Source organism: Macaca nemestrina, chromosome 2, assembly GCF_043159975.1.
Source record: "Macaca nemestrina isolate mMacNem1 chromosome 2, mMacNem.hap1, whole genome shotgun sequence".
In the NCBI taxonomy this organism is placed as follows: domain Eukaryota; kingdom Metazoa; phylum Chordata; class Mammalia; order Primates; family Cercopithecidae; genus Macaca; species Macaca nemestrina.
The window spans coordinates 124,849,170-124,921,258 of NC_092126.1; the positions used below are offsets into that span (position 1 = coordinate 124,849,170).

The following is a 72,089-nucleotide window of genomic DNA, read 5'->3' on the forward strand; positions in this document are numbered from 1 at the left end:
TAAGAAATCAGAAAGACATCAAAACTGTTCACAGCGATAATTTCTGGGGAGTAAGATTGAGGGAGTGCAAGAAAGGAATTTCTTTTTTTTTTCTTCATTTTATACACCTAGTAAGTGTTAGACATTTCTATAAGTATTAATTACCACTATAATTTTTTTTTTTTTTTTTTGAGACAGAGTTTCACTCTTGTTTCCCAGGCTGGAGTGCAATGGTGCTATCTCGGCTCACCACAACCTCTGCCTCTTGGGTTCAAGCAATTCTCCTGCCTCAGCCTCCCGAGTAGCTGGGATTACAGGCATGTGCCACCACGTCCGGCTAATTTTGTATTTTTAGTAGAGATAGGGTTTCTCCATGTTGGTCAGGTTGGTGTCAAACTCGCGACCTCAGGTGATCCACCCGCCTCGGCCTCCCAAGGTCCTGGGATTACAGGCGTGAGCCACTTGGCCCAGCCAAGATTTCTCTGGAAGTATTACTTTCAATAGCAAAAACAGCAACTAGTTTTGCACCAACCTAATGTCATGCCTTTGAGTGCACGATTTCAGGTGCATGCCTTTCAACCAACACTCAGTCAAGGAGCAGGAGAAACATTCTAAATGCTTGTCCTGCCATGGCCCCCACCGTCATGGCTCCTGCTCTGCTCTCCTGCTGCCGCTGCAAGGAGACATCAACTGTGAGTTTTAAATTAGAGGCGATTCACCTCTGACACCTGCTCCCATGTCTTCATTTGAAAGTTTCTATTTTCAATTTTTTTTTCCTAAAATACCTGCAAATAGAGAAACTTAAAAATAAAAGTCATCAAAGAAATAAAATGTTCTGGCATTTTAGCTTACTTGTTAGGTTATGTTTATATCTCAAGGAGTTTTGATTGTCATGGAATAACGTATCCTGAGAATTTGATGTATTTTCTTCAGGAAAGTGAGACTGATTTGGGGGGAAGGATGGGGTACCTGTGGAGGGAAGGGAATTTTCACTTTTTACTGTGTACCCTTCTGTACTGATCCAAAAAGTTTACAAGAAAAGCTCATATTACTTTTATAATAAAACAAAAGCTAATTAAAAATGCAAAAGCAAATGTTGGCAAGCACTTCGTGAGGCTTTTAAAAAATACATTAACACTCCTGGCAACTCCACAAGGTAGATATTATCTTCATTTTTAAAGATGAAGAAACTGAGACTCCAAGAAGTTCTAGGACTTGTCCAAGGTCATAAAGTTAATAAGCAGCCAACTGAGGACCAAAACACAAATCTTATTTGAAGGCTAAGGTATAGCTCCTTTAAAATGTAATACACAATGTTTTGTTTTATTAAACAAGCTGATAGTGGTTTGCTTGGAAGATAAGTGTGTTACTTTAGGAATAGAGAGAGATTTTTTTTCTTAGTTTAGAGCAGTAATAAAGCTTAGGGATACAAAATAAATGCCTTTCTGGAATAAGGTATCCAAATAGGAATTATTTTAGCTGCCAAATTGAAAACAAATTTCCTTCTAACACTATTATTAGTATCTTGAGCATGATCATATTTCCTAAATATTATCTCTCACGTTTGGCAACAACAAAGCCTTAGACATAGAGCCTTGCATAGAGAAAACAATCAATACTTATTTTAAATTTGTTAAAGCATGAATATGTCTGTATTTAAATGCATGTGTGTGTGTGTTTTCATGTGAGTATGTATTTGCATATTCTAGAAAAATATACATTCAAATTTTAACTGTTGTACTCAAATGATGAGATTAGAAAAACTTTTAATGCTCTGGAATTTTGTAGACTTTTTTCAATTCTCTCTCTCTTTTTTTTTTTTTCTTTTTTTGAGATGGAGTATTGCTCTATCACCCAGGCTGGAGTACAGTGGCACGATCTCGGCTCACTGCAACCTCTGCCTCCCAGGTTCAAGTGATTGCCCTACTTCAGCCTCCTGAGTAGCTGGGACTACAGGCACATGCCACCACACCCAGCTAATTTTTGTATTTTTAGTAGAGATGGAGTTCTGCCATGTTGGCCAGGCTAGTCTCGAACTCCTGACCTCAGGTGATCCACCTGCCTTAGCCTCCCAAAGTGCTGGGATTACAGGTGTGAGCCACCATGCCTGGTCGACTTTTTCAATTCTCTAAAATGGCTATTTGTTACTTTTATAAGCAAAAGGAAAAGAGTGGGAATTGTGCTCCAAGATAAGGAAACATTATAAAACCATAGCAGTCATGTGTATTGGTTTAAGGATAGACAAACTGACCGATGGAACAGAACAGAGAACCCAGAAATACATATGAATATTTGATACCTGACAGGTAATAGCAGCAGTGTGTGCTGGGGCAGGGTTGGGTAGAGGACAGGGAGAGGAAATTCAATAGATGAGCTGGCAAAAACAGCCTTCCATCATAGAAAAACATTATATTGGACCCCTACCTCAAATCATATTCAAAAGTCAATTATAGATATATAAAGGACTTAAGTGTCACAAATAAAACTTTAAATTTAAACTTTCAAAAGAAATTAAAGGAGATTGAGAGAAATTTGTTAAACAAGATACAAAGAGTGCTAATCGTTAAAGAGGAGATTGATAAGTCAATGCCATTAAAACCAAGAACTTATGCTAATAATACTTTAAAGAAATTTTTAAAAAAACCAAGTCACATGCAGGAAGAAGATATTTGCAATTATATAACAACCTACAGATTAGTACACAAAATATAAAGAACTCCTACAAATCAACAAGATAAAGCAAACAACTCAATAGGAAACTGGTAAAAGACATGAACAGACATCTCACAGAAAAGGAGACACATGTGGCCAATTAATATAAAAAGAGATTATCTACCTTGTTAGTAATCATAGAAATACACATCAAGCCAAAATGCTATTTTGCACCAATTAGCTTAGGAAAAATAAGAACCAAATGTAGGATAGGATGTGGCTCAATAAGTAGGCTTACACATTCTGGCAGGAGGATAAATTATTCCAGTCACTTTGGAAAATAATTTTGCAATGCTGGTAAAGTTGAACATTCACATACCTTCTCCTCAGCAGTTTTACTCCTGAGTGTATTCCCAAGAGAAAATCTTGTTCATGTGCCCATGAAGACAATGTTCAAGAAGGTCTATGCAGCACTCCCCATAATAGCAAAAAACTGGAAACAACTGAAATGCTGACTGACAAGAAAATTAGTCAAATTGCCTAAGATAGTGCCTGGTATACAATAAACACTCAATAAATAGTAGCTGCTATGGTTTGAATATTCATTCCCTCCAAAACTCATGTTGAAATTTAACCCCCAATGTGGCAGTATTGAGAGGTAGAACTTTTAAGAAGTGTTGGGTCCTGAGGGCTCTGCCCTTGTGCATGGGTTACTCCATTCATAGATTAATGGATTAATGGGTTATCATGGGAGTGGGACTGGTGCTTTGCAAGAAGAGGAAGAGAGACCTAAGCAAGCACACTCAGCCCCTCACCATGTAATGCCTTGAGCTACCTTTGGACTTTTCATAGAGTCCCCACCAGATGGGGCCCCTTGATCTTGGACTTCTCAGCCTCCATAACTGTAAAAAATAAACGTCTTCGTCATAAATTACCTAGTTTCTGATATTCTATTATAAGAAACAGAAAATGAACTAAGAGAGTAGCCATTATCATTAGTCCTGAGCATCAATTTCTTCATGTATAATATGGAAACAACAATACATATTTTATGGAAATGTGTAAAGAATTAAGTGAGAAATATATGCAAGCCCTGGGAATGTAAGAGATGTTTCATAAGTGTTACTGGTTCCTCACAAATCAGAGTGAGGGCTGGGAGTGAGCCACTGGGCTGACTCACTGGAGCCACACATACAATGGAAAAGTGTATATAATGCAATATTGCCAGTTAAGGCCCACCCTTGGCAGGTTTCCAAGGCTACTCATTTTGTTTTGAGTCAACATTTTAATGTTCACTCTATGCCAGGAAAGCACCTTCTGAAGTGGTGATACTATTATATCCATTTTATGTATATGGAAACTGAGCCCTTGAGATTTGAGATGACCCCCAGGTCACCCACCTCCTAAGGAGTAGCTCTGGGTTTGAGCTCAAGTTGTCTGCTCCAGGGCCCACTCCCAAAACCATCACCCTCTTCTAAGCAAAGTAACTCAGGAATGGAAATCCAAACATTGGATGTTCTCACTTATAAGTGGGAGTTAAGCTGTGAGAAGGCAAAAGCATAAGAATGATATGATGGACTTTGGGGACTTGGCTGGGGGGAAGAGTGGGAGGGGGTGGGGAATAAAATACTGCATATTGGGTAGAGTGTATACTGCTTGGGTGACAGATACACTAAAATCTCAGAAATCATCACTAAAGAACTTATCCATGTAACCAAAAATCACTTGTACCCTAAAAACTATTGAAATTAAAATAATAATAATAAAACGACTGCCTTCTACTGCTTTCCTAATGCCACCAGAGCCTACTGCCACCAGGACTAAACATCAACTCTAACAGAAAGTTGAACAAAATCTCAACTGGCAGAAACTCCAGGATCCTCCTTCTGTTCTCTAACCCCAACCAAGGTGTGTGTGTGTGTGTGTACTGAGGAGTGGGCCCAGTCTTGACGGCCAATGGGAGACCTTGAAGCAAATGTGAGCTCTGAGGAGCAGAAGCTGCAAATGGTTAAAAGTATTATTCCCAGAAGGGCACCAAAAAGTCAAGTAAGCAATTCTTGACCTTTCAGAAGCGATTATGAGGAAAACATAAAGAAACAATTCTGCAGGCTTAATGAAGGAAAGCTGTGAAAAGTGTAATGGGCTATTTGTGCACATCTCAAAAGCATCATATAATTTGGCACAATTGGCAGTCTACTCTCCAGCATGGCCAAGCGGGGTGTTGCTGTTCAGGCCCAAATGGCTTTGGCAAAGCCAGGTCCCCACCTCTATCCCTTCTCTAAAACCCAGGGTGTCTATGATTTAATTTCCGAGGCTTAAACATTACTTGCTGAAATGAGATGTGGCACAGGCTCAGCCATTTTCCCCAACTGCAAAAATACGTTTTAGCTTCAAAATATGAGCCCTGTTTTCGTTTGGTTTGGGGTTTTTTTCCTGCTACAATTACAGAAGTTTTTTTTTTTTTTTTTTTTTAAATTACATTTTCAGGCAAATTGTTCATTAGGTCGACTCAGCTCTTCATGATTTTGGTGGAGGCTGGTGGAAGAGTGAGGTGGTAGGGTACTTCATTATTTTTAAAAATGGTTATTGGCCATGTTCGGCTCCCATATTTCATTCCCAACTTCATAAGGTCATTTAGTATGCAGCTCTGTGCATAAGCTCATCAGCTGCTACATTACCACAATGGCTCTTCTGGAGCCATAATAGTCTACTATGGAAATGATCCGTGGATTATTTAAGTTTATAAGGTCTAATACACTTACAAACAAAGAGGTTTTTTTTTTTTCACCATTTTTCCATTATTTATTCCTCATTAGTCTCCCCACCATCACCACCACCACTTTTTTTTTTCTGCTTTTTAATACACATGCAAAAATAACACCCCAACCCAGGAAGAAATAGTCCCAAGTATGTTTAACTAAAGCTAAGAGAAAGCCGAGAAAATGATTCCACCAAAGCAATGATTTTCAGTTAATCCTGGGCTTCAGTCTATGTTTTGCTCCTGCAGATTTTCTGTTCACAGTCCATATTGGCTTCCAAATAAATAAATACATGTATGACTTTGGGGACCATGGTTTTCTACTTTTAGTGGTATTCCCACAATTTCCAGGACCGTTGTATGGCTTCTCTATAGTGTTGCTGTGTTTGCCATAAATGATTTGAGTCTATCTCAGGTTCTTGACCATTCTCAAATGGAGTGATAAAAGTAGAAAGCAAAACTGGTGATCATGTATTTAATACAAGCATTTTTAATTAACTTACTTAAAAGATAGAAAACTTTGTCTCAGGCTGACAGAGATCACTAGGCAGAGAGCAAACTGAAATATCTCCAGCGGGCCAAGCAATGCTGGGATTAGAGCCTATGTTTGCGAGAGCCATAAACAAAAGCAGCAGTGAAGTGAATTTAATGATAACAAAAACATGCCCTGGACAACCGTCACTGCTCATATTTGATTTAGATAATTCTTTGCCAGCAGTACAGCTTTGCCCTTCACTTCTGACACCAGAGAATAGACTGTTTTCTTAGAAATGGAATATTCAAGTGAAAGGTATTTTTAGACATCTGTAGAAGAGCATCCACTGGGAAAAGAGGACTGACCGCAAGCATTTATCATCTCTCCCTGTCAAGACCCAAAAAATGGTAGTAGGAGAAGAAACCCATAACAAAGACAAGCACAAATGGAGGACCATCAATGAATACCATCACACAATTTCTAATAGACGGGTAGATAGTGGAAGTCAGTTGGTGGATGAAAAAGCGGGAGTCAGGAAGTGGGCGGTGATTACAAAGAAGGAAGGAGACAATGGCTAGGAAAGCCCTAGAGAACCTACAGAGTCACGATGGGCAGAGTCAATAAAGGGTAAGAATAAAAAAGAGGCGAATTGAATTTATCTTTAGAAGGTTTTTTTCCACTAGGTCCCTTCCTTTCTTGACTCCCCCATTCTCAACTCTGTTTCAAGCAGGGCAGCACTTGGTTGATGGGGCAACTGTGGCTCCCACACTCCCCTCGCAGTTCCCCCACCCCAAGTAAGCAAAGCTAGGTCTCACCCTACTGCTGCCACCTTCCCTCCCCAGCATTTTACCCCCAGGTTGAAAACCCAGATAAATCTTGTGTTAAAAAAGCTGAAGCAATTTCCTGGAGAGGAGGGAAGGCTAGGGAGGAGGCAGGCTCTGCCACAGCACAGGCGCCAACTTTCTGGCATTTGAGAGGCTCCAGTCTAGAAAGTGGCTCTGTGCCTGCTCACCCTGCAGTGAAACCAGCTGAGAAATCAGAGCTTGAATCCTCAGAGCTCCCAGACAGCCTTCCCATTCACAGGCTGATGGTACAGAGGCCTACGTGGACCGGTGTTGTCATCCCTGTTGTTGCCATTGTCATTATCATCATCACCATCATCAAACACTCATTGAGCACTATCTGACATCACTTCTTGGATCCTTAAAGGCACTGCAAACTTTTGCCCCACACTGGGCTCATCACATTCTCTCCCAATTTCCTCCCTAAATTGCTCCTTTTCCAATATCATACCAACCATCATAATTAAAATTTATAGAGCACTTACTCTATGCCAGGCATTGATCTGAGCACATTACATATAATAACTCATTTAAACGTAACAACAGCCCTTGGTGAGGGGAGAGGCTAGGCTGAAATCAACAAGGACACTCTCGTTAGCACGTGAGGTCAACCAGTTAAAGAGGTCTCTGAAAAAAGAGACTTGAATCTCTAAGACTCCAATTATTTGTTGTGATTTTTTTCACTGATTCTAAATAAATTTCATATCAAATTTTTGATGAGTTTCTGTGTGTCTGTGAGTGTGTGTGTGTGTGTGTGTGTGTGGGTGGGTGGGTGTCTAGTTTTATGATCTTTTCTATAAAAATTTTAGGCCTCCAAATCTTGAATTCAGCCTTGGGTTACCTATATAGAACAAAAATCAGACCTATTTGAGAGCTCTCATTAGTAACACTGATATCTGACAAGTGTATAATAGAACCCAGTGTATAGACAGTACTCAGAATCTGCAGACACTGCTCACAGTGCTTCATGTATATTAGCTCACTGTATCAGTCAGGGTTCTCCAGAGAAACAGAACCATTTATTATGGAATCTGGCTCATACAAGTTTGGAGGCTGTGAAGCTCCATGATCTGCTGTCTGCAAGGTGGAGAAGCAGAAAGCTGGTGGTGTAATTCAGTCAAGGACCAAAGGCCTGAGAACCTGGTGGAGGGTGGGAAGCACACTCAGACCCTGAAGGCCTGAGAACCAGGAAAGCTGATGTCCAAGGACAGGAGATGGGTGGTGCAGCTTAAGAAGAGAGAGAATTTGCCTATCCTTCACTTTTTTGTCCTGTTCTGGCCCTCAACAAATTAGATAATGCCCACCCACATTGGTGAGGGCAGATCTTCTCACTCAATCCACTGATTCACAAGCAATGTGAATCTCTTCCGGAAAAACACCCAGAAACACACACCCTTATAGACACACCCAGAAATAAGGTTTTCCAGCTACCTAGTCATTTCTCAGTCTAGTCATGTTGACACATAAAATCAACCATCACACTCAATCCACTTCCCCTGTTTTATAGATGAGGATACTGAGACACAGGATATTTCAGTGATCCGCCCAGATAAGCAGGTACAGTGGTTCAGCTGTTAACCACTACAGTACTGTCTCTTGGGTAATTATAAAGCCTACAGGGCTAAAAAATTACTATTAAAGTTTCATATGTACAACAAAACTGTTTTTTTTTAAATATGTGCTTTCCTCCAAAAATTAAACATAGAATTACCATATGATCCACTTCTGGGTACATACCCCTAATAATTAAAAGCAGGAACTCAAGCAGATACTTGTACACCTATGTTCATAGTAGTGAAACGGGAGAGTTCCCTGGTCCCCCTCACAGGATGTGCGACAGGGGTGTGGCTCGCCTGTTCGGTGGCCACTGCTGCTCAAACCCCTGAAGGGAGGGGGGCACACAAACAGACAGGTGCAGGAGCCCAAGTGGGCATGTGTTACGGTATCCCCTTTTAGCCCTCCTGTCCACAGACAGCTTGAGTGTTAACCAGCACAATGGACCCTCTGCCTTTCTACAAGGGCAGAGGGCCAGTGTGACAGCTTTCTGTATCCTAACTCTTGCCCAGCATCTTGAAAGAATCAGGTCACTCAAGGATGAATGTGGAGTTTTATTGAGTGGTGGAGATGGCTCTCAGTGGAATGGACAGGAAGTCAGAAGCAGGGGATGGAGTGGGAAAATGAGCTGATCTTCCCCTGGAGTTTGGCCTTCCAGCAGCTGAACTCTTCTCCAACCACCTCCAGCTGAACTCCTCTCAGTGCCCAGACGTTCTTCCTCTTCTCTCTTTCTCTGCCACGTTGTTCCATTGTCCATCTGCTTGTCTGCTTGTTTCCTTGCCTACTCTTCTGCTTCTGGAGCCTGGGGTTCAGGGTTTATATGAGTTCAGGATGGGGGCCCTTTGCCAGGGAACCGTCCTCTTCTACCCAGTGTTTCCCTGTCTCCTGTGCACATCAGCAGTATACTTCACAATCGCCAAAAGGTGAAAGACACCCAAGTGTCCATTGATGGATGAATGGATACACAAAATGTGGTATACGTATATAGTGAAATATTATTCAGCCTTAAAAAGGAAGGATATTTGGACACATGCTACAACATCGATGAACCGTGAACACACTATGCTGAGTTAAATAAGCCAGTCACAAAAGGACAAATATTGTGTGATTCTACTAATATGAGGTACCTAGAGTACTGAAATTCATAGAGACCAAATGTAGGGTGACTGAAGGATGGAGGGAATGTGAAGTTATTGCTTAATGGGTACAGAATTTCAGTTTTGGAAGACAGAAAAGTTCTGGAGATAGATGGGGGCAATGGTTGTACAACAATGTGAACGTATCTAATGCCACTGGATTGAGCACTTAAAAATGGTTAAAATAGCAAATTTTGTTATGTATATTTTGCCACAATAAATAAATAAATAAACAGCAAACCAACCCACCAAAAATAAACAAGTAAATGTAATAATTGGTAAAGGTGTGCTTATCTGTTATAAATAAGATCTGAAATATTCATAGATGAAAGAATATGCAATCTGAGATTTGCTTTAAAATAATCTGGTAAAAACAATTGCTATTTAGAGATTAAAAATAAAATTTTTAAAAACAAAAAAAACTTAAAAAGTTTTTAAAATAATAATCTGGTGAGGGGAGGGGTTGGGGAATGTAAGGATAATTGTGGAGTAGGCTGGAGATGAAACAAGATAGTTCAAATGCAGATAATTGTTGAAGCTCGGTGATGGTACACTGGAGTGCATGATACGATTCTCCCTCCTCTGTGTATGTTTAAAGGTTCTCATGAAAGAAAAAGAGTTTTAAAATATCTCATCCCAGTAGAGAATAAGACAGCAGCTGCTCTCATATTTATTAACCCTTCAGATAGGCACAGGGCCATGAAGAGAAGCTGCCCACTCTGCCCATTCCATGAAGTTCCCAAACACACCCCTCCTTCCTGCATCCCACTGCCCACTGTAGTGTTCTGAGCACTCACCAAGTCCTTACTACTAGCAGCTGCCCATCCGTGGTGATCGCAAGGGCTGGGAGAAATGAAAAGTAGCTCTTTCTGGACTACTATGTGCAGACAACTGGGCTTTTTCCTGTAAGACAAAAAGAAAAATGCCAGAGAAGGCCCACATATTCAAGCATCTTACCACTGAGCTACATTTGCATCAAGTCATGGGACTTACCAACTCTCCAACAAAAGAAACATGTATTTTAAATTACAAAATTAAGGCAACCTTTTCCTCCGGAGCATTGTGAATACCTTTGTTAGGGCTTTGACATAGACAACAATAATCTCCCCTTCACGTCACCCACTACACATGCACACACTTCTACCTGGGACAAGCAACCACAATGGATTATTGGTCACCTAAGTAATTTATCTACTGTTTCATTAATTCATATTCCAATGAATACTTGTTGAGTACTTACTAGGCGTCAGGCATAGTACTTGGTGCTGGGATATGAAGATGCACTCAAACCCCCAGAGTTGATATGAAGATTATTTTGAACTAAAGACATTTGAGATTTGACAGGTGTAGAAAGAAGACTTTTTGGAGCTTCTCTTATCTGACTAAAGGCAGAAACATCTAGAAATGAGGCTACTGTAAATCTCCTCTTTTGGGGCAGCTTCACTTCATGAAGGAGACTGAGAGTGAAACTACCATCAACAAGATAATGTCTCACATCAGTCAGAATGGCTATTATTAAAAAGTCCAAAAATAACACATGCTGGCAAGGTTGTCAAGATAAAGGGATGCTTATGCACTGTTGGTGGGAGTGAAAATTAGTTCAACTATTGTGGAAGACAGTGTGGCAATTCCTCAAAGACTTGAAAACAGAAATACCATAGGACACAGCAATCTCATTACTGGGTATATACTCAAAGGAATATAAATCATTCTATCATAAAGACATTTGTATGCGTATGTTCATTGCAGCATTATTCACAATAGGAAAGACATGGAATCAATCTAAACGCCCATCAGTAACAGACTGGATAAAGAAAATGTGGTGCATGCAATACCATGCAGACATAAAAAAGAATGAGATCATGTCCTTTGCAGGGCCATGGATGGAGCTGGAGGCCATTATACTTAGCAAACTAACACAGGAAAAGAAAACCAAATACTGCGTGCTCTCACTTATAAGTAAGAGCTAAAAGACAAGAACACATAGACACAAAAAGGGGAATAGACACTGGGTCTATTTGAGAGGAGAAGGTGGGAGGAGGTAGAGGAACAGGAGAAATAACTAATGGGTACTAGGCTTAATACCTGGGTGACAAAAGGATCCATGCAACAAACCCCCATGACACAAATTTGCCTATATAGCAAATCAGCACAGGTACCCCTGAATTTAAACGTTAAAAAAAGAAGAAACTACTGTAAGTCCTCTCTCCAGAGGAGTGTATACTGACCAGAAAGAAGAAGAAGACCACTTGCACCTGCATAAACAGACATTGCCACAAACTTTCCTATCTCCCATTTTTTCTCCTAAAAGCCCATTAATCTTTCCTAACAAAATGTCTTCCCATAGAAGTTTTTCCTCCCCTCATGCCTTTCACCTTATTAAGTGGTTACAAATCCCGTATCTTTGTTTTTTTTTTGTTTTTTTTTTTTTTTTGAGACGGAGTCTCACTCTGTCGCCCAGGCTGGAGTGCAGTGGCCGGATCTCAGCTCACTGCAAGCTCCGCCTCCCGGGTTCACGCCATTCTCCTGCCTCAGCCTCCCGAGTAGCTGGGACTACAGGCGCCCGCCACCTCGCCCGGCTAGTTTTTTGTACTTTTTAGTAGAGACGGGGTTTCACCGTGTTAGCCAGGATGGTCTCGATCTCCCGACCTCGTGATCCGCCCGTCTCGGCCTCCCAAAGTGCTGGGATTACAGGCTTGAGCCACCGCGCCCGGCCAAATCCCGTATCTTTGGCTGCTTGAGAGTCATCTTTTTCCATGAACTCCAGTGCACATCCATGAATAAAAATCTGTTTTTCCTCTTGCTAATCTGTCTTTTGTCAGTTTAATTCACAGACTCCCGAACACCGAACGTAAGAGGACAGAGGAAATGTCTGTCTTCCCAACAGTGACCAAGACACAAACGTGTTACTCTCATGGAAACTACTGGGGAATATATTCAGAAAGAACAAATAAACAAATAATAAATATTTACAGATTGTAACTATTGCCATAAATCAAACAACCAGATGGATCAGCAGGAGCTGGTATTCACACAGTTAGCCCCAGTTAGCCCCAGTTCAAGGATGCTGTTTTTAAATATGTGAGTATGTTCTTATTGCCTGGTGCCTATGCCCGAGGACAGTTAAATACAGCATCACTTCCAGTGGTCCAGGAAGGCCTCTTCAAAGAGGTAACAGTTAAGGCTGAGTCTAAAAGCATAAGAAACAACCACTGCTGAGGAGCAGCACTGAGGAAACAACCGGCGGAGAGAGGAGCACATACCAATTGCCGCTGCACATCTGAGCTTAAAATGCTCAAGTATGAGTACAGCAGAGGCAGTCAAGGTGGCAGGATTGGTAAGGTCTTGCCACACAGGACACAGCAACACCTCTGTGTGTTCAGGATTTCAGAACTTGCAAGGGTTCCACTGGAAGCATTGTCCTCCGCAATGGATGTGGGAAAGAAACTAGTGCTTGCAGACAAGAAAAAGGAGATTTTGAGTGTCCACTGAAGAACCACAAGGTTCATTAATTTGGAGAAGTGAGCTTTATTTCTTATAAAGGGTTGTAGCCTGCAGGCTGGCCATCGTGCAGGCTGGGAATCGTAGCCTCCAGCAGAGACCAGAAGCAGGCACTTCGAAGAGGGAAGGAGAGACAGCAACTTTTGCAGAATCCATTGGCTAAGTATACATATTCAATAGGCTATAGGAGAAGCTATGAGTATTCATGAATGAGGGTGTGCACATGCATAGTAAGTTAACATTTGTGTTACATATGTCCCATGGTCACTTTGGGGTGGAGACTTAACATTTAGATGTAGTACAATCAGGCCCTGTACATCAAAAGGTGAAGCAGAGGACACAAAGCTGCATGCACAACCTCCATAAACTAACCAGAACTATCCCATGGTGGGTGGTCTCTCATCAGGAAGGAATGCTGGTCAGTTGTTATGTTAAAACTGCAAAAGAGAGGGGAGTCTGATGAAATCAGTGGTGGAGACTTTCAAAAGGGCTGGTTTCTGTTTAATCCCTAGGAAAGAAAACCTAATCGTGGTTAGCAAGGTAGGGGGTAAAATGAGGCATGTCTGAGCTCCCATCCATCATGGTTGGGAACTCGGTTTTTAAGGTTTCTCTGGGGTTAGGTAGGAAACTTAGGATTTTATTTTTATATCTTACAAGTTAAAGAGACACGGGACATCGCAGGTCAGGAGATCCAGTAAGTATTAGACAAGCCATTGAAGAGCAAGAACCTGGTGCTTAGGACATCACTTAGAAAACAGAAGCTATGTAACCCTTCAGAGACTTGGTGGAGGGGTAATCCTGATCATTGTTTTGGCCACTTCATCCCAGAACCTTACTTTCATGAGCGTCCGTGTGAAGAGACCACCAAACAGGCTTTAATAAAGCAATAAAGCTTTTTAAACAGGCTTTAATAAAGCAATAAAGCTCTTTTCGGCTGAGTCCAAAAAGAGTCAGCGAAGGGAGACAGGGGTGGGGCCATTTTATAGGATTTGGGTAGGTAGTAGAAAATAACAGTCAAAGGGGGTTGTTCTCTGAAGGGCAGGGGCGGGGGATGCAAGGTGCTCAGTAGGGGAGCTTTTGAGCCAAGATGAACCAAGAGAAGGAATTTCACAAGGTAATGTCATCAGTTAAGGTAGAAACAGGCCATTTTCACTTCTTTTGTGATTCTTGAGTTACTTCAGGCCATCTGGATGTATACATGCAGGTCACAGGGGATATGATGGCTTAGCTTGGGCTCAGAGGTCTGACACCATTTTGTCACACATTAGAGTTGAATACTGGGGAAGGTGTGGATGAAGCTGAATTGAGAAGCAAAAAGAGAAAAATCAAGTGTATCTATCAACTCATGTAATCTACTTCCCAAACAGATCCAACCCTCCTGTGTGTTTCAGCTTTCTTTCATAGAAAGAGTATACAAAGCCAGGATCACACATTAACTTCTGGACCCAAGAGAAGTAATATTAGAAAGGTATTGTTAGCCCCTACCAAGCAAAGGATGTCCTGATATATGCCCTGAAGATAGACCCCAGCAGCTACCAGTTCCTAAAAGATAGGGGAGGCTACTTTAAAGCAGTATTTGACCAGGCACAGTGGCTCACACCTGTAATCCCAGCACTTTGAGAGGTAGAAGTGGGTGGATTGTTTGAGGTCAGGAGTTTGAGACCACCCTGGCCAGCATGGCGAAATCCCATCTCTACTAAAAATACAAAAATTACCCGGGTATGGTGGTGCATGTCTGTAATCCCAGCTACTGGGGAGGCTAAGGCAGGAGAATCGTTATACCAGGGAGGCAAAGGTTAAAGTGAACTGAGATCACACCACTGCATTCCAGCCTGGGTGACAGAGAGAGACTGTCCAGAAAAAAAAAAAAAAAAAAAAAAAGAGCAATATTTATATGCAGCAACGAAGGGAGGAGCATTCAAAATTGCATGACTACAGTATTCCTAGAATTCTGTCTGGCATCATTTATTGAGAAACTTGGATTTATTTTCTGTAAAGCAGAGTGAATTTTATGTCATCCTTGAGGAAATGCAGTATTTAAAGTTAACCTTATTATAGGAGGAACTCCTGGAAAGATATAATAGAATCCAACAGTTGGTAGATTCAAACTGGAGGTCACTCTAATTAAGAAAGTGAAGAGTAAATGGAATGCAAACAATCCTATTTTACACTAAACAATTCAACATAAGGGAATCATTTTTACATAATGACTCAGGAGCAGATTACATTCTCAGATGCAGAGACAGAGCCCCCATTGACTTCTACCACAGACACTGATGCATATCTAGAAACAGTTTGGGGCCTAGAGGCTGGTGAAATAAATTGTGTGAATCAATTTAAAATGCAGCCAGATGTTTTTGACTCTGAAAATAAAAAGACACGGGATGAGAGGGGAAAAAAATCCACAGATAGCCCACAAAGCAGAGATGGGCAGAAGTTTTAGAAAGTCAGCTGTAGTTAGTTAACTCGACTTCTTTTCATATCTTACTATCTTTTTATTCCATTTAAGGAAGAATGCATACCAATAAACTCTTTCATTAAACAAACATTTTGGAAGGTTCCCTAATTTTGAAGTATTCTGAGAAAAACAAAGATGAATCAACCTGAATTTAAGCCTTAAGAAGCTCCAAGTTTGGTTAATAAAAGGAACAATCTGTGCACCTACAAGATTAAACAAGAAAGACATCAGAAGATAATCACAGGGGTGTGAAAAAAAGTTGCATGCGGAAATTTTATGAAAGCAGTATTGTAGCAAAAAAAAGTCCTAAATAGGGAATAGTTATGAATGATAATTTTTAAGCACTTACTAATAATGATGGAATCATTTGCAATCATTAAAAAGGATTTGGAGAAAATATTTAAGAACTTGGAAAACTATTGATGAAATATTATTAAGTGAAAAAGCAGTTAGCTAAATATTATCTACAATGTGTTCCATTTTTGAAAGAAAATATATTTCTACATTGGTTTGCTTGTATAAAGGAGAGAAGAAAAATATGTAACAAAATATTAACAACGCTTATCTTCTGGTGATATAATTATAAATGTTTGTTTTTCTTTACTATTTTTATATATTTTTGGCAAGTCTATATTTCCCCCAATAAACATGCGTTATTGTTTATAACCAAAAAAAAAAAAACTAAATGAGGGTTTAAAAGAGGATAGAAATACAACACAGAGAAATTTAGAAGAGAAAAAGAATGTTAGTTAAAACGGATATGGAAATCAAGGAGTGACATTGCAAGCAGATAGGGAAGGTCTCCAGGGACTATAGAAATTTAATCAACCTGAGCAATCAGCCTATTTTACAGCCTCCTGCCTTGCAGACTATTTTTTCCCAAACCCTACGTGGAGTGCAGTCACCTAGTCGGTTGGAATGAGTTTTTGACAGACCTTGACAATTTATCTATGAATCCAAGTGGGCTTTCCTCATTACCATGCTAAACTCCCCACCCCAGGAGGAGCTATATAGCCTCATTATCATAACATGTGACTTCTGTGCTTGCATAATGATTCACTGCATGCATGGAACCCTTCCTCTCCATGCAATGACACACCTCTTCCCTTTCCATTGCCCCATAAAAGCTTCCTATCACGTTTCCTTGGGGAGACACTGCTTTGGAGAATCCTCCCAGTGCTCTCCTTACTTGCTACAAGTAAGAAAATTCCTATTGATCAAAACCTACTTTCTAGTTGAGCATTGTTTGCTACTTGCCAGGTGAATGAACCCCAGTTTTTTTGGGTAACAGAATTGGAGGCAGTGGCAATAAAGGAGGAAGGAAACAGAGGCTAAAGAATCTAACATTGATTTCTGTCACCAAATTTTTGACCATTCATCTGTGTGGCCTTAGTATAGAAGTAAACACCCGGGGCCACCATGCTGCACCACATTTAGGGGGCATCATCCTTGTAAATGGTGCCCCCGGGAGTTGTATAACCTGTAGCCTTGTAGGCAATGTTCTTTTCCTTATGGAACTTATGGTTCTTGCACGAAAGGAAGAAGGACAAGGAGAAGGATTATTTTGGAGTTTACCAGCATGCCCTATGGACATCTAATAGAGGCGGCATCAGGCATGGGATTCTGGACTTTTTTAGCCTTTCCCATCCAATTTCCGTAGCCAGCTACATAATTTGCAGGGTCCAGCGCAAAATAAAATGTGGGGTCCCTTATCATAAAAGTAAGGAAAACATGCAAGATATTTGAAGGACTCCAGATTACACTACTGTGGCATAAAAATTATTTTGAGCTGAAGACATTTTAAAATCAGCAGACACAGGAAGAGTCATTGTTTAAACTTATCTTTTCTGCCTAAAAACAGAGCCTCCCAAAAGCTGCCATAAATCCCACCCTTTAGGAAAGCCTTCCTGTACCAGAGGAAAAGAGTGACTCCTCTCATCAGAGATGAGAAGTTTATGTAGGGATGGAAAACTGCATAAACAGACTTTAGTAAAACAAAACTCACTTTCCATTAATTTCCCTCATATACGTCTCAGTCATTTCCCACCACTGATTGTCACTTGAAATTCTACCCCCTTCCCTTGTAAGATGGTATTAAGGCCCCAGATTAAGCCACTTAAGTCACACTTTATTTACTTAGGTAAATACAAATCTCTTTTTGCTTGCTAATGAGTCTTTTGCCATTTTAATTTGCAGGCCCCCAAACACTGAACATAAGAGGGTGGAGGAAAAGGTTTTCCTTACTGACAGTATTAAAACAGAAAATTCTTTCCTTTGTTCTGTGGTTTCTCTCTCAACTTGTCATGATGTTTTTTATTCGGTTTTTTAATGTTATTCTAGGTAAAGAAAAATTAACAATTTAAATTATTAGTGTGAATTGTACCATTTATCTTTATACCGTGAAATGCGTGCAGGTTTAAATGCAAATATAAAAGCACTTAACTCATTGACAAAATCACTGAAATTGGGCAATTTATATTTTGTAGCTCATACATGCATATGTATTTTGTTTTTACAAGGACAATGGGAAATGCTACACAAAACTAATTCAACTTTTCTTTTTTTTTTAATTTTTACTTCTTGATATGCACATATTCTACCAATACTCTCCACCACTGGCTTACAGATGAGTAAGGAAGGACTGCAAGGAAAAGGAGCTCCAGGTTGGTGTCTTCTTTCTCTTTACTTGTTTCCATCATTTTCGGCATAAATGGTTGGCTGATACAGGGAAGTAACAGGAGTAAGGAAGAACATGATAGGACCTCGGCTATTTGTGTTTTTCAGCATTCTGTTGCCTTCTTTCCGGGTTAGAAGCCGGTTCTGGTTTGAATGAAGTGTGGCCTCTCAGCTCCTGCCTACTCAGTTGTAGACGGAAGATATCTTGTAATGGCTTTGAGTTTCTCTGGGCTCCCACACGAGGTGGGAGAACTAGAAAGCCATGCTTATGGGGCATCGTCTCATCCTATATGCAAATGAGGCAGCAGGGAACAGACAACTCAGATATTGTGCCTAGTTTCTCTGCTCATGTGCATGCTCCATTGTCCCCCCCACACCTCACTTCTAAAACATAAGTTCAAAAATAAAATTATTAAGAAGCTTAGGATGATGACAGCAGACCTTAAACCCAACGTGGGGCCCTTCCGAACGTGGGAGTCTGTGCCAAACTGCGTAGTTCCCATATCCATGAAGACTGTCCCACCCACTTTCACCAGAAGAGTTCCACATGGGGTTCCAGTTAAAATTTCATTTGAAAAAGAATTTTATATAATACTTAAAATAATAAATTTGCCAGGTATGGGATGGCACACACCTGTAGTCCTACCTAATTGAGAAGATGAGGCGGGAGGACCACTGAAGCCCAGGAGCTCGAGGTTAGAGTGAGCTATGATCACACCACTGCACTCCAGCCTGAGTGAGCCCCTGTCTCTAAACATTCTTTTTAATTAGTCTAGATTAAGAGACAAAGTCAAATACCAAAGGAGTTAGGAAGATAATGGAAAGGAGCCAAACAGATTTTCTCAGTCACTCTTTTCTCCACTATTGAGAATGTGGGGGGATTCGTGGGGGCAGGTCATTATTTCCTCTTAACTCTGCCATAAGAAAAACAGCAATGCTCATGCCATGATAAATAGCAACCGACCCTCAGCTTCAGTGTCAGGAGACACTGATGACCCTTGGGGACTGCTGGACAATAATGGGTTCCTGGCCCTCTGAAGGAACAGCCATTACTCAGCCAGCTGTTGACTGCCATGTGGGAAAGGAAAGCAAGACCAGCACTCAGAGCTTCCAATTTTTCTCTCTTTCTTTTTTTTTTTTTTTTCTGAAACACAGTCTTGCTCCATCACTCAGGCTGGAGTGCAGTGGTGCGATCTTGGCTCACTACAACCTCTGCCTCCCGGGTTCAAGCAATTATCCTGTCTCAGCCGCCCGAGTAGCTGGGATTACAGGTGCATGCCACCACACCCAGCTGATTTTTGTATTTTTAGTAGAGACAGTGTTTCGCCATGTTGGTCAGGCTGGTCTCGAACTCCTGACCCCAGGTGATCCACCCAACTCGGCCTCCCAAAGTGCTGGGATTACAGGTGTGAGCCACCGCACCTGGCCGAGGTTACAATTTTTCAAGAGATGCTCAAAATCTGAACTCTTACCTGAAATCTCCCAACTTTTTAATGTCGTTATAGAACCAAACTGGGGACTGCTCACCAAGCACAGTAAAACCAGATACCTACACCAGGATTTTGCAGTGGCAGAAAGGAGGCATTTATTTGCACCAAGTAAGGAGGACCAGGTAGCTAACATGTAAATCCTCACTTCCTTGATGGCTTGCAGGTAAGAGTTTTTAAAAGCAGGGTAAATTTCAGGAAAGTGAGAGTTACAGGCAAACTCGTAAATCAGTACATGGGGGTTACACATTGGTTTTGGCTCAAAAGGGCAGGATCTCTTAAAGTGGGGGCATATCGGTCATAGGTACAATAGATTCAAAGATTTTCTGATTTGCAATTGGTTAAGCAAGAGAAGCTTGGTTTAAAATTTGGGGTCAGCAAAACAGAATGTCAGCTCAGACTCCCTTCAGGCCCCTTAGGAAGAAATTCAAAGTATGGTGACCAGAGTTCAGTCCTCAGTTCCCCCTTATCTGAGATCTATATGCCAGCAAATCCATTTGGTGGGAGGTCGGGTTTCTGAAAAACAACTCAGGGACATATGTTAAAATATTATATTTAGTCTCTGATACAGCTTGGATATTTGTCCTCTCCAAATCTTATGTTGAAATGTGATCCCCAGTGTTGGAGGTAGGGCCTAGTGGGAGGTGTGTGGGTCATGGGGCCAGATTCCTCTTGAATGGCTTGGTGTCCTCCCCATGGTAATGAGTGAGTTCTTACTCTGTTAGTTCACATGACAGCTGGTTGTTTAAAAGAATCTGGCACTTCCTTCTCTCTCTCTTGCTGCCTGTCTCTCCATGTGACTCATCTGCTCCTCCTCCTTTGCCTTCCACCATAAGTAAAAGCTTCCCAAGGCTTCACAAGAAGCTGAGCCATGATTGTAAAGCCTACAGAACTGTAAGCCAAATAAACCTCTTTTCTTTATAAATTACCCAGCCTCAGGTATTCCTTTACAGCAATGAAAAATGGACTAACATAGTTTCTAACAGGAAACTTTATTTACATCAATTTTCTCAACATTCAATTCTTGTAGAAACTATTTGCAAGATATTGTACATTTTTAAAATAATAAATCTTCATGCATATTTTATGCTTCCAATATCTCTTAATTTATATATATATATATATATATATATATATATATATATTTTTTTTTTTTTTTTTTTTTTTTTTTTTTTTTTTGAGACGGAGTCTTGCTCTGTAGCCCGGGCTGGAGTGCAGTGGCCGGATCTCAGCTCACTGCAAGCTCCGCCTCTCGGGTTTAGGCCATTCTCCTGCCTCAGCCTCCGGAGTAGCTGGGACTACAGGCGCCCGCCACCTCGCCCGGCTAGTTTTTTGTATTTTTTTAGTAGAGACGGGGTTTCACGGTGTTAGCCAGGATGGTCTCGATCTCCTGACCTCGTGATCCACCCGTCTCGGCCTCCCAAAGTGCTGGGATTACAGGCTTGAGCCACCGCGCCCGGCCAATTTATATTTAAAATATAAAACTCTGCCAGGCATGGTGGCTCATGCCTGTAATCCCAACACTTTGGGAGGCTGAGGCAAATGGATCACAAGGTCAGGAGTTTGAGACCAGCCTGACCAACATGGTGAAACCCTGTCTCTACTAAAAATACAAAAATTAGCCTGGCATGGTGGTGTGCGTCTGTAATCCCAGCTACTCAGGAGGCTGAGGCAGGAGAATTGCTTAAACCCGGGAGGTGGAGGTTGCAGTGAGCAGAGATTGCACTACTGCACTCTAGCCTGGGTGACAGAGCAAGACTCTGTCTCAAAAAAAAAATTAAATAAATAAATAAATAAATAAATAAAACTCCACATGTATTCTACACTTCCAGCATGTCTTAACTCAGACTAACCATATCTGAAGTGTTGGAAAGTCACATGTGGCTCCAGTTACCATGTTGGACAGGACAAGTCTATAATACACAAGAAATGTCTTCAAATTAAACTTTGAATGTCAACTCCCATAAGAAAATGGGCAAAGGATATGAACAGGCAATTTACAATAGCAGAAATACTACTAAGATATGAAGAGGTGCTCAAAACCATTACTAATGAGGAAAACATCAAATTAATCCATTTATGCCTGGAAAAAAATCACAAAGTTGGATAATGCTAAGAATTGGTGAGGATGTAGGTATAAAGAAGCCTCATTTGCCAATGGGAAGATAGACAGGTGCAGACATTATAAAGAGTGATTTCATCATATTAAATGAATGACAGCAATTAATTCTGCTCCTAGGTATTTATCCTAAAGAAATTCTTTTATTTTTTACTTTTTTGAGACATAGTCTCACTTTGTTGCCCAGGCTGGAGTATAGTGGCATGACCTGTGCTCACTGGAAACTCTGCCTCCAAGGGTCAAGCGATTCTCCTGCCTCAGCCTCCCAAGTAGCTGGGATTACAGGTGCCTGCCACCAAACCAGGCTAATTTTTGTATTTTTAGTAGAGATGGGGTTTCATCATGTTGGCCAGGCTAGTCTCGAACTCCTGACCTCAAGTGATCCACCTGTCTTAGCCTCCCAAAGTGCTGGGATTACAGTAGTGAGCCACTGTGCCCAGTCTATCCTAAAGAAATTCTTACACATCTTAGACATTTACTTTTCTGTTGATTGTCCTACCCCGGACTGTAAACTCTATGAAAGCAGGGATTTTTGTCTTGGCCTTCTCTGTATCTTCAATGTTGGGATCAGGGTTGGCACATAGTAATTGCTCAATCAATATTTGTAGACTGAATGGAGTATGCCATCTTCATCATAGAAACTCAGTGAGGCATGCATTTTATAGATGATGAAAATGGACCTTAGAACAGCCATCCCTCCAGCATCACATGTCCAGTTGCCAGCAGAGACGGAGTTAGCACAAAGGCCAACAGCCCAGACTGACTCCCAGCCATTACCTGTTCATTATTTTAACATCACTTGTGGAGCATCTCATAAAGAAAGCCAGACTATAAGTAACTGGAAAGAGCAACTACATTACCACATTTTCAGGGTTTAAATTAGAGCATATCTAAACACAGAAAAGCTTTGCTTGATAAGGATTCCCTCTAAATTCCTACATATGTTCTTGGGTGATGCTTTTCCTGAGAGATATTCTTTTAAAAAAAAAAAAAGAAGAAGAAGAAAGAAAGAAAGGAATGGAAAGCAAGAAGACTATTTAATAGATTGAAAGCTTTTGTTCTCCTACACACATTTAGCTGTTCGGTAACAAAACAGGCAGTCTCAGAGAAACAAATCACAGCTTTATTTTACAGCTTTAATCTTAAAAGGGTTAACATCTCCCCACCAGCTTGCATGCTTTTTTGGTTTTTGCCTTTCCTTTTCTCTCCATAGCTTTGACGAGTTATCTTCAGAAGATTGTGTGAGTACTTGCTTCATTTTCTCAGTTCTTTTTGGCCATCTATTCCTTGGCAGGTTTCACCCTATTTGGGTATAAGCACCCACTCTACATCTCCTCTCCACCCGCTATTTCATGCATCAAGTGTTAACGAACTTTGTAGCAAAACAAATCCATCTGGAAATTGGCATTTCAACGATGTGTTTTTAAAACTGCTGTTCATCATTCCTAGCGTGTGTGCGCATGTGTGAAAAATTCAGAATACATTTAAGCAGGAAGCACTGGAAAGGCTGGGTGCACATTTTGAAGCCAAAATGCATTTCATAAGGTGGGAGGCACACGTAGACTTGAGAGCTCTGAGGGTTGACTATCGCTTGTATCAGGCATGCTAAATATTTGAGCATTTTGACTGAACTTTATTAGTCTGAACATGTTCCACATTCTCTATTTACTGAAAGATTATTTCCCAATTGCAAAAAGGAATTACAGTTATACAAAGTCAAAAATACATATCCTTTTTTCTTCATTAGTTAATTTATTTATACCCATCCCCGCCTGTTGCAAAAAGGATTTGAGGTAGCTCATACAGGATTTGACGGGCTAGATTATTCGAGGGAGAACTCCTTTCCTACATTGATTTTTACTTCCAAATAAAGAATACCAGTAAAACTAATAACAAAGTAATGAATCAGAGTCACTGAAGTCCTTGAAGTGTCTGTTATGTGCCAGACTCTGTGCCAAATATTTCGCATTTAACCCTCACAACCACCCTTTGAGTAAACAGTATTTTTGTCCCCATTTCACAGATATGGAAAATTAAGTTTAGAGAAGTAGAGTGCAAAATAGTATATAACTAGAAAGGGATGAAGCTGGGATTGGAATCCAAACCTGTTTCAGAGACTCCGCTCCCTATCAACCCTTACCAGCTACTTTTCTGATGGGAGCTGTCCTGGCTGAAGAAAAAGTTCCTAGAGAGTCACCTGAGTCCAGGGAAGCCTTTGGTGATGAGTTGGAGCAGGCGGATAACCAAGACTGGAAGTGCAGAGATAAAATGTGTGATTGTCTCGAATTGCTCCTGTCCAGTGGGAGGAACAAAACATAGTGAGTTCCCACATACGGCTGTGCCCCAGGCAGTGACCATGCCCACTTTTCTTACCAGTCTATTCGCTACCCATTGCACATGCTTGGCACCCCGTAGGTGCTCATTGAATATCTGTCAATTGAATGACTATACTATTGGGCCCAACAACTCAGAAAAGAAACCTTCCATGGAAGCAAGAATGTCTGAAGAGATACTATCCTCCTCAGAAATTAGAGCACGGAGCAGGAAATCAAGCGAAGTTACCTGTGGGAGACATCCTCTAAGATGCCCGCAATGATCCTCCCTCCTGATGATCATGCCCTATATAACGCCTTCTCCTTCACTGTAGGCTAGGTTTATTGATTTGCTTCTAACAAACTGAATATGAAGCCAGGATGCGTGGCTCACACATGGAATCAGCACTTTGGGAAGCCGAGGCAGGAGGATTGTTTGAGCCCAGGAGTTTGAGGCTGCAGTGAGCTATGATGGCACCTGGATGACAGAGTGAGACCTTGTCTCAAAAAAAAAAAAAAAAAAAAAAACAACAACAACAACAATAAAAAAACAAATGGAATATGATAGAAGTAATAGGACGTCGCTTTTAAGATTATATAATAAAAAACTGTAGCTTCTGAATTAGTGTCTTTCTGGTCTCTCTCTCTCTCTCTCTCTTTCATAACACCACTGTTATGTCACGTGAACACTCAGGCGGCCTATGGAGAAGTCTACATGGTGAAAAAATACTAAGGCCTGCCAGCAACCATGCAAGGAAGCTTAGAAGTGGAACTTCAGAGGCCTGTCAACAGCCATATAAGTAAGCTTGGAAATGGATTCTTCAGACGTCCAAAGGAGCCTTGAAATGACTACAGCCCCAGGTGTGGACAGACTGACTGCAACCTCATAAGAGGCCTGAGCCAAATGCACTCAGCTAATCTGTGCCCGTATTCCTGACCCACAGAAACTGTGAAACCACAAATAATAAATGTTTGTTGTTTTAAGCTGCTAGGTTTGGGGCATAAACATAGTAAATATCAAATTTGTTATGCACCAATAAACAACTAATACATTCCCCCATAACTTCCAAGAAAATGAACCAAGGCATATCCATGAGGACTTGTAGTTATGAAAATGGTATAAGAACACTTAATAACTGTCCTTTTAGTTATTTCTGACTGATTCTCCATGGTGATTAGCTATTAACATCCTTACAACAGAAAGGAATCGTGTGCAGGGACAGCAGAGGAGTGGGGAGGGCTGGGCCACTTGGTCTCATTCCACAGCCAGTCCTAGGAAGACGGGACCCTCAAGAAGTCGAACATGTCCTGAATTAACAGTTAGCCCTACGGAAAATTCATTTTTGGCTCCCCAACATCCATAACACTGAAGTTGGGTGATGTATCAATTAGAATTAGATTCTGCTACGTGAAACAGGAAACCCCCAAGTAACAATGACTTGAAGGAAAAAGAACATATTTCCCTCTCATGTAGGAGGAATTTATTTGAGGGCTGCTTGGGCCTCTCTATTATGTCATCTGGGACCAGATATTTTGCATCCATCCTAGAGGACAAGCCTAGAGAGCAACCCCTACTTCCCAGTCTAACATGACCTCTGCACTTGTATCTTCATTCCAGCAGCAGGTGGAGGAAAAGGCAAAAAAGAGCATCTTCAGCCTTTTAAATAGACTTCCTGGAGTCCAGTGCAACCCTATTGCTTATATCTCACTGACCAGCACTTACTCACATAGGCATACTCAGATGCAAGGGAGGCTATGAAATGTACCCAGCTAAAAAACAAAGTTCTATATTGAAAGGAAGGAGAAAACAGATACTGGAGAGACAACTGGTAACCTCTCTTCCAGGTAACAAGACTGATGGAGCACCAGAGGGTTTGTCATTCAAAGATCTCCATGATCTGACCAGCCTCACACTTTCAGAATTATTTCCAGCAAAGAGTATTAGACACCATCCTTTTATTTGGAGACAGAGTCTCACTCTGTCATCCAGGCTGAAGTGCAGTGGCATGATTTCAGCTCACTGCAACATCCACCTCCTGGGTTCAAGGGATTCTCCTGCCTCAACCTCCCATAGACACCATCCTTTACGCCTTCCCATTCTCAAACTTTGGCCAATGCTGGTGCTGCCACTGAAGTCCCAGCCCCTGCCGTCCTCACTTAGCTCCTATGCCACTTCCTCTGGGATTATTTTTTCAATCCTCTCCTTCCTCTGAAAACCCAAAGTACTGATTTGCACTTTTGTCCAATGGAAAAAAAAAAAAAAATCATGCACTTCCAACTGCCAGACACTGCACTAGGAATGCAAATATGAGTAAGATAAGGACCCAGTCCTCAAAAATGTATAATGGTCCATTGATAAATCATTGTTGAATAATGATAGTTCATCCACTTTTGCAGTATCACATCAAGCTTTTATTATATATGGTTTTTATAATCATATGCATAACAAAAGATGGAATGTGGCCCACATACACCTAATTCAATAGGATTTTCTCACTAAGTCTCATGTGCTTGGCATTATGGTCTATACATGATCTTTCTCTGTCCTTCATTAGCACATTTATTTAATATCTACTATGTGCCTGACATTGCACATAGCACAAAAGAAAGGCCCAATCCTTTCCTCAGGGACTTGGGGGAGAGATAGAAAAGTAAATGGGATATTGCAATGAAGAACAATAAAGCACTAGGTTGGAGATGTATATAGAGTGATAAAAATACTAAATCTAGGCTGGAAGTGTTAGGAAAGCTTCCATGAGAAGCTGGCACTTAATAGTATTCCAGGGCAGAAAGAACATCATCTATAAAAGCCAAGAGGTGAAAAACAGAACATTGTGCTTTTACTGCACAGGAAGTATTTATAAATCAGTATGGCTTAGAATTGAGTACATGAAGTTGGGAAGGGAGAGGATGAGACTGGAGGTAGAGAGGTGTATCAAATCAGGAAGGAACTACATTATTAAATGAAAGTAAAAGATATCCCTGAAGAGTGCCTTACAAAATGAAAGTTTCTTTTTTTCTAATAAAACATTGACTTCCAGAGTAGGCAGTTGAGACTGAAACAAAGGCATCATGGTGCCATGACAGAGCTGGGGTCTGCTATTGATCTGCTCGGCCACCTTTAGTATGCACTGAACACTCATGGTCACAAGACAGCTACTATATCTTCAGCATCTCATCTGCACACCAGGTGGGAAGTAAAGGAAGTCAAAGGACAAAAGTCATGTACCGTCAAATCTGCCTAGCTTTCCTAGGAGTCCCATCTTACTACTGATTTTTATTTATTTATTTATTTTGTTTATTTATTTTTTGAGTCTTGCTCTGTCACCCACGCTGCAGTATAGTGGTGCAATGGAGTCTCGCTCTGTTGCCCAGGCTGGAGTGCAGTGGTACGATCTCCGCTCACTGCAAGCTCCACCTCCTGAGTTCACGTCATTCTCCTGCCTCAGCCTCCCGAGTAGCTGGGACTAAAGGCATCCGCCACCATGCCAGGCTAATTTTGTTTTGTTTTGGTTTTTTTTTTTTGGTATTTTTAGTAGAGATGGGGTTTCACTATGTTCGCCAGGATGGTCTCGATCTCCTGACCTCATGATCCGCCCGCCTTGGTCTCCCAAAGTGCTGGGATTTCAGGTGTGAACCACTGCACCCAGCCAAGCAATTCTTTTGCCTCAGCCTTCCAAGTAGCTAGGATTACAGGCATGCACCAACACACCCAGCTAATTTTTGTATTTTCAGTAGAGATAGTGTTTCACCGTGTTGGCCAGTCTGGTCTCAAACTACTGGGCTCAAGAGATCTGCCTGCCTTGGCCTCCCAAAGTGCTGGGATTACAGGCTTGAGCCACCATGCCCAGTCACTACTGATTTCTTATTGATCGGGACTATGCCACACATCCCTGACCAAAGCAACAACTGCTAGAGGGGCTGGTATATGGAGTTTCAGCTGGGCCCACTGCTGTCCTAACTATCAGGACTCCGCTCATAAGGAGGAAGGGGACAAGGGATGCTGGAAAGAGCCATCCATGTGCACTCCAGCAGGTCACGGAGAGCCAGCATGACACAGTCGTAGTTTAAAGACCATTCCTCGGCCACTGGGGAAGGAGGAACCTGAAATAGTTTAAATAGGGGAGCAAGGAACTGACCAGATTTGCAATTTAGAAAGTCTTGAAAATGAAGTAAATGGTGGCTTGGGGATGGAAGGAAGACAAAGCTGGAGACAGAAAGATCACCGCCAGAAGGCTGTTGTGAGAAGGGCTAGAACTTAGCGTGTGAAAACGGGATGAAAAGGTTTATAGTGGGCGAAATAGTGTCCCCCACCCCAAATTCATGTCTACCTGGAACCTCAAAAAGTAAACTTATTTGGAAATATGGGCTTTGCCAATGGAATTAAGGTAAGGATCCAGATGAGATCATCCTGAATTAAGGTGGGCCCTAAATCCAATGAGAGTATTATATCAGAAACATAAAAGGATACATACACAAAGACACTGAGAAGAGGCAATGTGAAGATGGAAGAAGAGATTGGAGCAATGCATCTACAAGCCAAGGAATGTCAAGGATGGCCAGCAACCACCAGAAACTAGGAGAGGCATGGAACACTGCTTCTTCAGAGCTGCCAGAAGGAACCAACCTTACTGACATCTTGATTTTGGACTTCTCAACTCATGAACCATGAGAAAATTAATTTCTATTGTTTGAAGCCCCTCAGATTGTGATAATTTGTTATAGCAGCTCCAGAAAACTAACACTTTTTTTTTTGAAAACTAAGGTTTACAAAAACATTAAGGAGACAGAATCAACAGGCCTGAGTGGGCACAAGGGAAGATTCTTGGCCAACTGGGTAAAGGGTGGTGCTTTCGCAGAGTTGAGGAATACAAGAAGGAAAGGATGGGGAGAGAAAAAAAATAGGTTCAGTTGCAGACAAGTTGCTTTGAAGGTGCCTGAGGGATATGCAGTGGATAAATCTGGGATGGAGATCAGATATAGGAGCACTTGAAACCATTAGAGTGGATGTTGCCAACAAGTTGTCTAATATTTTTATAGGTTTATGAGAATTTTTCTTTTCCAGAGACAGTCTCACTCAGTCACCCACACTGGAGTGCAGTGCTATGATCAAACCTCACTGAAGCCTCAAACTCCTGGGATCAAGGGATTCTACCACCTCAGTCTCCTGAGTAGATGGGACTGCAGGTGCATGCCACCACAGCTGGCTAATTGTTAAAACAACTTTTGTAGAGACAGGGTTGTAATGTTAATTACAATTACAATTACAATGCTGTGTTGTAATGTTAATCTACAAAACATTTTAAAATTAAAAAAAAAATTTTTTTTAATGTTTTGTAGGGACTGTGTTGCCCAGGCTGGTTTCAAACTCTTGGCCTCTAGTGATCCTCCCACCTCAGCCTCCCAAAGTGTTAAGATTACAGGCATGAGCCACTGTGCCTAGCCAGATGAGATTTTCACATAGCAGATGATTAAGGAACATTATAAGAAAGTAGATACTAAACTGCCAAATTGTGAAGCATAACAGTTTCAGGAAGCTTGAATTAGAGGAAATTAATATAAGGTGAAAAAAATGACCCACATCTCTATAGTAATTAGTAGGGTTGCTCCGTTTTTATTTTTAATTGGCACAAACCTGCATTAGCCTCTGACCAAAGAGGCTGTACCAACTCAGACCCTGGTTTGTACCACACATGTGGAGGCTCACAGAATGCCAGAAAGGACATTAGCCTGTCCAACTTCCTCCCCTTACAGACAGAAAAGCAGAGGCTTGCAGGGAGAATAATTTGCCCAAAGTCAGTAAGAGGACCATGTGAGACCCCAGCATAGGCTTGGCTTCCAACCTGAAACTCACAGAATAAAGTGCATCACGAAATCCTCATGTGAGGAAAATGAAGTGTGGTTTGATCTATAAAAGTCAAATGATGAGGAAAATGAACAGATGAAAATGTTGTCAGTCTCTAGAGCCAGAAAGACTTGGTTTCAAACCCAAATGCCATCCAAGCATATCAGTAAGGATGATTTTGGTGAAAAAAAATGTCAACAGTAAGAAAGATATTGGTTGGCATAATTGAAAAAGGCCAGTAGCAGGAAGGGCTTTGATTGTGGTTGGAACAAAGCTCTAACTCTGTTTCTGCCGTTTTCTGGGCTCTGCTCTTCTCTTTGTAGCCTCATCCATAGGCTGGTTTCCCCCAGCAGCCTTAAGTGGGTTCATCTTATCATTCAGAACACACAGCATTAGTACAGTGGTGTAACAAGACGGGGGAGGTGGGAGCCATCCACCCTGAGTGCAGACAATAAGGTGACACATTATTTGCAGAGAATGTGCAAACAAGAATAAAACAAAATGGGGTCAATGATTATCACCACCATGCAGTGGCAGTTCAAACAAGGTCAATGATAAAATGCTTCTCCCAGCCAGGCCAACTGCAACCACACCCAGTGCTTTGTATTATGCTCCAGACTTCCCAGCAAAAGTCCCAAGAGCCACACTGTTAGGATTAAATAAAGTCATGTACCTACCTTAAGCCAATCATGGCATGCAGGAGCGTGAAATACGCTGATTGGCTTAGCTTAAGTCACAATGTGAAAGGTGGAATTGACTTTTCCATACCCCCAGAGGTTCCCAACTGAAACCTAGGCTAGATGAGATGGGGAACGATGAACGGCTGCTGGTGAAGCAACCACCAGATGTTCCCTGATGACACCATATACCCTTGGGTAAATTTTTGACCCAAGTTTCAGTTTTGTGCCAGACACTCTCCTAAGCATTCTACTTGTATGTGAATTCATTTAATCCCCACACCAACCATAGATGGTAGCTACTCAGCCAGGACCCCAGCAGTAAACAAACATCTCACTCAAAATACTTTGGGGGGACTTGTTAGCAAAGAGGCTAGTTACAAAGGTGTAGACTGGGTGCAGGTAACAACAGGGGAAAGTGCAGAGCCTGAGCTATCATTATCCTTAGGCCTGCAGGGACATGGAGTGAGATGTCCTGACAGAAGGACATCTATCAAGTTCTAGGAACTTGATAGAAGCTGTGATGTTTGGCCAGGAGCAAAGTCAAACCAAGGCAACCTATCAGTGAGAGAAGCCAGGGAAAACTGGGAAATAAATACCCCACCCTCACTCTCCTCCCTCCCTCCCAGCTACAGCAGGAGCTTCCTATTGGCCAAACTCATCAGGAAGAGGACATGGTAGCCTGCTGCTGATGCCCATACAGCTACTCTTTTGGAGAAGAAATCAGGGTATAAAGGGTGGAGAGTAGATTTGAAGGGTCAAAGAGAAGATACTCATTTTACAGATGAAGAAACTGAGATTTGGAGAAGTTAAGTTACTTGTCTGGTCTAGAGCACATGCTCTTAATCACTATACTATGCAACCTCTCAGAGCAAGTAATACATCAGGCAGAGTTCCTTACACATAATGCATGCTTCACAGATGTTCTTGTTCTACATCATTGTAGCTTCCACTGACAAAGAGAATCCACTGATAAAATCAGTGTCCAGGCCTTCATCCGGCAGGGCATTCCCCCCAGCAAATGAACTAAGGTGCCCCTCCATCCCCAGAGAGTCAACCCATACCTCCCAGTCCATCCCTGTGGTTCCACAGCACCCAGAAGACCACACCATAAATGTCAAAGACATGCAGCTCTTCCTTTCTGCATTTCTAAGCTAACTTGAATCGCTGGCTGCACCACGAAAATAAATCAAAATGTAAGTCTGTGAACAGTTTCCATTCAAGGTGCAATTGATTTGTTACACAATGCGCACGGTAACCAAAGTCACAGACTAAGTAAACAGGGTAACTGACAATATGCATGTATTCTAGCAAGCAGTGCCTGCATATCCCCTCTCTCCAAGAAAATCAAAGTGTTCGACTGGCTTCTTAATCCAATTCATGCTCTCCTTGCTCTTGTCAGAAAGGTGGGTGGCAGATATTATTTATCATTCCAGTGTCACTAGTGGGCTCAGAAGGGTGACATGATTTACCTATCGTCAAACGAGTTTTCGTAACAGCCTCACTCCGTTTGACACGTTTCTTTCAGCAAGCCAAATATGCTGTCGGTCCATACCCTGAATGTGTCAAAATAATTTGCAAGCGACACCCACATTCCCATCCCATTTGATAGAGTTGGGTTAGTCACTTGGGAGAGTTGCTAGGGAGGTTATTCAGAGAGGAAGAATGCTGGAAAATTAGTGCTACAGGGGCTTTGCCTCACATGGGTGAGGCTGATGATTAATTATAATACTGCTGCCTAGGGACACGGATTGAGGCAGGACACTGCTACTAAGCCCTGTGCTTGTGTGATCGCCTTTAATGCCCACAAGCACGGAATGAGGGGTACTAAGCATTTTACCATTTTACAGAAGAGGAATTTGAGTTTAGAGAAATTAAGTAACTCGCCTGGAGGCAGGGCCATGAGATCTTGGAAAGGCCCAGCGCCTGGTTTAATGTTCTGCTGTCACCGTCTTGAATTTTTTAATAACTTTTGCACAAAGGGACCTGCATTTTCATTTTGCACTGGGCCTTGCAAATAATGTGGCCAGTCAGCCTGTGGGCATCTAGTCCACAAGCACTTACATGGAGTATGTCCTGGGCACTGTCTTACACAAAGGGGACCAACAATACAAGATGTTCAAGTTTCCACTCTCATGGAGCTGCCATTCCAACAGGGGAGAAAGATAACAATTAAGGGAACAGCAAGTTAATGACAGATCACGATGAATGCTATGAAAAAAGTAAACAGGGTGAAGAGATAAAGTAAATCGGGGTGGAGGTGCCACTTTACAGAGGATGGTCACATCCGAACAGGTGACACTTAAACGAGGTCTGAGGTGGAGAAGGAGCTGGCCTGGTGGGACCCTGGAGGGGTTCAGGCTGAGGGAGGATGAACAAGGGCTAAGGACTCCCACAGGGCATGAGCCTGATATGTTGAAAGGCCAGAAAGAAACCTCAGCGACTTCACCTAATTGATGGGCACTGAAGCAGACAGCGAGAGGAGAGATGCAAGGTGAAGGTGAGAATTAGAAACCAGATCGCACGGGGCCTTAGAAACCAGATCACACGGGGCCTCGTAGAGCACAGTTAGGAGCTTGGATTTGATGCTTCTGCCACGGGAGGCCAAGGAAGCATATTAAGCAAAGGAGTGACAGGCACTGATGCATATTTTAAGAAGATCACTCAGGCTACTACTGTGTGGAGAACAGATTAGAGGATGTCAAGAGACACAGGAGCAAATCACAACTATAACCTGCCACTGCATGTCAGGACAAGCTGGAGAGTATGCAAGGATTCTATGAAGGTATCTAGAGGACCTGTACATAACTGGTTCACATTTTGTGTATCTGTGCATGTGCCTATATATTTACACACAATATATGTACATAGATACATATGTCCATTCATAAGGCACCCAGAGAATCCATACATAACTGATTCACATTTTATATGTGCGGATATAAATATACATAAACACATATTTTAAATAAAATGTTAACAGAACAAAATGCACACACGAGTATATTCTACTTCAAATTTACATTGAATATGTTAATTTTGGGATTCAGATGAACTCATTTTGTGTAAATCTAAGATTTACAGTTCCCTTGCCATCTCCACTTAAAGAATCTCCAGAAATGGCAGGATGAGATGACTAACAACACCATCACCAATACCATTTCCAGGCTCTTCCTAACACCATTAAGTCAGAACAAAATACGGTCATGCATCTCTCAACAAAGGGAACACTGAGCAACGTGTCATTAGACAATTTGTTAAGGTGATGCTTAACAAAGGGGATGCTCTGCGAAATGTGTCATTAGGCCATTTCGTCATCGTACAAACATTACAGAGTGTACTTACGTGAACCTAGATGGTATATAACCCACACTACACACCTGGCTGTATGCTATAGCCTGTTGTTCCCAGGCCACAAAACAGTACAGTAAGTTACTATCCTGGACACTGTAGGCAATCATGACACAATGGTACACATTTGCATATTTAAACATAGAAAAGGTACAGTAAAAATATAGAAGATAAAAATGGTAGCTCTGTATAGGGTACTTGCCACGATTGGAGCTTGCAGGACAGTAAGTTGTTCTAGGTGAGTCAGTCCATGATTGATGAGTGAAGGTGAAGGCCTAGGACATTACTGTGTACTACTGTAGACTTTATAAACACTGCACACTTAGGCTACACTAAATTTATTTTAAATGTTTTTCTCTCTTCAATAATAAATTAACCATATCTTACTATCGGTTTCTTATTTTATAAACTTCTTTTTAACTTTTTGACTCTTGAAATGACAACGTAAAACACAAACACATTGTATAGCTATACAAAAATATTTTCTTTCTTTATATTTCTATAAGCTCTTTTCTATTAATTTTTTTTTTACTTTTTAAACTTTTTTATTAAAAACTAAGACACAAACAGGCCTAGGCCTCCACAAGGTCAGGATCATCAGTATCACTGTCTTCCACCTCCACATCTTGTCCCACTGGAAGATATTCAGGGTCAATAATACATACAGAGCCCTCATCTCCTATGATAACAATGCCTTCTTCTGGAATATCTACTGAAGGACCCGCCTGAGGCTGTTTTACAGTTAACTTTTTATTTATATTTTATTTTTAGAGACAGAGTCTCTGTCATCCAGGCTGGAGTGCAGTGATACAATCACAGTTCACTCCAGCCTTGAACACCTGGACTCAAGCAATCCCCCCATCTCAGCCTCCTGAGTATCTAGGACTACAGGTGTACACCACCATGCCCAGTTAACTTAAAAAAAAAATGTTTTGTAGACACAGGGTCTTGCTTTGTTGCCCAGGCTGGTCTTGAACTCCTGGCCTCAAGCCATCCTCCTGCCTTGGCCTCCCAAAGTGCTGTGATTACAAGCATGAGCCATTGCAGCTGGCCAAACTTTTATTTTTTTAAATAAATAGATTTACACTCTAAAATAATAAAAGTATAGTATAGTAAATACATAAACCAGTAATATAGTAATTTATTATCAAATACTATGTGCTGTACATAACCATATGTGCTATACTTTTATCTGACTAACAGCACAGTAGGTTTGTTTACACCAGCATCACCACAAACATATAAGTAGCCAGGCACGATGGCACATGTCTGTAATCTCAGCACTTTGGGAGGTCAAAGCAGCTGGATCACTTGAGCTCTGGAGTTTGAGACCAGCCTGGGCAACATGGTGAAACCCTGGCTCTACAGAAAAAATACAAAAAATTGGCTGACACGCATCTGAAGTTCCCAGCAACTCAGGAAGCTGAGGTGGGAGGATGGTCGAAACCTGGGAAATGGAGACTGCAGTGAGCCAAGATCATGCCACTGCATGCCAGCCTAGGTGACAGAGCAAGACTCTGTCTTAATTTAAAAATAAAAATAAAAGCCACATACACATGAGTAATGCATTGTGAGTGCTATGATGTTAAGAGGGCTACGACATCACTGGGCAATAGGAATTTTTTGGCTCTATTTTAATCTTATAGGACCACTGTCATATGGATGGTCCATTATTGACCAAAATATTATTTCATAGTGCATGACTGTAAATAGGATGCTGGGACGAGTGAAAATTATAACATATATCCAAAGTCTGCATTTTCACATGTGTTGTTCCCCCAGCTTGTCACTGACTACTTTTAAAGAGAGTAAAATGTGGCTGAGTACGGTGGCTCACGCCTGTAATCCCAGCACTTTGGGAGTTCAACGCGGGTGAATCACCTGAGGTCAGAAGTTCGAGGCCAGCCTGGCCAACATGGCAAAACCCCGTCTCTACTAAAAATACAAAAAAAAAAAAAAATTAGCTGGGCATGGTGGTGGGAGCCTATAATCCCAGCTACTTGGGAGGCTGAGGCAGGAGAATTGTTTGAACCCGGGAGGCAGAAGTTGCAGTGAGCCAAGATCGCACCACTGCACTCCAGCCTGGGTGATGGAGAGAGACTGTGTCTCAAAAAGAAAAAAAAGAGAGAGTAAAATGCTATAGATTTTAAAGGCATCCTGTGTCTTGTATCCTTAAAGATTGATTTGTCCATCTGACGTCCATTCAGCAAAAATAATAATGAACACTGATATACAAGGCAGGTCCTTATCCTAAAGCTTCACACTATTCACTCATACAATCTTAACAACTATATCATAATATCTATCATGACCCCCTTTTTCATAGATAAGGAAACTGAGGCACAAAGAACTTAACAGCCGCCCATATTAATAACTTAATAACAAGATCACAGTGGTAGTGCCAGGTTAAACACCTGGCAGACCAGGTGCAGAGTTCATGTTTTAAACTACAGTCAGCAGATTGGATTGCTAAACTATGGCCCATGGGCAAAATCCAGTACTTTGCCTGTATTTTTGTCAATAAAGTTTTATTGGAACACGGAAATGCCCATTCACTTATGTGTTGTTAATGCCTGCTCTTACTACAACAGCAGAGTTGAGTAGAGGTGGCAAAGATCATATGACCCACAAACTCTGAAATATTTACTACTTGGTACTTTATAGAAATACTATGCTAACCCCTGCTCTAAGCCACCATCCTGTACTGCTTCTACTATGTGCCAGCCACTGTTCTAGGCACTAGGGGTGTGGTGGCAAATGGAGCTAACGAGGTTCCTGCTCTCATGGTGCTGCTCATTATATGATGGATTTGAAAAGATTTTGTGTATGTGTTTGTGCAGAGAAGGAATGTGCTGCTGCTAAAAAAATTTTGACCATTCAAATGTAAATAACCCCTTACACCACAGTCTTTTGTTGAAAAAAAATTTAGTGGTAGCAGATCCATGGGTATCTTAAAACTGCTTTGGAAGGGAAACTGATATGATTCTAGGGGCTTCTGTCACCGGCAAGATACAAAGAGTGTGGCTTTGACCCAGCAGGGTAATTCTTATGTATAAAACATACCTGCCTACTAGAGTTGTAGCACTTGCTCTTGTTCTTGACAAGTATGCCAATAAAAGCATAGTTAATAGAAACAAAGATTGCTAAAATTGATAAATGTTTGTAATAACCAAATCTGAGCTTGCAACTAAAAAGGAAACCTGGCTAACACCACAGAAAGTAAAATGTTCTTGAATCAAAACCCTACGTGCAATATTTGTTTTCCCCCTACACTCTCAGTAGTCTCTAGTAAGAGTTTATGAATGTCAACATTACCATGGCAACTTGTTTGAGAGGGGCTGCAAAATGATGCACCTCAGGCTTCCCTATAGCTGATGTTCACCAGTAATGCTCACCTTTGATTAAATGAGTGAAGTACAAAGTCTTGATGTAACCAACATCCTATAACAAAGGGCTTGCTTTTGTTTTCTTTTGTTTGGGGGATTTTTTGCAAGTTATCAGATAATTAAGAAATTGCATTCCTAATACAAGTTGAATCCTAGAAAAATTTCACATTTGTAATCAAAACATGGTGAAAATCCATCAATAGAGAACATTTGCTGATCATATTATCATAATTGTTGGTTGAGTGATAGATGACATTAACAGTTGAAATGCAGATTTTCTTATTTTAAAAAATTCACTCTTCATTCTAACTTGTGGCCTTACTTCATGAATTTTGAAGCCACTAATTTGGAATTTGTGATTCAAATTCAATCAGAATGTATTGAGTGCCTACCAGGTGCCTTCACATGCATCTTTCATTTAATTCTCTTAACTATACAACCATTGTAGGAAGTGGATATTATCACATCTGTTTTGCAGATGACTAAACAGAAGCTCAGAGTAAGTAATTTGCCCAAGATCACCCAACAAGAAAAGGGCAAAGCCAAGAGTCAAACACTAGACTGCTCATGACATTTCTAACCCGCAAGCTGATATCTATCATTGCTTAGCAATATTTCTTTTATAGACTGTTGATTACATATAGTATGGTGGGGGGGGGTGGGGGTAGAGCAGGTATTAAAACAAATGAAGAAATTATTTTCAAATATCTCTCTCTTTAAAATATAACATTCTATTCAAATTCCTACAAATTTGATCATTACAAATAGCTCTCAAATTTATTAAAGTAGTCCAGAGATTTTTCTAGAAAATATTTGGCTCACAATTGAAGTTATTTGCTAAACTCGAAAGAAATTGTGCTGAATATTCTCCATTTGTCTCTCCAAACCTACCCTCTACCCCTCTCCATCCTATTCTATGCTCTGGGAGGCCTCTCTGGATCAGCAAGTCTTCCCTGCCCTCTGGCTTCCTAATGCATTCAGTCAATGGGCAGCACTCTAGGATATCAGAGGGCACAAAGAGAGAGAAGCCACTGTGTTTATTCAATCCCTGGCTCCCTCCTTCCACACTGGCAGTGACTGCATTTCTCTAACACATACCAAGCTCCTGCCAGACTCTCTTATCCTAGAGCTACAGTTCACACCAGTTTTCAGCAAAAACTCTCCCTTCTTGTGCCTTCAGGCCTGAAGAGTGCTAGCACTTTCTATTGCTGCTAAACTTGGATGCTTTGCCGTCCTTTCCTGCCTTCTCTTAACACTGCCTTAAACCTTATCAACAGTCACTTCACTGAGCTCTGTTCCGTCTAGGCTCTCAAAGTGGGAGTTTAGAATTTTTTTTTTCCTTTTTTTTTTTTGAGACAGGGTCTTGCTCTCTCACCCAGGCTGGAGTGCAGTGGTGAGATCATAGCTGAATGCAGCCTCCACCTCCTGGGCTCAAGTGATTCTTCCACTTCATCCTCTTAAGTAGCTGGGATGACAGGCTTGCACCACTACACCTGGAAAAAAAATTTTTTAAGACGGAGTCTCGCTCTGTTGCCAGGGTGGAGTGCAGTGGAGCGATCTCGGCTCACTGCAACCTCTGCCTCTCAGGTTCAAGTGATTCCCCTGCCTCAGCCTCCCGAATAGCTGGGAGTATAGGTGCACGCCACCATGCCCAGCTAATTTTCATATTTTTAGTAGAGACAGGGTTTCACCATGTTGGCCAGGATGATCTCGATCTCTTGACCTCATGATCTGCCCGCCTCAGCCTCCCAAAGTGCTGAGAATACAGGCGTGAGCCACTGTACCCGGCCAGCAATTTTTTTAAATTTTTGTAGAGACAAGGTCTCACTATGTTGCCCAGGCTGGCCTTGAACTCCTGGCCTCCAGCAGTCCTCCTGCCTTAGCCTCCCAAAGCGCTAGAATTGCAGGTGTGAGTGACCTCAGCTGGCCAGAGCTTAGATTACTGATCTGAGACTTCATCTCTTTTCTAATGTAAGCAGTAGCACTATAAATTTTCCTCTTAGCACTGCTTTTGCTGTGACCTACAAATTTTGATACATTGTATTTTCATTCAGTTCAATGTATTTTTTTTATTTCCCTTGAGACATCCTCTTTGACCGAAAAATAATTTAGAACTATGTTGTTTACTTCCCAAAGTGTTGGGAGATTTTTGTGTCATCTTTCTCATGTTGGTCTGATTCTACTGTGGTCAAAGATCACCTTCCATAGGGTTTCAGTTCTTTAAAATTTGTTGAGGTTTGCTTTGTGATTCATGATGTGGCTTGTCTTAGTATGTGTACTGTGGACACTTGAAAGGAATGTGTATTCTGCTGTTGCTGGGTATAGTGTTCTAGAAACTTCTGTTAGATTCTGTTAGTGGGTGGTGTTACAGTTCTTCTATATCTTTCTGGCTTTCTATCGAGTTATTCTATCAGTTGAGAGAGGGGTGTTTGCATTTTCAATCTAATTCTGGATTTGTCTATTTTATCTTGTAGCTCTATCATTTTTGCTTTACATATTTTGCAGCCCTGTCATTTGGCATCCCCATTACAGCCTGGCAAAGACGGGACCCAAAGTTTCCCACTCAGGCTTTGCCGGTGGGAGTAGGGGTAGAAATGGGACACTAATTTTTCTATGGGGTTTGGCTACTGTCAGGCAGTTATTTTCTAAAGTTTTGTGTCTTGCAAGGCTGCCCATTTCGAGGTCCTTTGATTTGAGAGAGCAGGCTCTTGTTGGGGCTTGTTTATCTTCACCCATTATCAGCTCTGGGTTGCCAGTTTCTCCAGCATCCAGTCTCACATATATGAGGCAAAAAGGAAACCTGGAGACCCAGCACCATCATTTGGATCCTGACGTCCCTGGCCAGTCTGCCTTCTTCTCTCTACCTTTCAGTCTTCTTATGTGTTTTAAATATAATGTACAGGACTTTTAGTTCTACTTAGCAGAAAAAATATGGTAAAGTGTGTCTGTTCCATCTTCCTGGAAGCAGACATCTTTACATCAGGCAGTTTTACAAACAAAATTTAATACAAGGAACTAGTTACAAAAGGTTGGATGAACTGAAAAGTCAAATGGCACAGTGAGGTAAAGCAAAAATTTAATAGCAGAAAGTGGCTATTACCTTAGGATCGGGGCAGACAAAGAGTGAGTGTTGGTAACAGACCCCAGAAGCTGGAGCTGCCCGACGAGAGATTGGACCAAATAGGGAGGAACCGTACCACTGAGAGCTTGAATCATGAAGGAGAAGCAGCCAATAATGGACTCCTACCCCTATTCCCATGCCAGGTAGAAAGAAAGAGGAAAAAAAAAACCCGGTTTCTCCCCTCTCTCTCCCTTCAGCCGCCTTCCAGTGCCTTTCAATGGCCAAACCAGTCAGAAGTAACTTGGGAAGGGAGCCAGGGAAATGTCATTGGCAGGGCCCAGCCTCCTGGCCACCAAGCAGAGCAAGGGGAGGTGGGGAACAGATCTGAGAGGAAACAGGGAGATCATGGGCACAGTATTAATAGTTATTTCAGAGTTGCTGTGGGTTTGGAGTCAGAAAGCCCTAACAAAACATGGGATAACAGCAAAAATACAGTAAAAAGGTCAGAGGCCACAGGAAAATAACATTATTGGCTGTCCCAGTGGGTGTCTGGAATAGAAGATCAGCCGGCCATACTCTAAAATACCCAAGTAACTTTCCTAAAATCCATCTGCTTTCCTCTAGCTATAACTACCTAGCTTGAAAGATAAGAAGCCCAAAATATTTGTTCTTGTAACTGTACTATCTTTAGACTCCAGTATTCTGATAATTGAGGGAAAAATAATCCTAAATGTATTGGGTGTGTTTCCCTTGGTAATTCTTCCTCATGGGGATGGATTCTTTGTGATGTGTCTTCACTCATTGGTGAAAGCAATTGCCTGCACAGTCGTTTCCATGTACAGTACTTGGGTGATCTGAGTAGAAGTTGGCTGTGCTTTCTCTTTTAGATGGAGAAACAAACTTGAATAGTGCACTACAAGCTGGGTGCGGTGGCTCACACCTGTAATCTCAGCGCTTTGGGATGCCAAGGCAGGAGGATTGCCTGAAGGAAGGAGACCTGCCTGGGAAACATAGTGAGACTCCATCTCTAAAAAATACTGTTTTTTAAAAAAATTAGCTGGGTGTGGTGTGCAAGCCTGTGGTCCCAGCCACGTGGGACGCTGAGGCATGTGGATTCCTTGAGCCTTGAGCAGGACGAGGGAGGCTGCAATGATCTATGCTCACACCGCTACCCTCCAACCTGGGTGAAAAAAAGAGCACTACAAAAATGTTATTTGAACAGGGGAAAAGGTCAACACTACTACAAATAGATGTTCCATGCCTAGAAGTCCCATGAATAGATGGATCCACAGAGAAGATCAACAGGCTTCAGAGCAACACTACACTGCATCAATGATGCTCATTTGGTGGCAACCCATGTGAAATTTCTGATACATTGGAAAGGGGCTGGGAGAAAGTTTCAGTTGGCAGAATCTGTGAAATTAACAACAAAGAACGATGAATGGAAGAACTTAAGTATCTTAAAGAATGCTTTCAAAGAATCCATTTTAATAAATAATCACTGTATCACTGTATTCATCAAAATTCTTATCCTTTTACAGTATTTTGGAAACCTATTTTTAAACCTGAGAGGACTAAATCAATATTTCTATAAAAATATTTTACAACTCAGCTTTGTTAGTGTACTTCTCTCAATAGTATAGGAAGTTAGCTCTACACTGTATGAAGGAGTTTATGTATAAGACAAATGAAGCTATGTCTACTCTCTAAAGTGAATAACTTCTTTGATAGTTTTTTCCTAATTAGCACAGCAAACTATAGCTGACCACACTGGTGTCGGAAGCCCAGCACAATAAATTATCCTTCAATTGTCATTCAAAACAAAGTTCAAGAAAGAACTAAACATCAGGCAGCAGGGAAAAAACACACACAGTACGCATGGTTTATTAATAATGTACGAGAATGGCCGGCACAGTACTTGAATGAGATGGGGGTGACAAAAGTCAATTAAAATCTTGAGACAGTTTTTTTGAGATATGGAATATTAATTAGAGAAAGCAACTGCAGAATTGCCTGGCAGAACCAGGCACACATTTGAAATCTTGTTTGTAGTTCAAGAAGCCATTTTTTAAAGAGCACTTTAGAGACTGAAAAGATGCATCTAGAAAAAAAAAGCAATTAAAATAATTCGGAGCTGGAAGACATTAGGTCAACTTGGCATGTGTAATGCAAAAGGATACAGTGGTCGGCACGGTGCTGCAGGAAACCTACCAGGACAGCTACTTCTGTGGGACTCTTTAGTGTTTTTATTCATATTTTTTTTCTGACAAAGGCCACTTTAAAAACACAAATGTGACAAAAGCAGTTACGAGTATGTAGTGTTGTGAACTATTATGAATCGCCTATTTCAAGCATAAGTGAAAGAAAAGCCATTTCTGCTCCAGTTAAACAAATCATATTTGTGTACAACAGGATTAGAGATGCAACAAACTCGGGAGTTTGGCTCTGTTTCTGGGAAAGGGTAGATATCCATCTACCCTAAAAAAAACAAAAAAAAAACTAACATCTTTTGAGAGCCTTCTGTACCAGACACTATATAGTATGCTTTCTAATGGTTTATTTCCTACAAAAAGTATGCTACATGAAGGCAGGGAAACTTGCTGGTTTTGAACACTATCATATCCTCCATGGCTGGCACACAGTAGGCACTCAACAAACATTTTACCGATGAAGGGCGCTTCTCTAACAGTTGGATTTGTTACGTCTGTTTTCCTCTTATAATCAAATATGATTTTAAAATTGGGGCTTACTTCCTCTTAGTATTCATGCTCTTGTGCCCTTCAGGGCAAACTAGACCTAGTGGCCCACTTCTAATGAATAAAATATAGGAAAATGATGGAATGTCACCACCGAGATTAAGTTAAAAAATGACTGGGAGTTCTGCCTGGCTGTCTGTTGCTCTCCCACTTGCTCATTCTGATGGAAGCCAGCTGCCCTATGAAGATGCTCATGTGCCAGGAAACTGAAAGAGGCCTCTGGCCAATAGCCAGTGAAGAACTGAGAGCCTCGGTCTAACGGCCCATGAGGAACTGGACCCTGACAACAACCGTGCGAGAGAGGTCAGAAGACTCTCCAGCCCCAGTTGAGCCTTGAGATGACTATAGCCCTGGCCATGTAATCTTGTGAGAGATCCTAAGCCAGAATTCCCCATCTAATCTGTTCCTAGATTTCAGACACACAGAAACTATGAGATAATAAATATTTGTTGTTTTAACCTGCTAAGCTTGAGGGTAATTTGTCATGCAGCCATAGATAACTAATACATACAGCTACATAAAAGTCTTTATTTTTAAGTCGTTGGGGTAGTTTTTTTTTCAAATGGCATTGTAATTTTCTACTTTCTGCTCTTACAGCGTGTACTAGTGTTTTTCAAAAAATAACCCTGCTTTGGCAGTGTGGTAACAGCTGCTTCTTCTGTGTCTAATGGATGGCAGTAACATTTCAACTGAAAATTTATTTTCCCATTCTAAGATGTTACCTTAGCATATTGACAGTAGGAGCCTTAAACAGTTCCAAGAAAATCGTAATTAAGTCAAAGTTCTAAAAAATACTTTAAAATCCATTAGATTTATTCAACATAGCATTCTACATGTCAAAACGATACTAAGTGCTAAAATTAATCTCTAGACACCTTCCTATTGAAGTTAAATGGGCTCTCTTTATCTGGTTCCATCTACAGCTCATGATATCTATAGGTTGGGTTTTTATAATATATAGTAGCCAGACAATAGTTATACAAATGAGTCCTGTGGATTCGTACTAATTCATCATTTCAATCTAAACACAGTTAACCCCTGGTTATCTGACCCCCAAATTCCAGTGATAGCTATACATTACAGCTTATTTTTGTACTACCAATGTATAAACTCTTAAATTCTGTAAGATACATCTAATGCTATCATGGAGCCAAAACAACTTATTCTTTGAATCTTGAAGGGTCTTATGACTTACCATTATGTATAGCAAGTATTATTCTAATCAATTAATGTGGACTTCTTATCATGTAGCTTTATCCTGGCCCTTTTTCTTGTCCTCCCCCAGACTGTAGGTCTTCTGTTCTACCACTGAAGAGGACCTGACATACAATGAATACTCAGATATATATGTCTGATAAATTAATACATAAATTCTACTCTTGTTTTTTTCATTCAAAGATACTTGAGCATGGTCTTAGCCCTCAAAGATGGATAAAGGAGAGGAAGAAATACACACGTAATCATAATGTAAGACAGTAATAGTAATCATAATTACTTCAGAAAGTATTCCAAATGATACTAGGTGTTTATTTTTAAATATGCAGATCCCTGGGCACCAGCCTTCAACTGAACATTTAATTTAACATTAAATGCTTACATTTAACTTGGCTTAAGAACCATAGAATAGATCAGAAGCTGGCAGACTTTTTCTATAAATGTCTAGGTAGAAAATGTTTTGGGCTTCGCAGGCCACATAATCTCTGTTGCAACTAAACTCTGCCATTGTAATGCAAAAGCTGCTGTAGTTAATACATAAATAAATGGATATGACTGTGTTCCAATGAAACTTTACATATGGACACTGAAATTTTAAGTTTTTAATTTCTTGTAATTTTCACACATCATGAAATACTATTCTTCTGATTTTTTTCTCAACTATTTAAAACTATAATAACCATTCTTGGCTTCTGAGGTGCACAAAACCAGACAGCTGGCCAGATTTGGCTGCAGGCCACAGCTGGCCAGTCTTTGGCATAAACGAAAGACCATGGACTCTGGAATCTTCTTGACCTGAGTTTGTATTCCAGCTCTGCTCTTTATTAGCTGGTGACTTGAGCAAGCTACTTAGCCTATGAGAGCCTGTTTCTTTTTCACCCAAGACAAGAGGGATTTCAGTTATACCTGCCTCATGCTTGAGGTGGCAAGACACTTGAAGACAAAAAAAAAAAAAAAAGAGGGTGGGGGACAGGCTAAAACGCCTGTGTGCTAAAACAATAATCATGCTATTTCAACTATCATAGTAAACATGTTGTCTTTTTACATGCCAATCAGGGAACTAATTTGGACATGGGATTTAATTAAATGCAGTTGGCTGCATCACTAATATACTCTCTCTCCATCATATTCTATTACACAGTAGTCACTTCGTTTTGGCATTTGTTATTGTAATGTGATGAGACCTCACCATAACATGTCATGGAGTGTACCAGGCAGCATCTTTTATTTTTATATGACTAGGCTTTAATGGGATTTTACAATTTAGCTCTAGGACGTCTAGCCTGCCAAATCATTCAGCAAATGCTAAGAAAATTGTCTTAACTAGCATGCTGCAAGTAAATGGTTCAATTTAATACGTCATAAAAATAATAAAAAGAGGAAAATAAAACAGGAAAAAGGGAAAAGATCATTTTAGAGAAAAGCCTGGCTTTCTCCTGAATTAAGATTTTAGGAAACAAAGTTTATCTTTTATTTTTGACAGATGTTGTAGCTACTGTGATTATGATTTCCCAACACCAGCACCCAAAAGAGGACACATTTTCAGTTTAATCACATTTACTTTATACTATGCCTGACAAGTGTTCATTCATCCAGCCTCATTTCAGCAACCTGTCTCTGACAAAGGAAGGTCTTAAAAGAATAATGCTTTAACCCAAAAGAATGAACATCTAAATGATAGAATAAAATGCATTAAACTAGACACAAGTAAGTAGTGGTGGGGGCAGTGGAGCAGCAGAGTTATATGGACAGAAAACAAACACACCTCTCTTATTTGTGGGACCCAGAGAAAGAATATAAATTGTGACCACATAACTTGTCAAAATTTTTAGAAGTTAGAAATCAACTTAAATCCCATTCAAGGCCTTGCAGTCAACATCTGAAAATAGTCCTCCAGCCTGAATGTTAAAAGCCTGCTAGACTGTATGGTAGCACAAATATGCTGGGCAGGACAGGATGGAAGATGGACCTGGGCTCAGGCCCAGGACTTCTGGGTAGCAACTACACTAAAAACTGTTAGAACTCATAATCAAGTTCAGCACAGTTGCAGGATGCAAGATCAATATACAAAAATCAATTGTATTTCTAGACATTAGTAATAATTCAAAACCAAAATTCAAGAAAACAACTGCATTTATAATAGCACCAAAAAGAGCAAAATACTTAGACACTAATTTAATGAAAGAAATCCAAAATGAAAACTCTGATTTTGAAAACATTTTTTTAAAGAACTCAAAGCCTAAACAAAGAGAAAAATATTCTATGTTCATGGATTGGAAGATTTAATATTACTAAGATGCCAATACTCCCCAAATTGATCTACATATTCAACACAATTTCTATGAGAATCCCAGCTAGCTTTTTTAGCAGAAATTTGCAAGTTGATCCTAAAATTCATGTGGAAGTGCAAGGGACCCCAGATAGCCAAAACAACCTTTAAAAAAAGAAGAGCAAATTTGAAGAATTCATACTTCCCAATTTCAAAACTAACTACAAAGTTAGAGTAATCAAGACAACATAATATAAGTCTAGATGGATAGATATAGATCAATGGAATAGAATTGATAATTCAGAAACAAAACCTCAAATTTATAGCCAATTAATTTTCCACAGTAGTGCCAAGACAATTCAATGGGAAAACAGTAGTCTTTTCAGCAAATGATGCTAAGATATTCACATACAAAAAAAAAAAAAAAATGAGGCTTATTCTCTACCACATTTAACTCAAATTGGATCATAGATCTAAATTTAAGAGGTAAAATTATAAAACTCTTAGAAGAAAACACAGGAGTAAATCTTCATGATCTTGAGGTATGCAGTCTTCTTAGATACAACACCAAAAGCACAAATAATGAAAGAAACAGTAGGTGAAGTGGATTCATCAAAATTAAGATTTTTGTGCTCCAGAGGACACCATTAAGAACATGCAAAGACAGCCCACAGAATGAGAGAAAATATTTGCAACTGAAAGATAGAACTTTCCACCTCAAAATACGTCATTTTGGCACAAGGATTATTTTGAGCTGAAGGCAATTGAGAAGAAGCAGATCAAGAAATGCTCTCTTCCCTCTCCTTATGGCCTAAAAGCAGGACACAAATGTGGCAAACCTAGACCCTTATCAGCCCAGAGGTGGCACCACATGACTCTACATAACAAACTTTATAATTAATTATTATCTTCTATTAGTTACTTACATATTCACCTTCCCATAATTTGTTGCCCTAGAAACTCAGTCCTTTTCCTGTTTTGTAACTTCTCTGAAAAGCTGTTGTTTATTGTTGTTAAGGTGCTATATAAGCCTAAGTTCTAGTCATCTCTTTGAGTTACTCAGCCCTGAGTTTCTCCTCTGTATATATGATACACACATGTGAATAAACTTCTGACCATTTTTCTCTTGTTAAGCTATCTTTTGTTACAGAGCCCCAGCTGAGAACCTAGAAGGGTAGAAGGAAAAAGATATTTTCCTCCCCTACACAATCATACATCTGATCAGGGATTTGTATCCAAAACACAAAAAGAAAAGCTTTTACAACTCGGTCATAATAGACAAATAACCCAATTTTAAAATGGCAAAGAATTTGAATAGACATTTCTCCAAAGAAGGTATATAAATAGCCAATAAGATGCTCAACATGAAAAGGCACTCAACACCATGCGGGAAATATAAACCAAAACCACAATGAGATATCATTTCCCACCTGCTAGGATGGCTATAGTTGAAAAGACAGACAATAACCAGTGTTGACAAAGATATAGAGAAACTAGAACCCTTATACATTTCTGGTGTGAATGCAAAACAATGCAGACACTTTGGAAAATAATTTGGCAATTCCTCAAAAAGTTAAACGTAGACTTATCACATGACCTAGCAGTTGTGCTCCTAGGTGCCCCAGGGAAGTGACAACACATGCCACACAGAAACTTGTACCTGAATGTTTATGGCAATAATACTCACCATAGCCCAAAATTGGAAACAACTCAAATGTCCATCAAGTGATGAGTGGACAATGGAATATCACTTGGCAATAATGAATGAGGTACTTATCCATGCTATGACATATATGAACCTTGAAAACATTATGCTAAATGAAAGAAGCCAGTCACAAAAGACCACATATCATATGAATTCATTTATATGAAATGTCTAGAATAGGTAAATCTAGAGAGATGGAAATTGGATTAGTGATTGCCTAGGACTGATGGGGTTGGGAGGAAATGGACAGTGATTGCAAAGGGGTACTGGTTTTTTTCTGGTATAATAAAAATGTTCTAAAATGTATTGTGGTGATTGTTGCATAATTGTGAATGTACTAAGAACCAGAAGATTATACACTGTAAATGGGTGGATCATATGGTATATGAATATATCTCAATAAAGCTGTTAAAAAAAAAAAAAAAAAAAGACAAGAAACGGGGAGGTTCCAAGACGGCTGAATAGGAACAGCTCCAGTCTACACCTCCCAGTGTGAGTGATGCAGAAGACAAGTGATTTCTGCATTTCCAACTGAAGTACCAGGTTCATCTCACTGGGGCTTGTCAGAGAGTGAGTGCAGCCAACGGAACAGGGCAGGGCATCACCTCACCTGGGAAGTTCAAGGGGTCAGGGAATCCCTTTCCTAGCCAAGGGAAGTCATGACAGATGGTACTTGGAAAATTGGGACACTTCCACCCTAATACTGCGCTTTTCCAATGGTCTTAGCAAACGGCACACCAGGAGATTTTGTATTTTTTTTTTTGTTTTTTTTTTTTTGAGACGGAGTCTCGCTCTGTCACCCAGGCTGGAGTGCAGTGGCCGGATCTCAGCTCACTGCAAGCTCCGCCTCCCGGGTTCATGCCATTCTCCTGCCTCAGCCTCCTGAGTAGCTCTGGGACTACAGGCACCCACCACCTCGCCCGGCTAGTTTTTTGTATTTTTTTAGTAGAGACGGGGTTTCACCGTGTTAGCCAGGATGGTCTCGATCTCCTGACCTCGTGATTTGCCCGTCTTGGCCTCCCAAAGTGCTGGGATTACAGGCTTGAGCCACCGCACCCGGCATACACCAGGAGATTATATCCCACGCCTGGCTCAGAGGGTCCCACACCCACAGAGCCTTGCTCACTGCTAGCACAGCAGTCTGAGATCGAACTGCAAGGCAGCAGTGAGGCTGGGGGAGGGGCATCTGCCACTGCTGAGGCTTGAGTAGATAAACAAATCGGTCAGGAAGCTCGAACTCGGTGGAACCCACCACAGCTCAAGGAGGCCTGCCTGCCTCTGTAGACTCCACCTCTGGGGGCAGGGGATGGCTGAATAAAAGGCAGCAGAAACTTCTGCAGACTTAAACGTCCCTGTCTGACAGCTTTGAAGTGAGTAGTGGTTCTCCCAGCATAGAGTTTGAGATTTGAGAAATGACAGACTGCCCTCTCAAGTGGGTCCCTGACCCCCGAATAGCCTAACTGGGAAACACCTCCCAGTAGGGGCCAACTGACACCTTATACAGCCAGGTGCCCCTCTGAGATGAAGCTTCCAGAGGAAGGACCAGGCAGCAACATTTACGGTTCTGCAACATTTGCTGTTCTGCAGCCTCCGCTGGTGATACCCAGGCAAACGGTCTGGAGTGGACTTCCAGCAAACTCCAACAGACCTGCAGCTGAGGATCCTGACTGTTAGAAGTAAAACTAACAAACAGAAAGGACATCCACACCAAAACCCCATCTCTTTGTCACCATCATCAAAGACCAAATGTAGATAAAACCACAAAGATGGGGAGAAACCAGAGCAGAAAAGCTGAAATTCTAAAAATCAGAGCACCTCTTCTCCTCCAAAGGGATGCAGTTCCAAACCAGCAACGGAACAAAGATGGATGGAGAATGACTTTGATGAGCTGACAGAGAAGGCCTCAGAGGATCGGTAACAACAAACTTCTCCGAGCTAAAGGAGAATGTTCAAACCCATCGCAAAGGAGCTAAAAACCTTGAAAAAACATTAGATGATGGCTAACTATAATAAACACCATAGAGAAGACCTTAAATGACCTGATGGAGCTGAAAACCATGGCACGAGAATTACGTGACACATGCACAAACTTCAGTAGCCAATTTGATCAAGTGGAAGAAAGGGTATCAGTGATTGAAGATCAAACTAATGAAATGAAGTGAGAAGAGAAGGTTAGAAAAAAAAAGAGTAAAAAGAAATTAACAAAGCCTCCAAGAAATATGGGACTATGTGAAAAGACCAAATCTATTTCTGATTGGTGTACCTGAAAGTGACAGGGAGAATGAAACCAAGCTGGAAAACACTCTTCAGGATATTATCCAGGAGAACTTCCCCAACCAAGCAAGGCAGGCGAGCAGTCAAATTCAGGAATGCCACAAAGATACTCCTCAAGAAGAGCAACTCCAAGACACATAACTGACATATTCACCAAAGCTAAATGAAGGAAAAAATATTAAGGGCAGCCAGAGAGAAAGGTCGGGTTACCCACAAAGGGAAGCCCATCAGACTAACAGTGGATCTCTTGGCAGAAACTCTACAAGCAAGAAGAGAGTGGGGGCCAATATTCAACATTCTTAAAGAAAAGACTTCAACCCAGAATTTCATATCCAGCCAAACTAAGCTTTACAAGTGAAGGAGAAATAAAATCCTTTACAGACAAACAAATGCTGACAGATTTCTCACCACCAGGCCTGCCTTACAAGAGTTCCTGAAGGAAGCACTAAACATGGAAAGGAAAAACCGGTACCAGTCACTGCAGAATTGTAAAGACCATCAATGCTAGGAAGACACTGCATCAACTAATGAGCAACATAACCAACTAACATCATAATGACAGGATCAAATTCACATATAACAATATTAACCTTAAATGTAAATGGGCTAAATTCTCCAATTAGAAGACACAGACTGGCAAATTGGATAAAGAGCCGAGACCCATCAGTGTGCTGTATCCAGGAGACCCATCTCATGTGCATAGGCACACACAGGCTCAAAATAAGGGGATGCAGGAAGATCTACCAAGCAAATGGAAAACAAAAAAAAAGCAGGAGTTGCAATCCTAGTCTCTGATAAAACAAACTTTAAACCAACAAAGATCAAAAGAGACAAAGAAGGCCATTACACAATAGTAAAGGGACCAATTCAACAAGAGCTAACTATCCTCAATATATATGCGCCCAATACAGGAGCAGCCAGATTCATAAAGCAAGTCCTTAGAGACCTACAAAGAGACTTAGACTCACACACAATAATAATGAGAGACTTTAACACCCCACTGTCAACATTAGACAGATCAACGAGACAGAAAGTTAACAAGGATTTCCAGGAATTGAATTCAGCTCTGCACCAAGCAGACCTAATACATATCTACAGAACTCTCCACCCCAAATCAACAGAATATACATTCTTCTCAGCACCACACCACACTTATTCCAAAATTGACCACATAGTTGAAAGTAAAGCACCCCTCAGCAAATGTAAAAGAACATAAATTATAACAAACTGTCTCTCAGACCACAGTGCAATCAAACTAGAACTCAGGATTAAGAAACCCACTCAAAACTGCTCAACTACATGGAAACTGAACAACCTGCTGCTGAATGACTACTAGCTACATAATGAAATGAAGGCAGAAATAAAGATGTTCTTTGAAACCAATGAGAACAAAGACACAACATACCAGAATCTCTGGGACACATTTAAAGCAGTGTGTAGAGGGAAATTTATAGCACTAAATGCCCACAAGCGAAAGCGGGAAAGATCTAAAATTGACACCCTAACATCACAATTAAAAGAACTAGAGAAGCAAGAACAAACACATTCAAAAGCTAACAGAAGGCAAGAAATAACTAAGGTCAGAGCAGAAATGAAGGAGACAGACACACAGAAAACCCTTCAAAAAATCAATGAATCCAGGAGCTGGTTTTTTGAAAAGATTAACAAAATAGATAGACTGCTAGCCAGACTAATAAAGAAGAAAAGAGAGAAGAATCAAATAGATACAATAAAAAATGATAAAGGGGATATCACCACTGGTCCCACAGAAATACAAACTACCATCAGAGAATACTATAAACACCTCTACGCAAATAAACTAGAAAATATAGAAGAAATGGATAAATTCCTGGATATATACACCCTCCCAAGACTAAACCAGGAAGAAGTCAAATCACTGAATAGACCAATAACAAATTCTGAAATTGAGGCAGTAATTAATAGCCTACCAACCAAAAAATGTCCAGGACCAGAAGAATTCACAGCCGAATTCTATCAGAGGTACAAAGAGGAGCTGCTACCATTCCTTCTGAAACTATTCCAAACAATAGAAAAAGAGGGACTCCTCCCTAACTCATTTTATGAGGCCAGCATCATCCTGATACCAAACCTGGCAGAGACACAACAAAAAAAGAAAATTTCAGGCCAATATCCCTGATGAGCATTGATGAGAACATCCTCAATAAAATACTGGCAAACCAAATCCAGCAGCACAGCACAAAGCTTATCCACCACGATCAAGTCAGCTTCATCCCTGGGATGCAAGGCTGATTCAACATACACAAATCAATAAACATAGTCCCTCACATACACGGAACCAATGACAAAAACCACATGATTATCTCAATAGATGCAAAAAGTCCTTTGATAAAATTTAACACCCCATCATGCTAAAAACTCTTAATAAACTCGGTATTGATGGAATGTATCTCAAAATAATAAGAGCTATTTATGACAAACCCACAGTCACTATCATGCTGAATGGGCAAAAGCTGAAAGTATTCCCTTTGAAAACTAGCACAAGACAAGGATGCCTTCTCTCATCACTCCTATTCAACATAGTATTGGAAGTTCTGGCCAGGGCAATCAGGCAAGAGATAGAAATAAAGGGTATTCAAATAGGAAGAGAGGAAGTCCAATTGTCTCTGTTTGCAGATGATATGATTGCATATTTAGAAAATCCCATTGTCTCAGCCCAAAATCTCCTTAAGTTGATAAGCAACTTCAGCAAAGTCTCAGTATACAAAATCAATGTGCAAAAATCACAAGCATTCCTGCATACTAATAATGGACAGAGAGTCAAATCATGAGTGAACTCCCATTCACAATCGCTACAAACAGAATAAAATACCGGGGAATACAACTTACAAGGGATGTGAAGGACCTCTTCAAGGAGAACTACAAACCACTGCTCAAGGGAATAAGAGGGGACCCCAACAAATGGAAGAACATTCCATGCTCATGGATAGGAACAGTCAATATCATGAAAATGGCCATACTGTCCAAGGTAATTTATAGATTCAATGCCATCCCCATTAAGCTACCAATGATTTTCTTCACAGAATTGGAAAAAACTACTGTAAAGTTCATATGGAACCAAAAAAGAGCCTGCATTGCCAAGACAATCCTACACCAAAAGAACAAAGTTGAAGGCATCACACTACCCGACTTCAAACTATGCTACAAGGCTACAGTAACCAAAACAGCATGGTACTGGTACCAAAACAGAGAGATAGACCAATGGAACAGAACAGAGCCCTCAGAAATAACACCACACATCTACAACCATCTGATCTTTGACAAACCTGACAAAAACAAGAAATGGGGAAAGGATTCCTTATTTAATAAATAGTGCTGGGAAAACTGGCTAGCCATATGTAAAAGCTGAAACTGGATCCCTTCCTTACACCTTATACAAAAAATAATTCAAGATGGATTAAAGACTTAAATGTTAGACCTAAAACCACAAAAACCCTAGAAGAAAACCTAAGCAATACCATTCAGGACACAGGCATGGGCAAGGACTTCATGACTAAAACACCAAAAGCAATGGCAACAAAAGCCAAAATTGACAAATGGGATCTAATTAAACTAAAGAGCTTCTGCACAGCAAAAGAAACTACCATCGGAGTGAACAGGCAACCGACAGAATGGGAGAAAATTTTTACAATCTACCCATCTGACGAAGGGCTAATATCCAGAATCTACAAAGAACTTAAACAAATTTACAAGAAAAAATCAAACAACCCCATCAAAAAGTTGGCAAAGGATATTAACAGACACATCTCAAAAGAAGACATTTATGCAGCTAACAGACACATGAAAAAATGCTAATCATCACTGGCCATCAAAGAAACGCAAATCAAAACCACAATGAGATACCATCTCACACCATTTAGAATGGTGATCATTAAAAAGTCAGGAAACAACAGGTGCTGGAGAGGATGTGGAGAAATAGGAATGTTTTTACACTGTTGGTGGGATTGTAAACTAGTTCAACCATTGTGGAAGACGGGGTGATTCCTCAAGGATCTAGAACTAGAAATACCATGTTCTCACTCACAGGTGGGAATTGAACAATGAGAACACTTGGACACAGGCTGGGGAACATCACACACCGGGGCATGTCGTGGGGTGGGGGCATGGGGAAGGGATAGCATTAGGAGATATACCCAATGTAAATGACGGGTTAATGGATGCAGCACACCAACATAGCACGTGTATACGTATGTAACAAACCTGCACGTTGTGCACATGTACCCCAGAACTTAAAGTGTAATACAAACAAATAAATAAACAAACAAAAAAATGATACCATCTAGTTATCTAAGGAACTCAGTCTATCTGGACATCTGCTTAGGGTGACTTGGGGCAGCCAACTTGAAAAAAGGCAGCTCTGTTTTCCCAGCACAGAGGCTGTAATTTTCTCCTCCCCTGTCACCCCTCCTCATACCACCACACTTACATGCCCCGGCCCTGCATCCTCAGGCTCTGGGGACTGGCCCAGTGAGGTTAAACACTCCTTCCTTCCTTGCTGTTTACTCAACTTTCTTTCAAGAGTGAAAAGAAAAACTACCTTTGTGTTTGGATATTTACAATACATGGGGTCCTTTAAAAGTTGGATTTTCTCTTGCCCATGTCTAACGGCAGAACCTGAAGGAGTTTCTGGGAGGCCCACTATGGCACACAAGGAAGGCAGTGGGGATGTTTCTTGACTCAATTATTTGCCTTTCCTGCTCAGTTAACATGAAGGACCTGTCAATGTCATCCTGTTTGAAGGCTGAGCATCACAGAGTAGTTTCCTTGACCCCACACTACTCACCAATGCACATTTAATTTCAATGCACTTTAACTTAAATTCTAAGTCAACCTAAATGGTCTAAGCCAGGAATCAGCAAACTTTTTTTTTTTGTTTGAGACGAAGATTTGCTGTCACCCAGGCTAGAGTGCAGTGTCAAGATCTCAACTCACTGCAACCTCTGCCTCCTGGGTTCAAGCAATTCTTCTGCCTCAGCCTCCAGAGTAGCTGGGATTACAGCGCCCACCACTGTGCCTGGCTAAATTTTTTTGTATTTTCAGTAGAAACGGGGTTTCACCATGTTGGCCAGACTGGTCTTGAACTCCTGACCTCCTGATCCACCCACCTCAGCCTCCCAAAGTGCTGGGATTACAGGCGTGGGTCACTGTGCCTGAACACATTTTCTTGAAGGAACAGCTATTAAGCATCTTAGGTTTGTGGGTCATACATAGATTTATATAGTATCAAGCTGTTTTTAGCCATGATAAAACTTAAACAGGTGTGGCTGTGTTCCAACAAAACTGTATTTGTAAAATCAGACAAGGGGCCCTGCAGGCTATAGTTTGCCAACTGCTGATCTAGGGCCCTGTACTGTCATAAAACCAAGGTTTCTAATACAACAGGGCAAACAGGTTGAGAAATCATCTACTTCTAACTTTCACTGTATTCTTCTCCTCTCCTCCTTAGAAAAGAGGCAAGGCTTTATGTCCTGGAGAACTGAGCTTCCCTTGCCCCAGGGAAAACTTGAAGACTTTGTTTTTAAAAACCTCAGATTAGGCCAGGCAGGTGGCTCAGCCTATAATCCCAGCATTTTGGGAGGCTGAGGCAGGCAGATTACCTGAGGTCAGGAGTTCGAGAACAGCCTGGCCAACGTGGTAAAAACCCGATGCGCACCTGAAGTCCTAGCTACTCAGGAGCCTGAGGAGGAAATCCCTTGAAGCCAGAAGGTGGAAGTTGCAATGAGCTGAGATCTTACCACTGCACTCCAGCCTGGGCTACAGCACAAGACTCCAGTCTAGGCTACAGTGCAAGACTCCAGCCTGGGCTACAGAGCGAGACTCTGTCTCAAACAAACAGTTCCTCAAATGACAGAGCAATATAATAATTATAAGAATAGTTGACCTTTACTGAAGGTTTACTAAGTACCAGGCATAGTGCAAAGAATGCCTCATGACAATTACATTATTTGTTCCTCACCACAACCTTATGCAGTAGGGATTTATTGTCATTCTCACTTGCCAGGAAACTGAGGCTTAGGGAGCTCCATGGCATAGAGAGCTCTGGGAAAAATGATGATTTCATCCCAGGAAGGCTGATAACAGAGTCTGTGGCCTTAACTGTCACAGGTATTAGAATGCTAGAACTGGTAGTGCCAGAGATGGAGGTTTTCAAAAATTGAAGGGAGGGAAAATAAACTGAATTCCCCCAAAACCAGGGAAATGAAAGGGCTCGGTGAAAGTGAAGACGCATGCCTCATTACTTATGATTGACAAGAGCTCTGATGGAGCGAGTATGTGAATCCCTGGGGACTGAGCACTAAGCTTAATGTTAAAAGATGGTATGAAGTCCCAGCAACCACATCTGGCATGGAAGAGAAGAAAGAGGGGCTTCAGGGCCGGGCGCGGTGGCTCAAGCCTGTAATCCCAGCACTTTGGGAGGCCGAGACGGGCGGATCACGAGGTCAGGAGATCGAGACCATCCTGGTTAACACGGTGAAACCCCGTCTCTACTAAAAAATACAAAAAACTAGCCGGGCGAGGTGGTGGATGCCTGTAGTCCCAGCTACTCGGGAGGCGGAGGCAGGAGAATGGCGTGAACCCGGGAGGCGGAGCTTGCAGTGAGCTGAGATCCGGCCACTGCACTCCAGCCTGGGTGACAGCGCGAGACTCCGTCTCAAAAAAAAAAAAAAAAGAAAGAGGGGCTTCAGAACCATCCTCCCTCAAATGAACCCAGGTAAGAGAGAAACAAAAGAGTCACCACTAATTTATTTTTCTTTGTTATTTACTTATCAATTTGATTATTTATTTATTTTAACTTTTATTTTAGGTTTGGGGGTAATGTGAAAGTTTGTTGCATAAGTAAACACATGCCACAGAGGTTTGTCATAGATATTATTTCATCACCCAGGTATCAAGCCCAGTACCCTGATTTTTCTTAATACTCATTAAGTCCCTGGAACCATTTTCCAGCCCTGAGGGGAGGGGGTACCCAAAATAACTCTGATTAGACATCATGCCAGGTAGACTGATGAAGTCTGAGTTTGATGTTATTTAATTTGGCAAACTAAAGAAATATGAGTTTCCTTATCATCAAGAATCATAGGACAAATCCATCCTACAAAATTGGGGCTTGAGGGAAAGGATGGTAAAGAGATGCTACCTGTGGTGATGGAGCAAAAACTAGGAAGCTTAAGTTTCTGGCTTGCATGAGTAGAGTTGGTCATTGAAGGAAAGGGCTAGTTTTGAAGAATAAGAAGTGGGGTGGGGGTGGGTATAAATCATCTAATTCAAATTAGCAGGGCATTGTGGTGCATGCCTGTAGTCCCAGCTACTCAAGAGGCTGAGGTGGTGTATCACTTGAGCCCAGGAGTTTGTAGCTGCAGTAAGCTATGATTGTACTACTGTACTCCAGCCTGGGTGACAGAGCAAGACTCTGCCTCTAAAAAATAAATAACAATAACAATCTGATTCAATCTTCATGATCATAGCACAAAGTTACTTAACACTGTCCTAGGAACCCATACTAAACCTGCCTTCTGTTTCTATGCTAAACAATGCTGGAACAAAACAATAAATTACTGAGTTCTTTGCTCCAAAGAATAACTACTCCTGGAAGATTACACTGTGAACTAATTAAACAGCTTACTTATTAAAACATCAACATTTGGTTGAAAGTTTCACCTTTTTCCCACCAATCAAAAATTAGTATGCTGTAACCTCAGCCCAATTCCAATCAGTGTCTGCTTTGCAAGACTAGCCTGAAAATCACCCTAAACTCTACAAATATATTTCCTTGACCTCTTCCTTCTGAGACACGACTAGGAGTCTATGAAGGTGTTCTCCCTACTGGACTAAGTCTAAAAACTCAGCTTTGCTTAATCAACAGGCTTTTCTGATGGTCCTTCTGAGGAGTCAGCAGTTGACAATGCAATTGGAACAATTAAAAAATAGTAGGAAATGAATATCATTTAGAGATACTAAGGTAATCACTTGAAAATAGAAATGGTTAAAAGGGTCTCCCTCTGGTGGTGGGGAGGGGACAGAGCAGGGGACAATTGCATTCATGACAAGTCTTTCTGTACAGCTTTTTAAACATGTGTGCATATTACTTCGATAAAAACATATCAAATGTTTTAAAGATAACAGTAATGCAGTGGCTGTTAGGTACTTTTCTCCAACCCAGAGAGCTAGCACTACTCCTTCTGGATTCAACCCTAAAAACAATATAATATGGAGGTAACAAAGAAACATTACGCGTTATGTCCATCCCTGTTGCACAGACAGAAAAGTCATAGCATAATAGGTATGTTTTACAGGCACAGGGATGAGGCTGAGGACATGGAAACATTGCCAGAGTCTGTGCTGTATGATTATCTTCCTTATTATGATTGTTTCAATGAATTGACCTAAGTGAGTTTGGAAATGGGTCCTACTCCGTACCCCCACTCCCATCTGCTCAGGCTACACACATTCCCAGCCAACTTCTACTCTGAACTCACTTCCAACAAGAAAGTGTCACAAGGGAAGAAGTCATTTTTCTTATAGGACAGACTGTCCTCCTGGGCCTCAATTATTTTTTAATCTTAAATCTTAGAGACGAAATTACCTTTTCAAATTGGAAACCACTTTCTGCCTAGCGCCAGCTTGAGTTGACCTATGAGGCACTTTGCTGTGAGGGTGCCGCGTTCTCAGTACTTGGAAGGCTGATGGAACACTGAGGGGAGGTTATGGAAGTAATTTGAGAGGTCTCAGCAGACCAAATGCAAATATACTTCTGTTCAAAACATAAATATGTATGTGAAGAGTTTCTTTGAAAGAACTTTTTTTTTTTTTTTGAGGCAGAGCCTCACTCTGTTGCCCAGCCTGGAGTACAGCAGTGTGATCTAAGCTCACTGCAGCCTCGACCTCCTGGGCTCAAGCCATCCTCCCATCTCAGCCTCCCAAGTAGGTAGGACTACAGGCATGTGCCACCAAGTCTGGTTAATTTGTTGTATTTTTAGTAGAGGCGATGTTTCTCCATGTTGCCCGGGCTGGTCTCAAATGCCTGAGCCTGAACTCAAGCAATCCGCCCTCCTTGGCTTCCCAAAGTGCTGAGGTAACAGGTATGTGCCACGGGGTCTGACCATGAAAGTACATTTTTATATACATCCATGGGCATACACACACACACACACACACACACACACACACACACACACACAAATACCATAGGCAAAGATCCTTTTTTCCCATAAAAACCATAAAACAAGTTGAGTCTGGATCTCCTTTCCCCCAGACCTTGGAACAAAAAAAAAACCTATTCACTGAGTCAAGTTTGTCACCCCTACACTTCAGAATCCAACACAGAGTTGGCTCAGATACACTTGCATGACAGCAATGTGACTTTTTTAAAAACTTCGCCCTAGTTGAGGTAAGGGATATACTAACAAGTGTTTACTCAATAGTCATTTGTTCAATAACATCTGCTGCACATCTCTACCTGCTAGGCACTGTACTAGAAACTGGAGATAGAGGTGGACATGATCAAAGTTCCTGTCCACAAAAAGTTCCGGTCTAGTATTTTTTGTGTAGTAAGTGCATTATACAAATTTGATGACTAAGTGAATAAGTAAAAAATTAAGTCTAAAATATGATATAATCACACCTGAGTGGTAGACTTTTCTAACACTCTTTAAAAATATTTTTCATGCCAATAAAAAGTAACTAAATTGGGAAAATATACTATGATAGGAGATATCTATGATACCACCTTAAGGAGAAAAGACAGATAACAAATCTCTATACACAGTTTTGCTTGTTAATGAGAAATGTATACATAATACATATATATATATTTCTTCCACGGAGTTATATATATATATTTATATAAAAATATATATATTTAAAATATAAATTATATATATGTATATATAAAACTCCATGGAAGAAAAAAGAAGTCTATAATGAAGCATCCAAAGTGTTAACTGTAATTTTCTTCAGAATTATAAATTACTTGTTTTCATATTTCTACTTTTCTGTTTTTTTCAATTTTTCTGTACTAAACACACATTCTATATATAGAAGGAAATTTTATTTTTAGTAGAGAAAAAAAAATCACTATGGTAATCCCGCACGTAGTAATAGAACTAGAACGAAGAGATCTTCCGAAAACGTACCAGACTGACAAGCTAACCTCATTTCTATCAACTTTTCCTCGGTATCACAAGACAGCTTTATTTTTGGTTCTCAAACCTTATCTCGGAGCGGTGTGGGAGTTGCTGGTCTACAGAAAAGAAACCAGCAACTCTGGCTCTGGAAGAAAACAGAAGAAATCTTTACAGCAGCACAATCCAGGAAACAATAAGGCACTTGTTTAAGGCAGCATACACCTGGCACAGTGGAGCCCTTAAAATCACACAAGCCTAGAAATGTTGTTAAATGGCCTCTTGTTATTTTTTTTTTCATAAGCTCCTGAACTCATGAAATTTGTAACACTACATTTCTTATTTAGTTTCTATTAAAGGAAGTTTTCGTTCAACATCAGTGGTAAGTATCATAGAAGAAATAGACAATAGCAGTTACAATAATAGCTAATGATTTTTATATGCTTACTATGTTCCAGGCACCGTACTATCCACTGCACATGCAATTATTTCATGTAAAGGGGATTCTGAGCCCCATGAAATAAGTCCCATTCTTATTACACTTAAGGAGGAGGAAACTGAAGAGAGATGATAAGGAACTCACCCAAGATCCTAATGCTCAGTAGAAGAGCTGGCCTCAAACCCAGGTCTGACTGCACTTCACATCCCTAATGACTCAGCTTCTTAATTATTTACTGTTGTTTTTCTGTCCCTGTATCAAGAAATTTTCAAATTTTCAATATTGTTTCTAAAAGCTGAGAGGGAAGAAAATGCAAGGTTTAAGCTTTAACAACCTCTTTTCACCCCTTTCCCATCTTCCTTTCATTTTTTTAAAGAAAGTAAGGCTTTGGAGAAGGAAACATTCTAATAACTTCCTTAAGGCTGAAAGAATCAGCTGTTACATATTATTTGATCGTTTTCACATCATTTTTTGTCTTCTATCTTTTACTGAAGAAACACTTGCCACATCATATTTGGTATTTCCACCAGTCTCAAGGGGTTTGATACAGAGAACAGCGTAGGCAGAATAATGGTCCCTCTGATGAAAGTATTGCTTCAACTTAATATTTAGAATGTAGTGGAAAGAATCAATAGGCATATACTCTTCTTGGGAGTTACAAATGTTTATTTAAACAAACTCAATGTTTCCTTTGTGTATACTGCACACAACAACAGCTTGAAAATGGTTGGAAAAGTGTCTACACTCTTGAAAATCTCAGGTAAAATGCTAGTGAATGGGAGAGGAATTGTGTGCAACAACAACAGCATGTACGCCCTTGAGGAGCATTATTCTCTTCTATTATTTGACTCTTGAGTAAACTTGGTACTTGCTAAGTTGGGTTTGGACAAAATGTCCCACTCTTACTCAAAACCATGACAGCAACGCGGTAGTGGTTTTTCTCAACCTTCAGAGCCCTTAAGAAACATGGAGACTCATAAGCTCCAACTTCAGAAATTGCAGCTGCACTGGACACCTGGGAATGAACACTTGACAAGCTTCCCCCGCTATTTGGATGCAGGTAGCATAATTCATACTTCAAGAAATACTGCTGTGAATAGGAGTAAATAAAAGCATGGGATCTAGAGTTGGCCATATCTATATTTAAACAAGGAACCCTCCACTCATGGACACAGTGTCCTGAGTTGAACAATATAATCTCTCTAAGCCTCAGCTTCTATATTCGTGAAATGGGAGGATAACAAGAGTATCTTTCAGAGTTGTGCGAATGTGTGTGTGTGTGTGTGTGTGTGTGTAGAGAGAGAGAAAGAGAGAGAGAGAATGTTTGAATATATATAAAATTATTATTTGAAAAGAGGAATCCTATAGGTTCTAAAATGCTTGCTGGCTTGCTGTATTTCTCACTCTTCTCTCAGGGATATTGATTCACCTTTGCATTTTTCTCTTACTTAATCTTCCATGAGTATTAATCGTAGTTTGCTTTGATCATGAAGTCCCAAAATTTGTAAAAGCCTTATTAGGCATTCAAACAGTTCCTTCTACACTTCAAAATATTAGAATATCAGGAGAGTCTACTGCCTAATTTGGTCTCAGTTTGTACAATAATTGTAACTGGTCTCCTTGGATCTGTTCATGCAGAGAATAAATCCCAAAGCATGGAAGACCAATTAATTAGTTATTAAAGTACAGTGCAGATGTTTTCTAATAAGTTATTAAAGTATAGTGCAGATGTTTTCTAACACACACACACATTCGCACAACTCTGAAAGATACTTTTCTAAAAAGTATAGTGTAGATGTTTCCTAATCAATCTATGTATCTATTGATTTTTAAAGGATGCACACACACACATAAGTGGACACTAAAATCTTTCTATTGCTGGGTGCCATGGCTCACGCCCATAATCTCAACACTTTAGGAGGCCTAGGTGGGGGGATGACTTGAAGTCAGGAGTTCAAAACCAGCCTGACTAACATGGTGAAACCCCATCTCTACTAAAAATAGAAAAATTAGCCAGGTGTGGTGGCGCATGCCTGTACTCAGGAGGCTGAGGCACAAGAATCACTTAAACCCACAAGGAGAAGTTTGCAGTGAGCTGAGATTGCATCACTGCCCTCCAGCCTGGGTGACGGAGGGAGACTCTGTCACAAAAATAAGTAAATAAATAAATAAAATAAAATCTTTCTATTATCTTAGAATAATATATTAGTTGGAATTTCAGTTTCTACAACTTACAGAACTTTTACAAAAACATTATGCTATAGGCTAGGTGCAGTGGCTCACGCCTGTAATTCCAGCACTTTGGGAGGCCGAGGTGGGTGGATCCCTTGAGCCCAGGAGTTCAAGGCCATCATGGACAACGTAGTGAAACCCCATCTCTAATAAAAATGCAAAAAAAAAAAATAGCCAGCATGGTGGTGCGGGCCTGTAATCCCAGCTACTCAGAAGGCTGAGACATGAGAATCACTCGAACCGAGGAGGAGGAGGTTGCAGTGAGCCGAGATTGCACCGCTGCACTCCAGCCTGGGTGATAGAGCAAGACTGTCCCCCACTCAGAAAATATGCTATAGTTTGTATCAATACTATAAAGCTGAGTGAAAACATGTTTTAATTTGAAATTCAGGTTTCCAGGGCATTGTGGGTTTGACTTTTTTATTAATATATAATAGTCATACAGTTAAGCACCTAAATCCTAAGGGCTTAATGAATCTTGACAAAGTGAACACACTCCTGTAACCACAAATGATATTGAGATATAGAACACCACCAGCACCACAGAAGGCTCCCTCTTGCCCCTCCTTGTCATTGCCTCCTCAACAAGTAACCACTATTCTAATCTTCATCACTGTTGATTAATTTTATTTACTTTCAAATAAATTGGATCATGAAGAATATACTCTTTTCTTTCTAGATGTTCCCCTCAACATTATGTCTGTAAGATTCATCCATATTTTTGTTTGTACAGCAGTTGCTTTTTTAAAAATTAATTTATAATATGCTATTGTATGACAGTGTCACAAATTATTTACCCATCTATGGACATTTGGGTTGTTTCAGTTTGGGGCTATTAAGAGGAAAGTGATACTGAACATTCTTGTCCAGTTTTTTGTTGTTGTTGATTTTTTTCTTTCCTTTTTTTTTTTTTTTTTTTTTTTTTTTTGAGACAGTCTTGCTCTGTCACCCAGCCTGGAGTGCAGTGGCACGATCTCAGCTCACTGGAACCTCTGCCTCCCGAGTTCAGGCGATTCTAGTGCCTCATCCTCCCCAGTAGCTGGGATTACAGGCATGCACCACCACTGCCTGGCTAATTTTTTTTATTTTTAGTAGAGACGAGGTTTCACCATGTTGCCCAGACTGGTCTCTAACTTCAGAGTTGAGACAGTCTGCCCACCTCAGCTTCCCAAAGTGCTGGGATTACAGGCATAAGTCACCACACCTGGCTCTTGTCCACATTTTTTAGCATACACGTGTACTTAGAGCAGGATTTCTGGATGGTAGTGTAGGCATTATGTTTAGCTTTAGTTAACACTGCCAAGGAAAATTTTAATACAATGATCTTATAAATTTACACTCCCATCAGTGGTGTATGAGTTCCAGTTATTCAACATCCTCAACAATCTTGGTATTCTGTCTTTTTCATGTAAGCCATGATGGAGGATGTGTGGTGATGATGCATTCAGGTTTTAATTTGCATTTTTTGGCTGGGTGCGGTGGCTCATGCCTGTAATCTCAGCACTTTGGGAGGCTGGGGCGGGTGGATCTCCTGAGGTCAGGAGTTCAAGACCAGCCTGGCCAACATGGTGAAACCTCATCTTTACTAAAATACAAAAATTAGCCAGGCGTGGTGGCATACACCTGTAAACCCAGCTACTCAGGAGGCTGAGGCAGGAGAATCACTTGAACCCAGGAGGGGGAGATTGTGGTGAGCTGAGGTCGTGCCACTGCACTCCAGCCTGGGCGACAGAGTGAGACTCCATCTAAAAAATAAAATAAACATAAAATAAAAAATTTTTTTAAATTGCATTTTTCTCATGATTAATGAAGTTGACCATCTTTTATTTATCTGTATTGGGCATTTAAATATTACCTTTTTTATGTCATTCTGAAGATTTTGCCCACTTTTCTAGAGTTATCACCTTTTCTTTTTATTTCTCATAAACTTTTTGGAAGAAATAATTTTAGATGTACAGAAAAATTGTGAAGATAATACAAGGCATTCCTATATATCCCTCAGCCACTTTCAGTTAATTTAACATTTTACATTATCACAGTACATTTGTTAAAACTTAGAAACCCACATAGGTACTAAACACTCAATACTACTGTACTAAACTTCAGGCTTGATTTGGACGTCTGCAGTTGTTCCACTATAATGTCCTTTCTTCTTCCATATTTCAAACCAGATGACCACATTGTTTTCTATTTATCCCATCTCTTGTTTGTTCCTTTTTTCTCCTGTCTTGCATTCTATTTTATTAATCAAGTAATTATTTTACCATTACATTTTCTCCTTTTTATGACTAATAACCACATTATTAGTCATACTTTCTTTTTTGTTTATTTAGTAACATACATCCAGTTCTTATTAATCTACCTTAGATGAGAAAATGTTACCACTTCCCAGATAATGCAAGAATCAACTCCATTCACTCCCTTTCTGCCTTCCATGCTGTTGTTGTCATGGGTTTTAATTCTACATATAGTTTCAATCCACTAGACATTATGATTGCTATTTTAAAGAGTCAGTGTTTATTTAAACGTACCCATATATTTGTCTTTTTCATTGCTCTTCATTTCTTCCTGCATTTCTATGCTTCCATCTAAGATCATTAACTTCCTGATGAAAAAATCCCCTTGTGCTTAATTTTAACGTGCATTTTCTGGCAACAATTTCTCTTCTGTTTTACTTGGATATGAAAGTGAGCTCATTTCATCTTCATTGTTTATTTCTTCATTTGCTATATTTCTTCATTTAAGGATGTCCAAATGAATATCTTCATTTCATTTTCCTGTATCTGTTTATATTTCTTTTGAAAGGTCAACTCTCAGTTTATTGTAACTGTTTTAAAAGCGATTTGTCTTGTTCTCTCTAAATATGACTCAGATTTTCTACTTATGAGTTTTTAGCTCTATTTGCCATGATATTTTGTATTTATTCTGTTTGGGGTTTGTAGAGTTTCAAGAACCTGCAGTTTGAGATCCTTCATTCATTTTTGAAATTATTTGGCCAGCACATCTTCAAATATTTCTTCTCCTTCATTTCCCTCTCCTCCCCTTCTGGAGCTTCAGATAAACATATATTCAACACTTGTGCCAATTTTTATATGTACCCTATGCTACTGTCTAGATTTTCCATTAATTTTCCCTCTCTGCACTTCAAACTTAGTATTTTCTACTTACCTACTTTCAGCTTACTAATTCTCTATTCTGTTGTTTAATCTGCAGTTAGACTCATTTTTTGACTTCTTAATCCTTTCAGCTCTAGAATTTCCATGTGACTATGCTTTTATAGATTCTAATTTTCTGGTGATATTCTCTATTTTTAAAATCTACTTTTTAAATCTATTAATTATAGTTGTTAAATAACCTCAATATCTACATCACCTGTAGACCTATTGCTGATTTTTTTTCCTTTTGGCTTTTGTCATTTGGTCCAGTTCCCTGGCAAACCTGATAATTTTAGATTGAAGGCTGACAATACACATGAATGATTGGAGAGACTCTGGATGATATTATATTTCTCCAGAGAAGATTTTATTTTCTTCTGCCTAAAAGGCAGGAAATCCTGATCAAATCAGAGACTGAAATAATTGGAGGCTATTTTTAAGACTTTGTGAGGGCTGATCTATTACTGATTTATCCCTATCATCAGTCATAACACTTCGGAGGTCTCATTTAAAAGCCTGGGGAATTTACTGGGATCCTTGGCAGGTTCTAAATTATAATTTTTGTTTCTCCCCAGCACTGTGAGACTGCCAAGAGCTCTGATTAGTTTTTTAGCTAAAAGGCAACTACTTTTTTTTTCTGGGTTTCTTAGCCTCTCGTTCCACACATGCCCAGTTTAGGAATTAGCTAACGACTTGAAGGGAAATGGTATAGCAAAAGCTAGGATCACTTCTCTGAAGTTTCCATTTCTTCAGGATTTTGATGCCCTTGAGTTCTGGGTACTTAACTAGTCCTGAAGTTCAATTTTGGTCTCATCTTAGTGATACTGCTGCAAACTCTAGACCTCTGGTTTCTCTTCAGCCTCTATGTACCACAAGGCAAATTAGCAAAGATTCTAAAGGCAAAAGCATTAGCAAATTCAGGACTCACCTCTGTTTTTCCTTTTTCTTTGAGATCCTGGACTCTCAAGTTTCAGCTACCTTGGTTAATGTCTGATGGCTTCAAACAGCTTTTATTTTGTATTTTACTGAGAGTTTATATTTGGTCTCAGTGGGAGGGTTTGTCTAATTCTAGGGAATTTTGATTGAATTTATCCTACTATTTTCTTAGCCACTAAGGAAGTTGAAATCCACCTTCAAACAGGGCAATATCCTGTCCCAGTTTGCCTGGGGTGGTTCTGAGTTATATCTCTTAACCCAAAATAATTACTAATTACAACTGGTGCCCCCTTTCACTCTCAAAGGTGTCCAGTATGTGCAATAAAATACATGATTGTCCACCTCTAAAGATGATTGCACCTTCTCCCTGCTTCCATTAAAATAGCTATTAAATAATTACTTAATTTGTAAAACTAAAGAATGTTATATAACTAACCAACAAAAGAAAACAGGGTTTCATTTATTTTACCTGTGCATGCCTTAGAATTAGTATTTCTTGTACATACTTGAATATTATCTGGTGCATCATTCTGAATCCAATGAAACTTTTCAATTTTTAAAGATCAAGGATATTTTCACAGCGTCAAGTGGATAATCAATTCCAATGTTGAAAAATTCATCATATCATGCATGCAAACATGAATATACATATGAGTACAAAATGCCCATTCAAAAAAGTCACCTATTTTTCTACATGTATAATTTTCATAGTATCTTAGGACTAGAAGAAATCTTAAAGATGATTGAACTCAGTCAACGTATATATATAACAATTATATATATTATATATACAATCTTCTACAGATAAAGAGACTGAGGTCAGCTTAGGGTGACCTAAGTAATTCACCCAACAGTTAGACAGTTATCACAGCTAGATCCTAAACTGTCTTGAGCCCCAGTACACTACAATTCCCTTACTACATACTGCCTAACCCAGATTTTTCCAATTGGTAAACTCCTCCTGCTTCTACAACAACAAACACTTACTGTTTCTATATTCTAGTACACAATAATAAAAGGATTTGAGAATCCTTTCCTACTAGGATATAAAAGGCAAGATATCTCCTTCTCTGAATTTCATAAAGTAACCATGTATGTTTTTATTCATTAAACGTTTGCTGGAATACCCATCGGGTAGCCCGCAAGGATTTGGAGATGCAGGTGGTTCATTAAGATTCTTTGTTTATTTCAACTGGAAGAATTTACAGAGTACATGATTTATTAGGTCGCTGTAGTAGATACATCTGGTGCCCTGAGTCATATCCACCCAGCCTTGCATCTGATTTTAACCAGGTTGGAATAGATAATTCAATGCATTCTCAGATCTGCTTCACCTGATGGCATCTTATCTCTAGGCCACACTGAGAATCTTTACTTTCTGCCCCATGGTCATGTTGGATTCCAGCAGGAGTTTTTTTGGCTCATACATATGTGCAGCGAAAGAACAGGGAGCAACCTTAACCAATGGACAGGAGCTAATGAATAAGCACTCTTGCTGCCCTACCATTGTGTGGACAATTCTGGGAGGCATTCTTCATGTTTCTTAGGATGCTCCTGTAGAATTAAGCCCTGTTGCCCACAGCAGTAGTCTTGAAACATTATCCTCATGTTTCTCCATTTCTTCCTTTCCAGTTTTGTTCTTCTTACTCCCTTATTCCTATCCTCAAAATCATTTTATGTGGTTTGGAGATCATTTTATGTGTTTTTTGTGGTTTGGGTTCCTCCAAACCACATAAAACTCAAACACTAAACTCTCCTATTTACAAAATGTCCCTATGTCAATGCCCTCTCATCTTCAGTTTCACACGTGGACGCTACACATCCTTAGCTCCTATTTCTATGGCATGTCTACCCAGACAGTAAAGCACAACTATGATGAATGTGTTCTATTATAGTGCCATCTAGTGGCAAGGATGAATCAAAGCTCATGGCATCTGAGTGACCATGGTATAAATATTAAACTTCAGCACTGGTAATTTCACATTACATGAGATAGATAGATGTATTCAAGAGCAGACAGACTTACCACAATTCCATTGAAGGTCAAAAAGATAAATGTTTGTGACAGGATATTAAAAGGTTGGGATAGTTTTGTGATATGTAGGTAACACAAGCTAAGACAATGATAAAGATAATCACATCTCACGCATGAAAAGGCAAAAGCTAATCGCCAACAAGGTCAGGTAGAGCTTTACCTCTGTGTTTTGATTTAGCTGAGCATACAGCCATATTAAACACACAAAGTTGGTTCTCACAGTACAGAAATCTGCCCCAATGGCCGGGCTAAAGAGATCTCAGAATAGAAAACCTGAGTATTAACATGAAATAATAAAAGCAGCTACCATTCAATGAGTACTTATTATGTTCCAGGTGCTTTACTAAGCATTTTATCAACGTAATCTCATTTAATTTTCACAACAACCCTATGAGGTGGGTACGACTGTTATCCTCATTTTTCAGACAAAGAAAGAAAGACTTAGAAAAATTGCTAAAGTTCCCAAGGTCACACACCCAGTAAAGAACAGGAAAAACATTCAAATGTAGGTTTATTTGGCTAAAAAGTCTGTTCTCTTATCCATTTCATATTTCTTGCTGCATCACCAATCATGACTAATTTTATGCCAAGTATATTGTTAGTGATCAATGTTATCTATGAACACCTTCCATTTTGGAGACAGAGTGCTGAAAACAGTCATGGCTAAATACCTTGCTTCAGGTCATCTAGAAATCACTGGCCTGCCTGAATTAAGACTTCTTCTTGCTCACTGTACCCTAGTCAAAACATATAGTTTTTCTCTTGACTGACTTCTGCCAGCAATTAATTTATATCCTCAAGCAAAAGATCTGATTGCCTTATCTTAGATTGTATAACTGAAAATGCTATTATTAGATAAGATATTCTACAGAACTATTAAAATTATCTATTCCAGAGAATTAAACTTTGTGCCATCTTCTAACAGTGAGTTCAGCCAAGTTTTGGGTGAATCAGAACCCAATCATCTTTGAACAAGAAAAAGGAAACATATATGGTCCTAGCAGTTCATACCAACATAAGAGATGGATTTACCATCACAGGGCAGAGGAGCCTGTCATAAGAGATATAATCTCCCCAGGTACGAACATGTCCCTCTTCTTAAGAAAGAGGAAGGCCTGCTGGGCGTGGTGGCTCATGCCTGTAATCCCAGCACTTTGGGAGACTGAGGCAGGCGGATCACAAAGTCAGGAGATCGAGACCATCCTGGTTAACACGGTGATACCCTGTCTCTACTAAAAAAAAAACCAAAAAAATAGCCGGGTGTGGTGGTGGGCACCTGTAGTCCCGGCTACTCGGGAGGCTGAGGCAGGAGAATGGCGTGAACACGTGAGGCGGAGTTTGCAGTGAGCCGAGATCACACCACTGCATTCCAGGCTGGGTGACAGAGCGAGACTCCATCTCAACAAAAAAAAAAAAAAAAAAAGAAAGAAACGAAAGAAAGAAAGAAGGCCAAATCTGACAAAGGGCTAATATCCAGAATCTACAAAGAACTTAAACAAATCTACAAGAAAAAACAACCCCATCAAAAAGTGGGCAAAATATATGAACAGACATTTCTCAAAAGAAGACATTTATGCAGCCAACAGACACATGAAAAAATGTTCATCATCCCTGGTCATCAGAGAAATGCAAATCAAAACCACAATGAGATACCATCTCACACCAGTTAGAATGGCAATCATTAAAAAGTCAGGAAACAACAGATGCTGGAGAGGATGTGGAGAAATAGGAATGCTTTTAACCATTGTGGAAGACAGTGTGGTGATTCCTCAAGGATCTAGAACTAGAAATACCACTTGACCCAGCCATCCCATTACAGGGTATATACCCAAAGGATTATAAATCATGCTACTATAAAGACACATGCACACGTATATTTATTGTGACACTATTCACAATAGCAAAGACTTAGAACCAACCCAAATGCCCACCAATGATAGACTGGATTAAGAAAATGTGGGACATATACACCATGGAATACTATGCAACCATAAAAAAGGATGAGTTCATGTCCTTTGCAAAGACATGGATGAAGCTGGAAACCATCATTCTCAGCAAACTATCACAAGAACAGAAAGCCAAACACCACATGTTCTCACTCATAGGTGGGAATTGAACAATGAGAACACTGGGACACAGGGTGGGGAACATCACATACTGGGGCCTGTCAGTGGGTGGGAGCTGGGAGAGGGATAGCATTAGGAGAAATACCTAATATAAATGACGAGTTGATGGGTGCAGAAAACCAACATGGCACATGTATACCTATGTAACAAACCTGCACGTTGTGCACATGTACCCTAAAACTAAAAATATAATAAAAAAATAAATAAATAAATAATAAAGAAAGAAGAAGTCCCAGCATGGTAGTTCACACCTGTAATCCCAGCACTTTGGAAGGCTGAGGTGGGCGGATCACCTGAGGTCGTGAGTTGGAGACCAGTCTAACCAACATGGAGAAACCCCATTTCTACTAAAAATACAAAATTAGCCAGGCATGGTGGCGCATGCCTGTAACCCCAGCTACTCGGGAGGCTGAGGCAGGAGAATCGCTTTAACTTGGGAGGCGGAGGTTGCAGTAAGCCAAGATGGCGCCATTGCACTCCAGCCCGGGCAACAAGAGCAAAGCTCCGTCTCAAAAAAA

At 40.4% G+C, this 72,089-nt stretch overlaps 1 long non-coding RNA gene across 1 annotated transcript; it reads right to left on the reverse strand.

Moving 5' to 3' along the window:
• Window positions 1-8,828: 8,828 nt before the first annotated feature.
• LOC139361776 (uncharacterized) lies at window positions 8,829-38,684 on the reverse strand. The gene is made up of 3 exons (XR_011619403.1): window positions 38,584-38,684; window positions 10,194-10,299; window positions 8,829-9,062 (listed from the first exon to the last, which is right to left on the reverse strand). It is a non-coding gene; the product is annotated as an uncharacterized lncRNA (long non-coding RNA).
• Window positions 38,685-72,089: the final 33,405 nt, after the last annotated feature.